Source organism: Medicago truncatula, unplaced genomic scaffold (assembly GCF_003473485.1).
Source record: "Medicago truncatula cultivar Jemalong A17 unplaced genomic scaffold, MtrunA17r5.0-ANR MtrunA17Chr0c01, whole genome shotgun sequence".
NCBI classification, from domain to species: domain Eukaryota; kingdom Viridiplantae; phylum Streptophyta; class Magnoliopsida; order Fabales; family Fabaceae; genus Medicago; species Medicago truncatula.
The window spans coordinates 303,198-364,145 of record NW_024340360.1 but is presented as its reverse complement, the minus strand read 5'-3'; the positions used below and the strand labels follow the sequence as shown (position 1 = coordinate 364,145).

At 38.1% G+C, this 60,948-nt stretch overlaps 2 non-coding genes across 2 annotated transcripts; both read right to left on the bottom strand.

Moving 5' to 3' along the window:
- Window positions 1-8,381: 8,381 nt before the first annotated feature.
- LOC120577831 (small nucleolar RNA R71) lies at window positions 8,382-8,488 on the bottom strand. Its single transcript, XR_005643799.1, has one exon. It is a non-coding gene; the product is annotated as a small nucleolar RNA R71 (small nucleolar RNA).
- A 22,180-nt stretch (window positions 8,489-30,668) lies between these two features.
- Window positions 30,669-30,775, bottom strand: LOC112417870 (small nucleolar RNA R71). The gene has a single exon (XR_003008296.1). It is a non-coding gene; the product is annotated as a small nucleolar RNA R71 (small nucleolar RNA).
- Window positions 30,776-60,948: the final 30,173 nt, after the last annotated feature.

Genomic DNA, 60,948 nt, shown 5'->3' with positions numbered 1-60,948 from the left:
GATCTATGAACACCTAAGCCATGAATCATAAACAACAACATCACATAGCAACAACAACATCAATTGAACATGGTTCTCATCATAATTCAACAACAAGATAGCATATTTCAACTATTTGAGCATAATTCAACATATATCACTTTCACACACTTTGAACATGAAATTTCACAAACAACAATTCAATTATCACTAGTTTCATGCATTCAAACATATCATCATAATTGGAACATGAATTTTTAACAATTATGAACAATTAATCATCTACTCAATTAAGCACTTATTCATACAATAATTGAAAAATTACACTAAATGATTATGATGAATTATAACCCCTTACCTTAGTTAGATTAATTCCCTAGCTCTAGCTTCACTTTACCTCCTAGCTCTCTTCCAATCCTTGAATCTTCAAGCTCTTCTTCTCTCTAACCCTTTTCTTCTTTGCTCCCACATTCTCTCTCTACCTCTCTCAAAATATCTCTTAATGAAATGAAATGAATGAGGTTTTTCGCATAAGACAACCCTTATATAGTCTAATCTCTTAATGGGCTTAACCCTAAACCTTAGTGGACTTAACGCACTCCAACTCAATTTTAAAATGTTTCTACACACTCAACGGTAAATTACTAATAACGGTCATTTAACGGTGAAATACTAACAATGGTCACTGAACGGTTTACCACTAATTACTACACTAGTAACTTAGTAAAATAATGGTTCTCACTAAACACTAAAATAATCCTTGCAAAAAGTTACTAATTTACCCTTGTTATCTCGATTTTGGGGTATCAAGTCATTAATTAGGCTTGAACCTTTCAATCTTTGATATTCTCTATTTTTTCTTGGGAAGGGTAAAATTGAGAAAACCCTTAGAAACTCTAAGTTCGGGGGTCGTTTTCGTTACGGGAAGGTGTTAAGCACCCGTAACGACTATAGTATTCTATAGGAACCGCTTTCCTAGCTTTATGTCTACGCTTTACTTTCATGCTTATTTATTGAAAAAGAGAGTTTATTTAGGTTAAGGATTTGGAAAGAAAGTGTATGAGATTTCATTTTATTGGACTTGGAGAGGTTTTGACCTCTTGCCTACATACCCTTTTAAGGGATCAAAATTCCATGTAGTTCTCTTCCAAAAGTATTTTTGGTGTGTTTCAATTGATTTTAGTTTTTGAAAATGGTTTTGAAGAAGAGAAAGAGGCCGTAAAGGCATGAGAGGAAAAGATAGTGAATTGTTGGTTCAATTATTAACGAAAAAATGTCTAAGTAGAAATTAAGATTCATTTGAATTTGATTAAGAAAATAAAGGAAAATACAATGGAGTTTTGACTCCAAGGTTTATTAGGAAAGATTTGAGTGATGGAATTAATTTGCTTTGAAAAATGAACATTTTCTAAGCATCGCGTCTCCTAAACATACATCTAAAACGGTAAACATACAACGTGTGTGCGTGTCGGTGCTTGTGTCGGTGTACATCACTATAAAGAGTCCATTGTCCTTTACATTTCCCTAGTTTACATGCTATGGTCTTGTAAGGAGTTAAAAGGAAATTAAACTACCTAAAATTACATGTCCATTTGACATAGAAATTGAAAGATAAAATGCCTAAACTACAAAAAATGAAGATAAAGTGATAAGGTGCTTATGAAATGGATGAAACATGAAATAGAATGATTAGTAGAATAAGGCATAAATGGTAAGAAAAAGTAAGCAATTGAATATGAGATAAAACGGTGAAAATGACGACAATAGCCGAAACGTAAAAGGAAACACGTTACTTGAAACACAAGAAACTAAAAAATCACATCTAAAACAGTAAAACAAACACATGATCAGAGGCATATTCATCACAAAATTGCATATCAATCACTCATATCATATATCAAAATATTATGAACAAAAATGTGGTAAAAATTCCCAAGAATCAACTTAAAAAGAAAAAAAAAATCAAGAACTAACACACACATTTTACCAATTTCTTAACATGCAAAAATATCACAAAAATATCAAAAATGTATCAAGAAACACATAGAAAATTTTTAGGAATTTTATGGAAAAAAAATAAAGCAAGCAGGAGGTCCACATAGCAAGAAACAGGGGTGCGCATAGCATGGAAAAAAAGTAAAAACGCAGAAAAAAAAAACAGGATTGATCCAGAGGATCAAACCCTAGATCTAACGGTCAAGATCAAAGGATGGTGAACCAAAGCTGGACCGGTCCGGTTCGGTTGCTTATAAAATGTGGAGGGACCGGTCCAGTTTCATTTTTCACTTCCCTCTCTCTCTCTCTTCACTAATTCTAGTGAGAGAAGCTCTCACTTCTCTCTTCTCCCTCCCTCGCCGGTTTCTGAGAAAGCCGGCCGGAGAGGATGAAGATCTGGCTGGAACCTTCAAGGTCCGCCGGAATCTTCATCTTCTCCGGCGAGATCTGCAGATTCCGACGTTCAAAAATTCCAGAATTCGACCAAAACTACTTCAATCCACTCGCCTTCTAATCCTGAGTATTAATCCACCACTGAAATTTGCAGGCAAGGCTTAAATCAACGTAGATCTAGAAAAAGCTTTACGGTTTTTCGAAGAAAATTTTAGGTTTTTTACTTTTTTGAATGAAACTGTTTAGAAACTCCAAGATCTACGTTGATTTGTCTGTGTTGATGTGTTTGGAAAGAAAAGGAAGAAAAAGAAATTTTGAGTATGTTACCTCTGGTTTTAATCGGAGATTTCGAGCAAGATTCTTCGGAAACACTTGATTCTCGTTCTGTTTGATGATTTGGTGCTCGGAACCGAAAATAAATCGGTGATTCTTTCATTGATTTGATTTCTTCTTCTTTACCGGTTCAATTTCTCCATTTCTTTCCTTCTTCTTCTCCTTCCTCTGACTCTGTGATCGGTGCTGGAGTTCCTCGCCTCCGGTGAGGAATTCGTGCCTTGAATTGCAGAGGAGTCAATTCAATGATGAAGATTCATCAATGAATCTATGAGAATTGACGAATTTGTTGATGGATTTGGTTTTGGAAAATTTAGGGTTTGAACTTGTTCTTGTGTTCTTGGTGAATTTTCTGTTTTTGATCCTAACTGACAAGAGAGAGAAGATTCTTCTCTGTTTGTGATGTGGCATGTAATGAATGGGATCCTTTTTCTTCTGACACTGTGCACTATTTATAAGCTGCCAAGTGTGCCTTTGGACCAGTGAAATGGTGACACCTGTACTTGAACTTGAAATGGCTCGGCCTTGTACAATTTGTGACTTAAGGACCTTTCTGCAAAAAAATGTAAAATTGAGGACTAAACTGCAATTAATAATAATGGACTAAAATGCAAATTTAAAAAGCTTTGGACTAAAGTGCAATTCTGGAAACTTGCTTGAGGGACCAGAATGCAATTAAAAATAAAATTGAATTAAAATTGGTAAATTGGAAAAAAAAGTAAAGTGAAACCTAAAATAAAACCAACAAAGGACTAAAACCAACCAATTACAACAATGAGGTATTTTAAAATACCTCTCTGTCGAATTTTGGACGGGAAAAGACTAAAATGCCCCTAGGGACTAAGCTGACTCAGACACAATTTTGAAATGGTTTTTAAACAAAGACTCAACGATGATTTGTAAAACAAGCCGAAAAGACTCAGAGACAAACACAGGGACTAAAATGGGTTCCACTGCAGGAAATGACCAAAATACCCCTTTTGTATGATTTTTGAAATAACATGCAGGAAAAGCAATGCAATGATTCATAGAGTTTTCAAATGACTTGTAATGTAAGAAAGACACTTTGGGATGATCCTATGCAAGAAAAACACAGGCAAAACCATGATTTGAAAATACCTTGAGATAGAGACAGTAAAATATGCAGATGAAAATAAAGTGAAGATTCAAAGTAAAACAACAGTAAATTGACAATTATCAGTGGTAGAAAAGAAATTTGAACGAGTATTTTTAGGTCCAAAATCAGGGTATAACAGCTGCCCCTATTTAAGTTTCTTTGTCCGGAGGGGCAAGAGACGGAGTCCTTGGCTTGACGGGACGAAGATACTTAAATATTAACATTTGCATTGTGTTTGGACGTAAAAATACGCTCGTACACTTTCGAATATCAGGAATGCCATGCAACATTTGGATTATGAATGCAAGACAAACGAGAGCTGGATTTAAAGTATGTCGTATCCATTGCGGGATTGGTAGACATTGGCAGGATAACAGATGACAGGGTAGACAGGTCACAAAAAACAAACTGACAGGTACAAGCTGCTCTTGGATTGAGCTGGGCACTCGATCGGGAATAAAGGCAGACAGACAGGTGCGAGTCGTTCTTGGATGCGAACTGGTTACTCGACTGGGGACATGGAAAAGCAGACAGGTACGAGTTGTTCTTGGATTCGAACTGGTCACTCGACCGAAAACAACGGCAAATAGACAGGTGCGAGCTTGTTCTTGGATGCGAACTGGTTACTCCACCGGAGACATAAACAAACAGACAGGTGCAAGCTGTTCTTGGACTTGAACTAGCCACTTGACCGAACAGAAACAAATAGACAGGTACAAGCTGCTCTTGGACTTGAACTAGCCACTTGACCAAACAGAAACACATTCATTGGGGATTAGTTTTTGACAAAATATAAATTGAAATTGACTTGACATTGGCATATCCTAGAGATGGGCCAATGGCACTGGCTCACCAGGTCTTGACAGAGAATTTGACATAGGTATCGAATCGAGACTGTAATTGACATTGGAAATGCAACATGTATGGGTGGTATAATAGTTTTATTAAATGTATGGGCACGTAATATGCATGATTATGCATGTATGAATGCTTGTAATGCATGACCGTTGGCAGTTTGTAGACACAGTTTCGCAGAGACAGACAAGACATTGGAATATTGGGCACGTAGTGGCTCGTGCTATATCACACATTCTTGGAAATCCTCTTTGGATATAACGTCGTTGGGAGACGTATCGGGACCATGGCTGAGGGCAGGTAGCTATGCAACTTGCTGGGGATAGAATCTCGAAAGACTCTGCTGGAGATAATGCCGTCATCGCTGGGCATTTCAGTGTTGGGTGTACTGTGGATGTTGCATTTGTGGTCAATGCTTTTTGCATGTAATTTTCTTAATTTTTCATTTTTCATTGCATCCCATTTTTGCCTGGATCGCCCTTTCGGGTTTTCGATCCACCGGGGAAATAAATTATTTTCATTGCCCCATTTTTGCCTGAACTGCCCTTTCGGGTTGTCAATCCAGCGGGGTGCTCATTTTTGCCTAAGTCGCCCTTTCGGGTTTTCAACTTAGCGAGCCTATTCATTTTCATGCATTTTCATTCTTGCCATTGGCCACATACTATCCTGAGGAAGAGCCTGCTTGTAACACATATTGAAATAGACATCGACATACGCTCGCTCATGCACGTTTCGTTTGAATGTACCTTGTTGCTCAGGCTTGCTTTCAAAACAGACAAAAACTTTTTATTTTCAAGATGTTTGTTTCAAGCATTGTCATTATCAAGATAGAAAGAAAATGTTTTTTGTACATAGCTTTGAAAGTAGAAAGAAAGTAGAGTTTCAAACAAAAGCACAGGCTCGAATTGATGTATAAGAGTGGTGGTCAGCCGAAGGCGTGACTCCACGGATTTACAAAGCTTGGAAAATGGCAATTTTATTGGTTGGTGGTACATTGAACACGGTAACCACTACATTTCCTAGAAACTTTGAATTCGCAAGCACAGAAGCTTCTGGTGAAGATGGTCATTAACAGCTGCAGATGCCCCAAGGGGATGGTGGTTTGCCAGATACAGTCATTTGTCTTTTCATTTCAATCTCATTTTTGCATGAACCGCCCTTTCGGGTTTTCGGCTCATCGAGACGCTCATTCTTGCCTGAGTTGCGTACAATCTCAACGAGCTTTTTTCATATTATTTTTTTGTCCCTTATTTTGCCTGGATCGCCCTTTCGGGTTTTCAACCCACCGGGAAGCGCGTTTTTGCCAAGGCCGCCCTTTCGGGTTTTCGACCTTCCACGCAGTTCTTTTCATACATCTAGACAAAGATTTTCTTGACTATATCGGCATTCACAGGGTTTGGAAGTTCAACACCATCCATATGTGTGAGAATTAAAGCACCACCGGAGAAGGCCTTCTTGACGACGTAAGGACCTTCATAGTTAGGTGTCCACTTACCCCTTGGGTCGGGTTGCTGACTTATCCTTCTTTTCAACACGAGTTCACCCTCTTTGAATTCCCGAGGACGGACTTTCTTGTCAAAAGCAGTTTTCATTCTTGCTTGATACGACCGCCCACGAACCATGGCATTCATACGCTTTTCTTCAATCAAGTTCAACTGATCATACTTGTTTTGGCACCATTCAGCCTCGGATAACTTCGCTTCCATGATTACACGGAGAGATGGGATTTCCACTTCTAACGGGAGAACTGCCTCCATACCATATACCAGAGAGAAGGGGGTTTCCCCGGTTGAACTACGCATTGTGGTACGGTAACCATGTAGAGCATAGGGTAGCATCTCATGTCAGTCCTTGTAAGTAGTAACCATCTTCTGAACAATTGATGAGTCATTTATATGCTATTTTAATATGCTTTTTAGTTTAGTTTTATTTAGATTTTATATAATTTTATATTAGTATTATTTCCTTTTTAGGATAGTTTACTTTAAATTGCAATTTATTATATTTCAGGGAAGAATATTGGATGGATTGAGTCTTGGAGCAAAAGAAAGGGATTTGGAGCAGATTGGACACGAAAATACAAAGATTGGGAAACAAAATATATCTCCCACAAGTCAGAAGCATGGCACGGCCCGTGCTAGCCTTGGCACGGCCGTGCCACCCTCCAGAGACCTTTTGCTGCTTTTGCTTGGACTCTAAGCTATTCTATTTTGGCGCACAATCTACTGAGGAATATTCTTGGAATATACTTGCTTAGATTTTAAGTCAATTGTGTACTATAAATAGAGTAGCTAGCCATCACAAATATTCATCTTTACTTGGAATACAATAAGTGACAATTGCTTTTCTAAATAAAGTTCTTTTCCTTTCCTTTATTTTCCTGTCTTTTACTTTCATGCTTTCTCTCTTCTCCACCATGTCTACGATGAACATGAGTGAGTAGACTTCTTCTTGTCTTGGGATTGTTGGATAAGTCTAAATGACATAATCCTAATCAAACCAAGCCCTAAGTCTTAATCTTATGTAACCCTAATTTCTTATCTGAATTCACCGTCTTAACATGGATTAACCATTATCAAACTGTGGAAACGAAAGTGGAGAGTTTGATAATTGTTCGTCCATTATTCCAAATATCAATTCATAAAACGAAAGTGGAGCTTTGATATTCGAACAAGTGAATTCAGACAAGGATTGCAAAGTCAGCGAAATAGGCTTTGCAATCTTTGAGACATATAGTTTTGATCTTCAAGGGAACTAATAACAATCAAGTCAGCGAAATAGGCTTGGTTGTTAGAGGAACCAAAATCCAATAGTAATCAAGTCAGCGAAATAGGCTTGGTTGCTAGAGGAACTTAAGAGAAACTGTCTTGAAAAATTAGGTCTAACATAACATTATAAGCTTATGGTTTTGGTTTGAGAAGGACTTGTTATTTAGATGAAATCAACGATCCCAAGGCTCTTTTATTATATTGCTTTTTAACCGTTTAGAAACCCCCAACTTACAATTCTCTTCTCTCTTCTAATCATCTCTAAAGGTTAATTAAATTGAACTACTCCCTGTCGGAACGATACTCTTTTATACTACTTCGGTAAGACCGTGCACTTGCGGTTTTATCTCATCAAGTTTTTGGCGCCGCTGCCGGGGAGTAAACTAATTTGATTAACTCTTTCCTTGTGATTAGAACTCTCTTCTCTTCCTCTTTTCTTCTACTTCTTTCTTTTGTTTTACCACTAACTTCTTGGGTTCTCGGTTTCTTATGCGAAGAAGTAAAAGTCTCGGAGAATTTATTCCTGAGATTGAAAGATTTTTGCATAAGAAAAAGAGAGAGGCACAAAATAATACTGCTATGGCTGAACGCACTCTCAAAGAGTATGCTACTCCTTCAACGGAAGAGCCACAAGCTATTATCGTGTACCCAACGGTTGCGGATAATAACTTCGAGATCAAGCCTGCACTACTCAATTTAGTGCAGCAAAACCAGTTTTCTGGATCACCCACTGAGGATCCAAATCTCCATATTTCTTCCTTCCTTAGACTCAGTGGCACCATAAAAGAGAACCAAGAAGCCGTAAGACTTCATCTCTTTCCCTTTTCCTTAATGGATAGAGCTAGCGCTTGGTTCCATTCCCTAGAAGTCGGTTCCATTACTTCATGGGACGATATGAGGCGAGCATTTCTCGCCCGATTTTTCCCCCATCTAAAACAGCTAAGCTTAGAGACCAAATTACGCATTTCAATCAAAAAGATGGGGAGTCTCTCTATGAGGCGTGGGAGCGTTTCAAGGAAATGCATAGACTTTGTCCCCACCATGGCCTAGAGAAGTGGCTTATAGTCCACACGTTTTATAATGGCTTGTCATATACCACTAAAATGTCTGTTGATGCAGCTGCAGGTGGAGCTCTAATGAACAAAAACTACACGGAGGCTTATGCTTTGATTGAGGACATGGCTCAAAATCACTATCAATGGACCAACGAAAGAGCCGTCACCACTCCTACTCCCTCTAAGAAAGAGGCAGGTATACACGAAGTCTCTGAATATAACCACCTTGCTGCTAAGGTTGAGGCATTAACACAAAATGGAAAACTTAATGTTAATGCTGCCCAACCTTCCCCTGCATCCCCTACTTGTGAAGTCTGTGGTATAACTGGTCATACAGGTGTTGATTGTCAGTTAGGTAGTGCTGCCAATATTGAGCAACTGAATTACGCTCAATACAACCAAGGAATGAGGCCAAATCAAAATTTTTACAAAAATCCTCAAGGTTCCTATGGGCAAACAGCACCACCTGGCTATACAAACAACCAGAGAGTAGCTCAGAAATCTAGTTTGGAAATACTGTTGGAAAATTGCATGATGAATCAAAATAAACAACTTCAGGAGTTAAAAAACCAAACAGGATCTCTGAACGACTCTCTCTCCAAGCTCAATACCAAGGTTGATTCCATCGCCACACACACCAAAATGCTTGAGACCCAAATCTCCCAAGTGGCCATCTCTTCTCAAACACCAGGAGTCTTTCCTGGTCAAACTGAAACAAACCCCAAAGCCCATGTCAATACCATTTCTCTTGGGGGCAATAAGTTAGAAGAGACCATTACCAAAGCCAAAAGTGTCAAGGGAGAGAGTGTTAAGCTTCTAGGTGAGAAGGATGCGATAAAGACACCGCTTGATAAGAACAAGGCCCTTAACCCGTTAAGGCTCACTAAGCTCAACTTGGAGGCCCAATTTGCTAAATTCTTAAACATACTTAAAAGGATTTGCATTAAGATTCCCTTTGCTGAAGCCTTGTCTCGTATGCCTCTATACACCAAGTTTTTAAAAGAAATTTTTTCAAAGAAAAAGGCTATGGATCACAAAGAGACAATAGCTTTAACTAGGGAAAGTAGTGCAATCGTCAAGAAGCAACCCCCAAAGCTTAGAGATCCAGGTAGTTTTGCCATCCCTTGTGTGATAGGGAAAGAAACCGTTGACAAGGCCTTGTGTGACTTAGGGGCTAGTGTAAGTTTGTTGCCCTTATCCCTCTTCAAAAGGATGGGAATAGGAGAGCTTAAACCTACCGAGATGATCTTGAAGTTAGCGGATCGTTCTACTATCCCTCTCGTTGGCTACATCGAGGACATACCCGTCAAAATAGAAGGGATATATATCCCGACTGATTTCGTGGTGGTTGACATAGAGGAGGACCATGATGTCCCTATAATCTTAGGACGACCCTTCCTAGCTACTGCAGGTGCTATAGTAGATGTTCAGAGTGGTAGGATAGTTTTTCAAGCGAGTGATGCGATGATTGGATTCGAGTTGGAAAATGTTATGAAAGGTCCCGCTCTTTATTCTTGTAACGTGATTGAAATACATAATGTGAAAGAACGTTTCCTAGCGTCAACTACACAATATGATCTCTTTGATCCTTTCTAAGGACACTTTCTTAACGTCAAGCTAATGACAATAAAAGAGCGCTTCGTGGGAGGCAACCCACGCATTTAACTGCTTTCGTTTTTTTGTTTTTGTTGTTTTTAAGTTATTTTGTAGGTAATTGTCCGAAGGTGATTCAAGAAAACGAGAAAAATTTTGAGGCCCTATGTCCAGAACCTTGGCACGGCCCGTGCTCCCACTGGCACGGCCGTGCCAGACCTTGCCTATCCAAAACCAGCAAACATTCCAGAATGTTGGCACGGCCCGTGCTAAGGTTGGCACGGCCGTGCCCGACCCAGGTAGGCTATTTGCTCGTTTTTCCCTCATCTTCTTCCTTCACTCTCAAACACAAACATCTCTCTACCTTCACCTTCTCTCTAAAACCTCCATAACCATACAATCTCAAAACTCCACACCCACCCCAAATCTCACCAATTCCCAAAATTTCTCCACCCAATCAATCACAAACACCATTCCAATCATAACTCACCATTCAAAAACCAATTTCATCCATCCAAACAACATCACCCAAATTCGTAACCCTCATAAACCTAACCCAAAAACCTAAAATTCTTCACCAATCTCATAACCCAACCCCCAAAACTCACTTAAACCTTCACCACAACACTAATCCAACCTTTTCCACCAAAACAACCCTTACCCAAACCACCCCACCAAAGGCAAGATCAAGGCAATGACTTCAAAGAGAAGTGGAAAGGAAGTTGCAAGCTCATCCGGAGGACCTCCCCCAAAGAAGAAAGCACAAGCCAAAAATCATGGCATCATCTTCCGGGACAACAAGCAAAGGGATAGGTACAAACTTCTAATCTCTAAACCTCTACAACCTTGCAGGTACCCTGATAACCATGACATGAATAAGCTAGGTATTAAAGATAATGTGTTTAGTCTGCTAGAAAGGTTAGGATGGGTTGATATGTTGAGACCTATGCGAGGGTATGAGAATTTCACCTATGAATTTTTAAGTTCTATTGTTTTTACGAAAGATAGGTTGAACTTTGATAACCCTAACCATAGAGTTTCTTTCCGGGTTTTGAATATTGATTACGAGATGTCTCTTCAGCACTTCTGTGATGAGATGGGCTTCGCAAATGCGGGGTTCATCCACGACTCTTGGGATCAAAATTTAAAACTGGTTGACTATCAACCCGCCGCCTTTTGGGAGCAAATCACCGGTCTTGACCAATTTAACACACGTGCCAACAAAGCTAGCAACATTCACAACCCCGTACTTAGGTACCTTCAAAGGGTTATGGCTTGCACCATTAGGGGACGGAAAGAACTAGGGAACACTAGGAATGATGAACTCTTCATGCTTTGGGCTATGCTGCACAACCAACCCATTAACACTTGTTTTTACTTGCTTAACTACCTTTCCCTTATAGGAAATAGGTCCGATAGTAGGGGAGAAATAGTAGTTGGTGGTATCATAACATACATAGCTGGGCGATTCGGTGTGAGTGAAGACCTAGGGATAAACAAGATCGAGGGTAACAATAGACTAAACATAGAAACTCTCATCTCTATGAATTTCATAAAAACTCGAGTCCCCTTTGTCTATACACTCCAACTAAATGTGCCCATCCTGATTTTATTGCCTAACCCATCTCGAACTAACACCGAGGTGGAAGCAAATTTGTTGTATGTTGATGATGACCCACAGGTGCACATAGAACAGCATAATGAAGAAACAGAGGGTGCACACTTGCATCAAGAAGAGGAAGGTGCTCAAATGCACCATGATGAGGAACACCATGACCCTAATGAAGGTGAAACAAATGAAGATGCAAGATGGGCATGGATGACTACCGAGGTCGAAAGAATAAGCACCGAGCAACAAAGACAAGGTGTTGAACTCATAAGCATAAGACACGATGTCCAAAGGGGCAACCGCATATCCGAAGAAAATAACCAAATGCTTCGGAACATGATGCACCACTTTCACCTCCAAGGTCCTCCATATGGACCTCAATGATAAAAATGTGAGCTTTCCTCTTCCACTCTTCCCTTCTTTCTATTTCTTCTTCTTCTTCTTCTTCTACTTCTCCTTCTCTTTTATTTTTCTTTTATCTTGAATCATTGAGGACAATGCTTCTCCTAAGTGTGGGGGAGCCTAATAAAGTGTCTTTAGTCGTAGTGTTTCCAAACTCCCTTGAACTTCATTCTTTTGTTTTGTTTTATTGTAAAAGGCATAGTTAAGTAGCTAATTTTTATTGAAAAAATCATGACACATAAATTTTCATTGTCTCCTCTTATTTTGTTGATTCTTGTACATAAAAGCAAACTCTTGTGTTTTAAGTCTTCATGATATAACCACATCTTGTTTTAAAGTGAATAAAATTCTCCAATGAGAAAAACACAAAGTTGCTTCCCTTGAGTAAATGTATAAATAGGTATTTTAAGGAAACGCGTTCTAATCTTATTGGTGCATTAACCTTTAAAGACTCTCAAAGCACCAGTAGTATAAGTAAGTATAAGGGAGACATAAAAAGCCAAAAAGCCAAATAAATTCCAAGATCTCATCACTGAATCTAGATTGGGGAAGGAGGTAGGCCCTCCGACTTCCTACGTGAAGGTGATTGTTATCTTGAGAAAAAACTTTAAAAAGCATCGTTGAAACTAGATTGGGGAAGGAGGTAGGCCCTCCGACTTCCTACGTGAAGACGATGTTTAAAGGGATACCATTGAAACTAGATTGGGGAAGGGGGTAGGCCCTCCGACCTCCTACGTGAAAATGTTGTTCCTTAAATAAAGAACTTAAAATGTGCATATGGCAAAGAACAAAGATTCTCAAATACTCCCATCTCTCTTATATGAATTGTAGAAGGAATCTTTCTTGGTTAGTTTAGTGCTAGGATTAGACCATGTTTCCTCATAATGCCTATCTTATACAGGAGCAAGAAAAGGGTTGGACTTCACACACACACTCACTTAAAACTTGATCGTTGGGTAGAATAAAGATTTCAAGAAATACTTGAGTTTGTGATTAGTGTACATTTGGGATTTAAGCCCTTGAGGAGACATGTGCTTTAATTAAATTGTCATTTGATTTAACTGTTGATGCTACTATGTTTATGCCTTTTGCTTGAGGACAAGCAAAGATTCAAGTATGGGGGAGTTTGATGAGTCATTTATATGCTATTTTAATATGCTTTTTAGTTTAGTTTTATTTAGATTTTATATAATTTTATATTAGTATTATTTCCTTTTTAGGATAGTTTACTTTAAATTGCAATTTATTATATTTCAGGGAAGAATATTGGATGGATTGAGTCTTGGAGCAAAAGAAAGGGATTTGGAGCAGATTGGACACGAAAATAAAAAGATTGGGAAACAAAATATATCTCCCACAAGTCAGAAGCATGGCACGGCCCGTGCTAGCCTTGGCACGGCCGTGCCACCCTCCAGAGACCTTTTGCTGCTTTTGCTTGGACTCCAAGCTATTCTATTTTGGCGCACAATCTACTGAGGAATATTCTTGGAATATACTTGCTTAGATTTTAAGTCAATTGTGTACTATAAATAGAGTAGCTAGCCATCACAAATATTCATCTTTACTTGGAATACAATAAGTGACAATTGCTTTTCTAAATAAAGTTCTTTTCCTTTCCTTTATTTTCCTGTCTTTTACTTTCATGCTTTCTCTCTTCTCCCCCATGTCTACGATGAACATGAGTGAGTAGACTTCTTCTTGTCTTGGGATTGTTGGATAAGTCTAAATGACATAATCCTAATCAAACCAAGCTCTAAGTCTTAATCTTATGTAACCCTAATTTCTTATCTGAATTCACCGTCTTAACATGGATTAACCATTATCAAACTGTGGAAACGAAAGTGGAGGGTTTGATAATTGTTCGTCCATTATTCCAAATATCAATTCATAAAACGAAAGTGGAGCTTTGATATTCGAACAAGTGAATTCAGACAAGGATTGCAAAGTCAGCGAAATAGGCTTTGCAATCTTTGAGACATATAGTTTTGATCTTCAAGGGAACTAATAACAATCAAGTCAGCGAAATAGGCTTGGTTGTTAGAGGAACCAAAATCCAATAGTAATCAAGTCAGCGAAATAGGCTTGGTTGCTAGAGGAACTTAAGAGAAACTGTCTTGAGAAATTAGGTCTAACATAACATTATAAGCTTATGGTTTTGGTTTGAGAAGGACCTGTTATTTAGATGAAATCAACGATCCCAAGGCTCTTTTATTATATTGCTTTTTAACCATTTAAAAACCCCCAACTTACAATTCACTTCTCTCTTCTAATCATCTCTAAAGGTTAATTAAATTGAACTACTCCCTGTCGGAACGATACTCTTTTATACTACTTCGGTAAGATCGTGCACTTGCGGTTTTATCTCATCAACAATCTTCTTGATATTCTTGTTGGCGGCCTCAACTGCACCATTCATCTGAGGCCTATAAGGAGAAGAGTTATGATGCTCAATTTTGAATTCTTCACATAGAGCTTGCACTACGTCATTATTCAGATTAGTACCGTTGTCAGTAATGATCTTGCTGGGAACACCATATCGACAGATGATGTTGTTCTTGATGAACTTAGCTACCACTTGCTTGGTCACATTAGCATAGGATGCAGCTTCAACCCATTTGGTGAAGTAGTCAATTGCCACTAGGACGAAACGATGACCGTTTGAAGCCTTCGGTTCAATTCTTCCAATCATGTCGATGCCCCACATTGAGAACGGCCATGGGGATGAAATAACATTGAGCGCGTGCGGAGGCACATGTCTGTTATCGCGATTTTCGGGTGTTAAGTCATTAATTAGGCTTGAACCTTTCAATCTTTGATATTCTCTATTTTTTCTTGGGAAGGGAAAAATTGAGAAAAACCCTTAGAGTCTAAGTTCGGGGGTCATTTTCGCTACGGGAAGGTGTTAGGCACCCGGAACGATTATGGTATTCCATAAGAACCGTTCTCCTAAGTTTATTCTTACGCTTTATTTTTATTGCCTACTTATTAAAAAAGGGGTTTTATTTGAGTGAAGAATGGGGGAGAGAAGATGATTGAGATTTTATTTTACTTGGCTTGGAGGAGTTTTAACTCATTGCCTACGTACCCTTTTAAGGGATCAAAACCAAACGTAGTTCATTCTCGAAAATTGTTTTTGGTTTTTGTTGGTTGATTTTAAGTTTGAAAAGAAAAAGAGGAATTTTGAAGAATGGAGATGAGAGGCCTCAAGGGCATGAGATTTGGAAAATGTGAGGTGAGGAATTAGTTATTTTGCAAAATAAGGTCTAAGTATGATTAAAATTCATTAAGATTTTTTACTTAAGAAAATAAAAGGAAAATGAGGAGTTTTGACTCCTATTTTGGAAAAAGGTTTTCAAGTGAGGTTATTCACATTTTTTTTGGGAAAATGATTTTTGTCTAAGCGTTGTAAAACCTAAGCATACATCTAAACATACATTCCCTAATCATGCATCTAGAATATCCATGTGGGGTGTGTGCATGTGTCGGTGTACATCACTTATAGTGTCCATAGTCCTTTACATCGAGTCCTAAATACATGCTATGGTCTTGCAAGGATTTAAAAGATGAATTTAAACTAGCCTAAAATATTACATAACCATTGGAAATACAAAAAAAGGAAAAATTGCAAGAAATAAAACCTAATCTAATAGGAATGAGAATGATGTGGTAAGATGCTATGAGATGAGTGAAACATGAGTCAACAATGTTAGCAAAACATGATGAAAAATATAACATGAGTGATAGGAAAAAACCATCAATTGAATATGGAATGAAATGGTAGAGAAATGATGAGAATAGCCAAGACATAATGAGAAGAAAAGTTGCTTGAAATGCAAGAAACACACAAATCATACTAAAACAGTAGCACAATCATAAAATCAACATCACAGTTAACATAAAATTGCATAATAATTGTTCATAACATGTGCCAAAATTTATGAAGAAAAATATGGCAAGGAATTCACAAAATTAGGTCAAAAGGAACAAATTAATCAAGGAAATAACACCTATATTTTTATCACTTTTTTAACATATGAAAAGCATCACAAAAAATACCAAAAATGAATTAAAAACAATAGGAATTTTTCTAGAATTTTTGAGAGAAAAATTGAGCAAGCAGGGGTTCAATCAGCAAGAAAACAAGGTGTAAATAGCAAGAAAAAAGCAAAAACGTACAGGAACCCTAGGCCCAAACCCAAAGCCCAACACTCAGCAGCCTGATGACACAGGGAGCGTTGGATTAATCCAACGCTCAAGATCAAACAAGATAAACCGGTCTTGAACTAGACCGGTTCAGTGGCCTATATATATGTCTCAAGACCGGTTTATTCATTTGCTCCCTGCTCTTTCTCTCTCTAAACCTCTCTCTTCCCTCAGACCTCTCACCTCTCTCTAGAACTCACCGCCGGTGAGGATGAAGTGACGGCGGAGACCTTGAAGGTCCGCCGGAAACTTCATCTTCTCCGGCGAGATTATGAACTTTCCGGTGACCTAATTTCCAGAACTCAAAAATTTTTACATCAATCAAATCCTCTCTTCAATCTAAACGTGATTTCACCGCTGATTTTCACAAATAACAACTGAATCGTCGTAGATCTGAGGTTTTTGCTTCGGTTTTAAAAGTTAGGGTTTCACACTTTCTGAAAGAGAAACCTCTAAATCTTCGCAGATCTGCGTTTATTCGTCTCTGGTTGATATTTTTGAAAGAAAATAAAGGAAACGAGGCTTTGAATGATGTAGATCTTAGAATTTATTTTCGGTTTTGATGACGTTTTTAGATTTTCAATCTTTTTTGAACCAAAACGTTTTCCTTTTCAAAGATCTACACTGCCTTGGCTTCGTTGTTGCTTTTGAGGAAGAAAATTGAAGTTTAAGCGTTTACCTGAGTTTTAACGGAGATTTTGTTGAATTTCTTCGGAAACACTTGATTCTTCGTTTTCTGTGTTGTTGATTTAGTTGCTGGATCGGAAATAAACCGGTGATTTCACTGGTTCTGCTTCTTCATCTTCTTCGCCGGTTTAAACCTTGCTTCCTTTCCTCTTCTTCTCAAATTTCGGATCCTTCGTGATCATGTTTGAATTCGTCGCCAACGGTGATGAATTCGCACTGGAATTGCGAAGGGATTGATTCGATGATGAAGATTCGCAAAGAATCTCTGAGAATTACAGAAAGAAATGATGATTTTGATGACTTTTGGTGAATCTGGAAATCTAGGGTTTGAGATTGTTCTTGGTGATTCTCTGAGTTTTGATCTAACTGACAAGAGAGAGAAATTTCTCAGGTGTTTGAGATGTGGCGCGTGATTGATTTTTCTTTCTTTGACTTGTGCATTGAATGCGCCTTTTATAGGCTGCCACTTGAACCTGAGACCCAATGGGACACTGCCATCTGGACTTGGACTTTTAGGGCTTTTCTGCAAAAAAGGAAACTAAAAGGACTAAACTGCAATAATAAAAAAAATGGACTGAAATGAAATTTTCAAATGTTTTAGACTAAAATGCAAATTAAAATAAAATTGGATTAAAATTGGTAATTTGAAAAAACGTAAAGTGAAATAAAAAAATAAAATCAACAAAAGGACTAAAACGAACCAATTACTGACATGAGGTATTTTAAAATACCTCCCTGTCGAAATTTTGACAGGAAAAGACCAAAATGCCCCTAGGGACTAAACTGACCCAAACTGACTCAAATGCAATCTTTGAAATGATTTTTAAACAAAGACTCAACAATGATTTGTACAGACAAGTTGAAAAGACTCAGAGGCAAACACAGGGACTAAAATGGGTTCCACTGTAGGAAATGACCAAAATACCCTTTTGTATGATTTTTTTTGAAATAAAATGCAAGAAAAAGTAATGCGATGTTTCAGAGAGCTCTTAAATGACTTATAATGCAAGAAAAGACACTTTGAAAAGTTTTATGCAAGAAAATCGAGCTTGAACGTACTTTGAGACAGAGACAGTAAAATATGCAGATGAAAAGAGAGTAAAGATTCAGCGTAAAACAACAGCGAATTGACAAATATCAGTGTTAAAAAAGAGAAATTTGAATGAGTATTTTTAGGTCCAAAATCAGGGTACAACACGGTCATATGAGATATGAATCGGGAGATGTAATTCAAACGCCCGAGGAAACCTCGGACTTGCTTTTCGGTCTGTGGTGCCGGCATCTCTCTGATGGCCCGGACTTTGTCAGGATCGACTTCAATGCCCTTTTGGCTGATAATGAAGCCTAGCAGTTTTCCGGATCTGACACCGAACGTACACTTGTTGGGGTTCAGCCGAAGCTTGTACTTTCTCAACCTTTCGAACATTTTTTGTCAAATACTCAACATGCTGTTCCTCATCTTTTGACTTCACAATCATATCGTCCACGTATACTTCAACTTCTTTATGAATCATATCATGAAATACAATAGTCATTCCTCTTTGATAGGTAGCGCCCGCATTTATCAGGCCGAACGGCATTGCTTTGCAACAGAAGGTGCCCCATGGGGTAATGAACGATGTCTTTTCCCTGTCTTCAGGTGATATTTTGATCTGGTTATAACCGGAGAAGCCGTCCATGAAGGAGAACACCTTGGACTGAGCAGTGTTATCGACAAGCACATCAATGTGAGGCAAAGGGAAATTGTCTTTGAGACCAGCCTTATTCAAATCCCTGTAATCAACACACATCCGAACTTTCCCATCTTTCTTTGGCACGGGTACAATGTTGGCAACCCATTCAGGATACTCGACTATCATGAGAAAACCCGCATCAATCTGTTTTTGAACCTCATTCTTAATCTTGAGAGCCATATCTGGACGAGTCCTTCTCAATTTCTGTCTAACGGGAGGGCATTGAGGCTTTGTCGGTATCCGATGTTCCACAATCTTAGGATCTAGACCCGGCATATCTTCGTATGACCATGCAAAAATATCCGGATACTCTCGGAGAAGTTGGAAGATCTTCTTTTTAACCCTCTCCTTAAGAGCAGCACCGACCTTGATCTCTCGCTTGTTTTCTTTGGTACCCAAGTTGATGATCTCGATCTCTTCCTGGTGAGGCTGAATGGCTTTTCCCTCTTGTTCAAGCAATCGAGTGATCTCATATGGTATATCATCATCCTCCTCATCTTCGGCTTCGTATACAGGGAATTCAAAATTTGGAGGAACCGTAGGGTTACTATGTTCAACGGGTTTATTATGGTTCAAACTGCATAAAATGGTTGAATGATTTTAGGAAAGGTTTTTTTTTTTTTTATGCAGATCTTTGGAATTAATAAGAAAAATAAAGATGTTTTGGTTTTTTCTGGCATTACCATTATTTCCAAGGAAAAAAGCACTAAAAGTAAAAAGCCGTGAAAGAAACGACGATTTTTATTAATAACGGCGATGCCGAAACAAACACGCCCTTTCAGAAATATCACTCCCGCTTTGGGCAGAGCGAGAGGATTGTTATTTTGAAAAACAAAACACTTAAGCAACAAGACACATTACTCAGAATTATGCATGATTGAAGGAATGTTGATGGCATCCCAATTTCTCGCAATGCCTCCTGGTATAACAAACATAGGCCCAGGACTACATTCAGTTGCATCTTCAGTAATTGCATTGACAAACCCAGCACTATAGAAGGTTCCTGTGGAGACTCCTGAAGTTGGGGAATATCCGAGACCCTCTCTGTGCTTATTCTCAAGGAGTTGTATTAACTTTCCCGAGCCGGTAGCTTGACCTTCTTGGACAGCCCTTTGAGCATCCTTCAAGGAGGCCATAGCAGCTCCAGCCCTCTTGGGCTCCGTACCTTCGATAGTCAAACCCTGAAAAGCGGTTCCTTCTGCAGACCCTGCTTCAATGCAAGAGAAAGATGATAGCTGGCTAACCAAATATGCCTCCTCTCCATCGACTGTAACGAGCTTTCCATTCTTTACAAACTTTAACTTCTGGTGCAGGGTAGAGGTCACTGCCCTAGCTTCATGTATCCACGGTCTTCCCAGGAGACAGCTATAAGAAGCATTGATGTCCATGACCTGGAACGTGATCAGAAAGGTTTCGGGACCGATAGTTATTGGCAGATCTATCTCCCCAAGAACGTTCTTACGGGATCCGTCGAAGGCTTTAACCAGAAAGGTACTCCTTTTCAAAGGAGTTCCCCGATAGCTCAACTGATCTAGAGTCGATTTAGGCATTACATTCAAGGACGAGCCAGTGTCCACTAGTACATTCGATAGCAGGTCAGATTTGCAATTCATAGAGATGTGTAGAGCCAGATTGTGGTATTTCCCTGCTTCAGGAAGCTCATCCTTGCCAAACCACAGATTATTGCAAGCAGTGATATTCCCCACTATGCTGCCGAAGTAGTCCATAGTGACCTCGTGGTCCACATAGGCTTCTTTTAGTACTTTAAAGAGGGTGTTTCTGTGAGCCGCGGAACTCAGAAGTAAAGACAAGATGGATATCTTTGACGGAGTTTGTAACAGCTGATCCACGATCTTGTAGTCACTTCTCTTGATTAACCTCAAAATCTCATCTAAGTTGGAATCCTCGATAGACTGGCCTGGCCGGGAAACATCTGGTGGAGGCACTTTATCACTGGGTATAGCGGTCTTCTTTGGGAACAGCGGCGGGCGGACTTTTCCGCTCTTCATGGTTGTAGTCTCCTCGGCAATGTTGCTTATCACGATTGAGGACGCTAGGGGCACCTCTACTCCATTTTCAATCATGGTGGCATTGTACTTGTAAGGAATAGCCTTTGTAGAAGTGTAAGGTACTGGTCCGGGCAATCTTATCACTAGAGGCTCGATACTCCCTTTTGGAGGCATACTCCTGGCAGGCGGATCATGAAAGACTGGCACAATCACACAAATGTCACTGACAGTCAGATAATTGTCGTTCATCAGGCTCAAGATATCATTCTGAACAACGTAGCAACCCCAAGGATTATGGCGGCATTATGGGCAATTGGCATGATCATGGTCAAACAAGGAGGCTTGGCATAGCTTGATGTGTAGCGGTACCAGAGGAGTTGCAACATTACGGACGTCAAGACTGGGAACTTCTTCATGAGTCTCGATCATGTTCACAGCAACGTGATTCGGAAGAGGATTGTCAAGAACATGAGGGACATTGTTCTCAAAAGTTAACTTTCCCTGGTCAATGAGCTTCTTTACAATGTACTTCAAAGCGTAACATCCTTCAACATCATGGCCCAAAGCACCTTGATGGAAATCGCACTTGAGGTCAGAACGGAACCTGGGAGGCAACGGGTTAGGTGGAGGCTTGCTCTGCCTGGTTGTACAGTGCCCTTTGAGAAGCAAAGTCGGGAGCAGCTCGGCGTACAGCATTGGTATCGGAGGAAAGGTAGGTCTGGTTTGTTGCTGCTGCTGTTGAGCCAGCGGCTATTGCTGCATTTACTGAGCAATGACATTGACGGGTACCTGAGGTTGACCCGGCGATGGCGGATACTGGTGATAAAATGGTGGGAAGAAAGGATGCTGAGAGTATTGCATGTACTGATACGGCGGAAGTAGCTGAGCAGCATTGATGGGGGCAACAGTAGCCATGGATTGACTGGTTCCGGCAGATACCATCCCTACTTCTGTCTGTTTCTTCTTATGATGACCATTGCCATACTTCCTTGATGCATTTGCAGAGGATTCACCTTTCTCAAACACAATAATGGCATCTCTGACAGCCTCTTCTAAGCGGGTTCCCATGGTGACCATCTCAGAGAAGTCACTTGGAGCAGCGATGATCATTCTTTCGACATAATCCTTTTTCAGAGTCTTCAGGAATGTCTGAGTCATCTCCTCTTCATTAAGAGTAGGAGTAACACGGGCAGCCGCCCCCCTCCATCTCTGTGCATACTCGCGGAAGCTTTCATCTTTCTTCTGGCAAAGGGACCTGAGGAATTCCCTGTTTGGTTTCAGTCTGGTGTTGAACCCATAGTGGCTTTTGAAAGCAGCAGCCAATTCATCAAAAGTGTGAATGTCGTCTCGGCTTAAGCTGGTATACCATTCTGCAGCATCTTCCATTAGACTATCCTGAAAGCAGTGGATCATGAGTGAATCATTGTCTGAGTAGTTAGCCCTCTTCCGGACATATTTGATGATGTGATTCTGTGGACAAGTTAGCCCATTGTATCGGTAGAAATCCGGAACCTTGAACTTCTTAGGGACATCCACCTTCGGTACCAAGTAGAGATCATGGGTCTTAACAGTATCGCTACTTCCCCGATTAGCTTTGATTTCCCGACGGAGTTCTTTAGCAAGTTCCTCCATCCTTTCTTCCATTGTTTTAATCACGGGGATGCTTCCGCGATGCGCGTTGATGTTAACACCTTGAGATATGGCATGCACAATGGGCTCAGTGACAGTGGCCGTTGTCTGAGGCAAGGTGGTATTGATAGAGACAGGGTTCGTCCCAGGAATCTGGCCATTATTGACAGTACCAGAAACGGCAGCTGCAATATTAGGAGAGTAATATGGTGACAGTCCATAAGGAAACCCGTTTGGCATAGCAAATTGAGTGTTGGGAGATGTAGTTGGGATCACACCTGTAGATGCCGGTATGGATGTGGCCGGTTGTTCCTGGGCGGCTAGCAGAGCAGTCATGGTGTCATTGGCCTTAGCCAATTCTTCCCTCAGAGAAGCTAACTCAGTACGGAGCTGAGCATTTTCTTCTTCCATGGCTACCTTATTCCTTCTTCTGTATGATCTAGTCTGGTGAACTCTGGTAGGTTGATAAATCTTTCGGGCACGAGCCACTTTTCAAACTGTGGCAGAAGAACCTGGAGGCGCTGAGCACTTGGAAGCTTTTTGTGACCGATGAATGATGCATATGATGCATGATATGTACAAATGCAGATGCAAAAATGACTCTTTTTTGTCATCGAAGGGTTTTAGACAAATTAGAAACTTTGTAAACATTATTTAACGAGCAAAGCAATACGAAGTTTTACAAGGTAAATCCCTTTAAAGTGCTAAGCCAAGGGCAGACTTTGAAATTTTAACAATACAGGCAAATAAGACTCTCAAGCATAGGAAGCGGTGGAATGGTTGTCGGACTCGGACTCTGAATCCGAACCGCAGTATCTAGCATAAAAATCACGTCGTCCTCTAGCTCTCTTGGAGTCCCGCATAAGCAACTCATCTTTTTCTTCAAGTTCCCTCCGGACCTTAGCCAACTCCTTTTTCAACATCAGGTTTTCATGAGATTTTTGCTCATCTTTACCATCCAAAGTCATGATTAGATTCTCAGCTTCATTGTATCGGGCTTTCCACATCTGCTTCTCACGACTCTCCATGGCTAGATGCTCCTGATACATCTCCTGAGTCGCGGGAGGTAGAGGTAAAGGCATAGATGGAGAAGATGCAGATACATATCTCATAGCAGGGTAAGGCATACCAATCTTCTCGGCCCGATCTATCACCCACTGGGTATAGGCCTCATGAGCAATGCCAGATCTCACACCCAAATGTTTCACATTCTTCCTACGAACTTTGGACCAAGTGTCTATGAAAGCCGCCCTTTGTCCGGTGGGGGCATTTGAATAGTAGAAGAACTCCGGAGATGTAGCAAGATTGATGGGCTTTGCCTTCATCGGGAAACCAAATTGTCTCATAGCAAGTTCAGGATTGTAGTTGATTCCTCCACGGGTACCAAGGAGAGGTACGTTGAGGAAATCCCCACAACCAGTAATGATCTCCTTAGCCTGAGCGGCGGGAGTAAGCCAGATCACCTCATTAGGAGTGAGAGCCATAATCCGCTGTGAGTAAGACCAATTCTCCGGGTTGGTATGGAAAAAGCTCGGAAGGTGAGAAATAAACCACCTATATAGGAAAGGCACGCAGCAAAAGGATATTACCACGACCTTTGAGAGTCCGATCATGGATAGCATGGTATGTGTCAGCTAGCAAAGTAGGAACCAGATTCTTGGAATGGAAGATCTCAATAGCGTTCATATCCACGAAGTTGTCAAGATTTGGAAAGAGAACGAGCCCATAGATAAGTAATGCAAGAATAGCTTCACGAGTGTCTTGACAAGTAGTGTCGAGATTAGCCTTCTCTAGTAGATACTTTAAAGTGAACCCTCGGATGTGAGATTTGGTGACGAGATAGTTGGAGACATCGGAAGTCTTGAGATAGAGATCCTTAGCGATAACCAAAGGAGTAAGAGAAGACCCGGGACCGGTGAAGGGCGTCCTCTCGGCTATAGGTAAACCCACCAAATCGGAATAAGCCTTGAGAGTAGGAACCAACTGAAAGTCCGGGAAAGTGAAGCAACGAAAGTCCGGGTCATAGAATTGCACCAGAGTGTGTACCAACTTCTCTTCAACATTGGTCCGGAGAATGCTAAGCAAACCACCATATCGGAGTCGGAAACCGGTTGGACTTTTAACCTTGAGTGCCAACTCCCTTAAGCTAACCAAATCCACTTCCTTGAATTTGTAGGACTTAGTCTTCTTCATACCTGCGATTATTTACAAAATTTTAATTTGTTTAAACCCTTCGACGAATGCATGGAAAAGTTTTATGCATGAATGCATGTATGCATGATTGTTTTTCAGTTACAGAGAAAACATGGTGGGTTGAGTTTCAAGGTCGAGGAGCCACGGGTGGGCACGACGTCCGGTGAACCTAGGGCTTAGGATAGTAGTAACCAAGGTTCTAATGAAGTTCCCAAACTGCAACCTCTCCTACGCATATCATGGTAGCACGGGACAACGTCCGTTCCATGTTTATTCGCAAGAAGGTCTAGTTTGAGTGTAGTATTCGCAAGGTTGGGTTTGGTAACTACGGTCCATAGCATCGTCGAACAATTGAAAGCAAAGTGCCTAAGCATGACAACACACGCCGACAACATCACCTCCAAAATGCCTCAGCTATGTGAGATTGATCGCATAACCCAATACACGAGGCAACCCCCGGATTGAATTGTCGATTATATCTCTACCTATTCTTAAGTTCACTCAGCCCGGGTATAGGACTTTGATATTCTCACCCCACACGTTAAATGAAAACAAACAAATATTCACATGTATAAACAATAAGGTAAAGCGTAAACATAAAACGGAAAAACTAGGTGTGAGCCGCTACAAATTATCCCCAGTGAAGTCGCCAATTCTGTTATCTCGATTTTGGGGTATCAAGTCATTAATTAGGCTTGAACCTTTCAATCTTTGATATTCTCTATTTTTTCTTGGGAAGGGTAAAATTGAGAAAACCCTTAGAAACTCTAAGCACCCGTAACGACTATAGTATTCTATAGGAACCGCTTTCCTAGCTTTATGTCTACGCTTTACTTTCATGCTTATTTATTGAAAAAGAGAGTTTATTTAGGTTAAGGATTTGGAAAGAAAGTGTATGAGATTTCATTTTATTGGACTTGGAGAGGTTTTGACCTCTTGCCTACATACCCTTTTAAGGGATCAAAATTCCATGTAGTTCTCTTCCAAAAGTATTTTTGGTGTGTTTCAATTGATTTTAGTTTTTGAAAATGGTTTTGAAGAAGAGAAAGAGGCCGTAAAGGCATGAGAGGAAAAGATAGTGAATTGTTGGTTCAATTATTAACGAAAAAATGTCTAAGTAGAAATTAAGATTCATTTGAATTTGATTAAGAAAATAAAGGAAAATACAATGGAGTTTTAACTCCAAAGTTTATTAGGAAAGATTTGAGTGATGGAATTAATTTGCTTTGAAAAATGAACATTTTCTAAGCATCGCGTCTTCTAAACATACATCTAAAACGGTAAACATACAACGTGTGTGCGTGTCGGTGCTTGTGTCGGTGTACATCACTATAAAGAGTCCATTGTCCTTTACATTTCCCTAGTTTACATGCTATGGTCTTGTAAGGAGTTAAAAGGAAATTAAACTACCTAAAATTACATGTCCATTTGACATAGAAATTGAAAGATAAAATGCCTAAACTACAAAAAATGAAGATAAAGTGATAAGGTGCTTATGAAATGGATGAAACATGAAATAGAATGATTAGTAGAATAAGGCATAAATGGTAAGAAAAAGTAAGCAATTGAATATGAGATAAAACGGTGAAAATGACGACAATAGCCGAAACGTAAAAGGAAACACGTTACTTGAAACACAAGAAACTAAAAAATCACATCTAAAACAGTAAAACAAACACATGATCAGAGGCATATTCATCACAAAATTGCATATCAATCACTCATATCATATATCAAAATATTATGAACAAAAATGTGGCAAAAATTCCCAAGAATCAACTTAAAAAGAAAAAAAAAATCAAGAACTAACACACACATTTTATCATTTTCTTAACATGCAAAAATATCACAAAAATATCAAAAATGTATCAAGAAACACATAGAAAATTTTTAGGAATTTTATGGAAAAAAAATAAAGCAAGCAGGAGGTCCACATAGCAAGAAACAGGGGTGCGCATAGCATGGAAAAAAAGTAAAAACGCAGAAAAAAACCAAAAGAAACAGGCCCAAGCCCAAACCTACGGGGTCCGGCCGCACAGGAACCACAGGATTGATCCAGAGGATCAAACCCTAGATCTAACGGTCAAGATCAAAGGATGGTGAACCAAAGTTGGACCGGTCCGGTTCGGTTGCTTATAAAATGTGGAGGGACCGGTCCAGTTTCATTTTTCATTTCCCTCTCTCTCTCTCTTCACTAATTCTAGTGAGAGAAGCTCTCACTTCTCTCTTCTCCCTCCCTCGCCGGTTTCTGAGAAAGTCGGCCGGAGAGGATGAAGATCGGGCCGGAACCTTCAAGGTCCGCCGGAATCTTCATCTTCTCCGGCAAGATCTGCAGATTCCGACGTTCAAAAATTCCATAATTCGACCAAAACTACTTCAATCCACTCGCCTTCTAATCCTGAGTATGAATCCACCACTGAAATTTGCAGGCAAGGCTTAAATCAACGTAGATCTAGAAAAAGCTTTACGGTTTTTCGAAGAAAATTTTAGGTTTTTTACTTTTTTGAATGAAACTGTTTAGAAACTCCAAGATCTACGTTGATTTGTCTGTGTTGATGTGTTTGGAAAGAAAAGGAAGAAAAAGAAATTTTGAGTATGTTACCTCTGGTTTTAATCGGAGATTTCGAGCAAGATTCTTCGGAAACACTTGATTCTCGTTCTGTTTGATGATTTGGTGCTCGGAACCGAAAATAAATCGGTGATTCTTTCACTGATTTGATTTCTTCTTCTTTACCGGTTCAATTTCTCCATTTCTTTCCTTCTTCTTCTCCTTCCTCTGACTCTGTGATCGGTGCTGGAGTTCCTCGCCTCCGGTGAGGAATTCGTGCCTTGAATTGCAGAGGAGTCAATTCAATGATGAAGATTCATCAATGAATCTATGAGAATTGACGAATTTGTTGATGGATTTGGTTTTGGAAAATTTAGGGTTTGAACTTGTTCTTGTGTTCTTGGTGAATTTTCTGTTTTTGATCCTAACTGACAAGAGAGAGAAGATTCTTCTCTGTTTGTGATGTGGCATGTAATGAATGGGATCCTTTTTCTTCTGACACTGTGCACTATTTATAAGCTGCCAAGTGTGCCTTTGGACCAGTGAAATGGTGACACCTGTACTTGAACTTGAAATGGCTCGGCCTTGTACAATTTGTGACTTAAGGACCTTTCTGCAAAAAAATGTAAAATTGAGGACTAAACTGCAATTAATAATAATGGACTAAAATGCAAATTTAAAAAGCTTTGGACTAAAGTGCAATTCTGGAAACTTGCTTGAGGGACCAGAATGCAATTAAAAATAAAATTGAATTAAAATTGGTAAATTGGAAAAAAAAAGTAAAGTGAAACCTAAAATAAAACCAACAAAGGACTAAAACCAACCAATTACAACAATGAGGTATTTTAAAATACCTCTCTGTCGAATTTTGGACGGGAAAAGACTAAAATGCCCCTAGGGACTAAGCTGACTCAAACTGACTCAGACACAATTTTGAAATGGTTTTTAAACAAAGACTCAACGATGATTTGTAAAACAAGCCGAAAAGACTCAAAGACAAACACAGGGACTAAAATGGGTTCCACTACAGGAAATGACCAAAATACCCCTTTTGTATGATTTTTGAAATAACATGCAAGAAAAGCAATGCAATGATTCAGAGAGTTTTCAAATGACTTGTAATGTAAGAAAGACACTTTGGGATGATCCTATGCAAGAAAAACACAGGCAAAACCATGATTTGAAAATACCTTGAGACAGAGACAGTAAAATATGCAGATGAAAATAAAGTGAAGATTCAAAGTAAAACAACAGTAAATTGACAATTATCAGTGGTAGAAAAGAAATTTGAACGAGTATTTTTAGGTCCAAAATCCGGGTATAACAACCCTTAATCACAAGATGACCAAAATACCTTTCTAACACAAAAACCAATTAAATGCACCCAATGACAAATAATCACACACAAGCACATATAAACACATAATAAAACAATTAAAATAATTTAGCGAAAATCGAACTGTTACAAAGAGCACATATAGAGGCATAAGGAGTATATATACCATTTTCTCCCCCTTTTTAGCCACAAAATATGCCAAATGTAGAAAATACCAGAAGCATATAATATTAAAAGATCAGAATACCTCAATTAGCCAGTAGAGTTCGAAAAGAAATAAAATGCAGAGTTTTAAGGTATTACAGACCAAAATAGGTACATATAGTGCACAAAATATTCAGGGCATTGCCCACACATCTGGAAAAAGAAAAATCAATCAGCTTCCTCAGAGCTGCTTCCCGAGTCTTCGTTGTCTTCTTAGTCCTCATTGATGAGTCAATAATTAGTTATTTTAATATAATATTTGATTTCGTTTTATTTAGATTTAAGTTTAATTTATTTAAATATTTTTTCCTTTTAGAACTATTTTACTTCAATTGCATATTATTATATTTCAAGAACGAATGTTTGATAGATTGAGTCTTGGAGCAAAAGAAAGAGGATTAGAAGCTGATTCGGGATGAAAATACGAAATATGGGACAAAAATATGTCACTCCCCAAGTCAGAGAGGTGGCACGGCCCGTGCCACCAGCAGCACGGCCGTGCCAAGCTTCAGACCCACTTTTGCTGCTTTTGCTTCATGGACAAGCTACCTAATTTGACCGAAAAGCCCGTGGTTTCTTGTGGAACATTCTAGTGAATAGTTTCTTAGGTTTTAAGTCGACATAAGACTATAAATAGAGTAGCTAGCTATCATTAACATTCGTCTTTTATTCTTGGAATTCAATAAGTGACAATTGTCTTTCTTAATAAAAGTTCTTTCTTTATTTCTTTATTTCTTTGTTATTTACTTTATGCTTTTCTTCTTCTTCTCCATATCTACGATGAACATGAGTGACTAGACTTCTTTTGTCTTGGGATTGTTGGATAAGTCTAATGACATAATCCTAATCAAACCAAGCCTTAAACCCTAATTTTATGTAACCCTAATTTCTAATCTAAATTCATTGTTATAACATGAATTAACAATAATCAAACTGTAGAAGCGAAAATGGAGGGTTAGTAATTGTTAATTCATCATCTCAAATATCAATTAATAAAACGAAAGTGAATTTAGACAAGGATTGCGAAACATGAAAATAGTCTAGCAAACCATGAGACATATAAAGTTTCGAACTTCAAGGATTCTAATAGCAATCAACCATGAAAATAGGCGTGGTTGCTAGAGGAACACACTTAGTGAGACCGAAAGGAGATGTGATAGGCTAAAGAGAAACTTGTCTTTAGAAATTAGGTCTAACATAAGGTTCTAGGTTTAGTGGTTTGGTTTATGAAGGATTTGTCGCCATGACGGACCAATAATCCCAAGACTCTCTTTTATTATTATTTACAACCGTTTAAAACCCCAACTTTGCAACTTAAACCCTCTCTAATCATCAACTAAAGTTAATTGAATTGAACAACTCCTTGTCGGAACGATACTCTCTTTTTACTACTTCGGTAGAACCGTGCACTTGCAGTTTTATCCCATCAAGTTTTTGGTGCCGCTGCGGGGGAGTTAACTAATTTGATTAACTTTTTCTTAGTGATTAGAATTCTTTCTTTTTCTTTTTTATCTTTTTCTTCTACTCACTTCTTTCTTTCTTTTACCGTTAACTTCTTGGGTTCTCAATTTTTTATGCGAAGAACTAAAAGTCTTGGAGAATTCATTCCCGAGATAGAAAGATATTTGCATAAGAAAAAGAGAGAAGCACAAAATGATATCGTTGTGTCTGAACACACTCTCAAAGAGTATGCAACACCTTCTACGGAAGAGCCATATGCTATTATTGTGTACCCAACGGTTGAGGGTAACAACTTTGAGATTAAGCCTGCACTACTTAACTTGGTGCAGCAAAATCAGATTTCTGGATCGCCCGTTGAGGATCCAAATCTGCATATCTCAACTTTCTTAAGACTCAGCGGAACTTTGAAAGCGAATCAAGAAGCCGTAAGGCTGCAACTCTTTCCTTTCTCCTTAAGGGATAGAGCTAGTGCTTAGGTCCATTCATTGGAAGTTGGTTCCATCACTTCATGGGATCAAATGAGGCAAGCATTCCTTGCCCGATTCTTTCCCCCCTCTAAAACTGCTAAATTAAGAGACCAAATCACATGTTTCAATCAAAAATATGGGGAGTCTCTTTATGATGCGTGAGAGCGTTTCAAGGAAATGCTTAGACTTTGTCCCCACCATGGTTTAGAGAAGTGGCTCATAGTCCACACTTTTTATAATGGCTTATCATATACCACTAAGATGACTGTTGATGCAGCTGCAGGTGGAGCTCTAATGAACAAGAATTATACAGAGGCATACGCTTTGATTGAGGACATGACTCAGAATCACTATCAATGGACCAACGAGAGAGCCATCACTACTTCTTTACCCTCTAAAAAAGAGGCAGGTATGTACGAAGTCTCTAACTATGATCATCTTGCTGCTAAGGTTGATGCACTAACCCAAAATTTGAAAAACTAAATGTTAGTGTTGTCACACCTACTCCTGCATCCCCTCCTTGTGAAATTTATGGTATATTTGGTCATATTGGTGTTGATTCCCAGCTAGGTAGTGCTGCTAATGGTGTTGAGCAAATGAATTATGCTCAATACAACATGGGAACGAGGCCAAACCAAAACTTTTATAAAAACCCTCATGGTTCCTATGGACAAGTAGCACCACTTGGCTATGCAAACAACCAAAGGGTCGCTCAGAAATCAAGTTTGGAAATTTTAAAGGAGAGCTATGTCATGAACCAATCTAAACAGCTCCAAGAACACAAAAACCAAACCGGATTTCTGAATGATTCTCTTTCCAAACTCAATACTAAGGTAGATTCTATCGCCACTCACACTAAAATGCTTGAGACCCAAATCTCCCAAGTGGCCTAACAAGTGGCTACCCCTTCTCAAACACCAAGAGTCTTTTCTGGTCAAACCGAAGCCAACCCCAAAGCTCATGTCAATGTTATTTCTTTTGGGGGTAGTAAGTTAGAAGAGACCATTGCTAAAGCTAAAGGCATTAAGGGAGAGAGTGTTAAGCTTCTAGGTGAGAATGATGTGATAGAAAGTGAAAAACCGCTTGATAAGACCAAAGCTCATTCCCCATTAAGGCTTGCTAAGCTTAACTTGGAGGTTCAATTCAATAAATTTGTCAACATACTTAAGAAGATTTGCATTAAAATTCCCTTTGCAGAAGCTTTGTCTCGGATGCCTCTATATGCTAAGTTTATAAAGGAAATTTTTTCAAAGAAAAATATTATAGAGCATAATGAGACAATAGCTTTGACTGGGGAAAGTAGTGTAATGATTAAGAAGCCGCCTCCTAAACTTAGAGATTCAGGTAGTTTTTTATCCCTTGCATGATTGGGGGCGAGACCATAAACAGAGCCATGTGTGACCTAGAAGCTAGTGTTAGCTGTAACACCCCGTTTACCCAGCTTAAAAATTTTATAAAAATAATCAGAGTATTCCATGTAAACGGAATATCACATCCTTTTCTTAAAATCATCAACTGAATAAATAACTATTTATCCTATAAAATTCAATAACAAAATCTTTAATACTTCGCAGCGGATTTTCTTCAATAACTAAAACAGTCTTTGGCACTAAAGCCTCTTTATAAATGTCTCATAAAAGTCCACTCTAAAACATAGTAATAAATCTTCAAAGACAATACGTAAGGAATAGAAAAGTAATAACAAAGTTCCCATCCCGTTACGTATCAGAGCACCTAAGACACTTGAGCCACCACTCCTACTAATCATTAATACCTGCAAGTTACTCATACGAAGAGCAACATTTTCAAGCAGAAGGGGTGAGATTTCACAAAACAATAATATCAAGCATATAATTCAATAATTATATTTAACAACACAAGTAACTTCCTCTATTAATAATAATAATCCTTCACGCAATAATTCTTAATAACTCAACCAAGTTCTAATTATCATTTACTTCATATTCATCACATTATAAACATCATCATCATATAACACATATTAACCAAATCGTAACAAACATAGATCATCACATCATGGTCATAGTTCATATATAACATAACAACATCTTAATCCTAATTCATATACAACATAACAACATCATTAATTCATAATAATAATTATTCATCAAACATCTCATTATCAATTCATGAATAAAAGACAACTTATCAACTTAACATAAACATCATCAAGTACACTTGACAACCCATAGATATCATCATGTAATCATCATCACTAATAACTTTAAAACAACACAATGTAATCAGCATCTCACTATAATAATAATCATATACGACACAACACAATCATCATCTTATAATGATATGAACAACACTTATTAATCATAATATAACAACAACATATACATCATCTCGTCATAATATAATAATATAACAACAACATATTCATCTTCTCATATTAATATAACAACAATGTATTCATCATCTTATAAAAATATAATCAACACATACTAACACCATAATCAACATCATAAATCTTCAACATAAACATCTTAAACATAATCATCTTAAACATAATCATCTTAAACAATATCATCTTAAACATCATAGCATCTTTGATAAACAATTACCAAGTAATCACAACACTCGATCATCATCAATAACATAACATAATATTTACTTAATAATAATTAATCATGTTGTACCCTGATTTTGGACCTAAAAATACTCATTCAAATTTATTTTCTACCACTGACATTTGTTAATTCGCTGTTATTTTACTCCGAACATTTACTCTCTTTTCATCTGCATATCTTACTGTCTCTGTCTCAAAGTATGTTCAATCATGATTTTCTTGCATAAAGCTATCCAAAATGTCTTTCTTGTGTTACAAGTCATTTGAAAAACTCTCTCAGAAACATCGCATTGCCTTTTCTTGCATTTTATTTCAAAAATCATACAAAAAGGGTATTTTGGTCATTTCCTGCAGTGGAACCCATTTTAGTCCCTGTAACTGTCTCTGAGTCTTTCTAACTTGTCTGTACAAATCATTGTTGAATCTCTTTTTAAAATCATTTCAAAATTACATTTGAGTCAGTTTGGGTCAGTTTAGTCCCTAGGGACATTTTGGTCTTTTCCTGTCAAAATTTCGACAGGAAGGTATTTTAAAATACCTCATGTCGGTAATTGGTTCGTTTTAGTCCTTTTGTTGATTTTATTTTTTGTTTCACTTTACGTTTTTTCAAATTACCAATTTTTATCCAATTTTATTTTAACTTGCATTTTAGTCCAAAACTTTTTTAAATTGCATTTTAGTCCAATACTTTTTAAAATTTGCATTTTTAGTCCTTTTTCTTATTTTGCAGATTAGTCCTCATATTAACTTTTTTGCAGATTAGTCCTTAAGTCCAAAACAGTCCAGATGTCATTTTTTCATTGGTTCTCAGATACACATGGCAGGCTATAAATAGTAAATGTGTCAGATCCATCACAATCAGTCAGAAAAATCAGAATCAATCACAATCACTCTCAAACAGAATAGTTTTCTCTCTCTCATCCATAACAGAATCAAAACAGAAAAAAAACTCAGAAAAAGAGGAAGAACACCAAGAACACCTCATCACCAAAATCAACAGATCTAAACCGGATCTGCTCAGAATCAGCTCCAACCACCACAAAATCAACAAATCCGAACCGGATTCACTCAAAACCACCGCGAATCATCACATCAACACTAAATCGTACCGGATTTTCGAGCAAAAACAACACCAACAGAGGATATAGCGCGCGCGCGAAAGAGAAGAGGAGAGATTCGAAGTTTTCCGAATATCTTTTTTCTCCGTTCTAAGACAGAGGTAACGCGTTTCTCCTTTCTTTCTAAGCCATTTCCGCGCATTTCTTGCTTGAAAAAGTGTGAAAAAGTTTGTTACGGACATGTATTTGTAGATCTAGGCTTGTACGTTCGGATTTTGAAAATTTTGAGGCCGGATTCGGACACTAGAGAGAAAAGGATATCTAGATCCGTAGTTTTTTTTTAAAAAAAAGTGTGAAAAATTTTCAAAGAAAAAATGTAGATCTAGTCCGAATCGCTCCGTTCTCGCTAAAACTAACGCCGGATTTGTGTAGAGGAGGTGGTGACGGAACTTTTGATGTAAAATTTTAAAAAAAAAAAAGAAGTTCGAATTTTCCGGCGCGGTGGCGCCGCCGCCGGAAACCGGCCGGCCGCCACGCCGGAATCACCACCACCACCCACCTTCGCCGGCGGGATTTTTAGAGAGAAGGGAGAGCTTCTCTCTCTAAGTGTGACTTAGAGAGAGAAGAAGAAGAGGTTTGTGTGTTTTTTTTGTGGGAAATTCCTTTATATACTCCCTCCGTTCCCACGCGCGCGCGTGCGTGCTCTTGTTGTGTTCCCTCGCTCTGTGAACCATCAGATCTGGATTGTTCCAAGATCTGATGGCTGCTGTGTGTTTGATTTTGAATCCTGTGTGTGATTTTTTGTGTGGAATATGGTATATCTTCTGTTTGAACCGTTAGATCTTTGATCTAACGGTCACTGTGCTTCCTGCAGTTTACACTATCTTTTGTGCTCTTTTTTGGACCCTTGGATCTTTGATCCAGTGGCTGTGATGTGATCTTGGGAGTTAGATCTGGACCTCTGGATTCATCCAGCGGACCAGATTAAATCCTGCTGAGCCTTTTTTTTAATTGCTTTTTAATTGTGTTTTAAATACTTTTTTTACACTTTCTTGGTGTTTTATGCTTCTAAAAAATTTCTAAAAATATTTCCCTATCATTTTGATTTTTCCTCTAAGTATTAGAATTTATTTGCTTATTTTTGCATTTATTTTCTTTACTTTGTTCTTTTAATTCTTGCTCATTAAATTCCATATATGTTCTTGATGCATTTTTTCATATTGTGATATTTTTGCATGTGAAATAATGTGTGAAAATATCTCTAGGAATATGATATAATGCTTGGCTTGTGTGTACTCTTATGATCCTCACATTGTAGTTTAAATTCAAACCTTTCAAAAATGGCTATAATGAGGGAATTATAGGTCATATGCATGTATGAGTGTTATACCTAAATTCTAGGTGTATTTTTACTACTTTGTTTCATTGCATTATTTTCTTTCTCTTGTGCTATTCAATTCTATATTGCTTGCATTTTTTTTATCATTTTGTACTTGTGTTACTAACTCTTATGCTTCATATCTCACTCATTCCATAAGCACCTAATCTTTGTACCCTCATTGCTCCTAGTTTAGGTTTTTCTTTTTGTATTCATTTCTATGCCAATTGGTTTGTAATAAATTTAGTTAGTTTAGTTTAGTTTACATTCTTGCAAGATCATAGCATGTATCTAGGACTCAATGTAAAAGACTATGGACACTATAAGTGATGTACACCGACACGAGCACCGACACATGCACACACCCCACATGGATGTTCTAGATGCATGATTAGGGAATGTATGCTTAGATGTATGCTTAGGTTTTACAACGCTTAGACAAAAAAATCATTTTTCAAAAATATGAATAACCTCACTTGAAAACTTTTTTTCTAAAATAGGAGTCAAAACTCCTCATTTCCCTTTTGTTTTCTTAAGAAAAAAAATCCCAATGAATTTTAATCATACTTAGACTTTATTTTGCAAAATAACTACTTCCACCTCACATTTTCCAAATCTCATGCCCTTGAGGCCTCTCATCTCCATTCTTCAAAATTCCTTTTTCAAACTTAAAATCAACCAACAAAAACAAAAACAATTTTCGAGAACGAACTACGTTTGGTTTTGATCCCTTAAAAGGGTACGTAGGCAATGAGTTAAAACTCCTCCAAGCCAAGTAAAATAAAATCCCAATCATCTTCCCTTCCCCCATTCTTCACTCAAATAAAATTTCTCTTTTAAATAAGTAGGCAATAAAAATAAAGCGTAGAAATAAACTTAGGAGAACGGTTCTTATGGAATACCATAATCGTTCCGGGTGCCTAACACCTTCCCGTAGCGAAAGCGACCCCCGAACTTAGAATCTAAGGGTTTTTTCTCAATTTTGCCCTTCCCAAGAAAAAATAGAGAATATCAAAGATTGAAAGGTTCAAGCCTAATTAATGACTTGACACCCGAAAATCGCGATAACAGAAATGGCGACTTCACTGGGGATTTTTTTAGCGGGTCACGCCTAGTTTTCTTTAGTTTATATTCACGCTTTGTTTTATTGCTTACATATGTGAATACTTGTTTATTTTCATTTGACGTGTGGGGTGAGAATATCAAAAGTCCTATACCCGGGCTGAGTGAACTTATGATTAGATAGAGATATAATCGACAATTCGATCCGAGGGTTGCCTCGTGTATTGGGTTATGCGATCAATCTCACATAGCTGAGGCATTTTGGAAGTAATATTGTCGGCGTGTGTTGTCATGCTTAGGCACTTTGCTTTCAATTGTTCGACGATGCTATGGACCGTAGTTACCAAACCCATCCCTGGCCTTTTTAGGACGTAGTGCGGTGGCTAAACCGAGTGTTGTCTCAAGTTTTAGTCGTCACGCGATACTACACTCAAACTAGATCTTCTTACGAATAAGCATGGAACGGACGTTGTCCCGTGCTACCATGATATACGTAAGAGAGGTTGTAGTTTGGGAACCTCATTAGAACCTTGGTTACTATTATCCTAAACTTTAGTTTACCGGGCACCGTGTCCGCCCATGGCTCCTCGACTTTAATCTCAACCCTCCATGTTTTCTCTGTAATTGAAAAGAAAAAAAAAATCATGCATACATGCATTCATGCATAAATATTTTTTTTTTCATGCATTCATCGAAGGATTGGACAAATTAAAAACTTTGTAAACATTACAGGTATGAAGAAGACTAAATCCTACAAGTTCAAAGAGGTTGATTTGGTTAGTTTGAGAGAATTGGCACTTAAGGTCAAGAACCAGACAGGTTTCCGATTCCGATACGGTGGTTTGCTTCCTATTCTCCGGACTAATGTTGAAGAGAAACTAGTGCACACTCTCGTGCAATTCTATGATCCAAGCTTCCGTTGCTTCACTTTCCCGGATTTTCAGTTGGTCCCTACTCTTGAGGCTTATTCATACTTGTTAGGTTTGCCTATAGCTGAGAAGACACCCTTCACCGGTCCCGGGACTTCTCTTACTCCTTTGGTTATTGCTAAAGACCTCTATCTCAAGATTTCCGATGTCTCCAATCATCTTACTACCAAGTCTCACATCCGAGGGTTCACTTCAAAGTATCTACTTGAGCGGGCTAATCTCAAAACCACTTGTCAGGACGCACTCAAGGCTATTCTTGCATTACTTATCTATGGGCTCATTCTCTTTCCGAATCTTGACAGCTTTGTGGATATGAACGCTATTGAGATCTTGTTAAATAATGTTTACAAAGTTTCTGATTTGTCTAAAAAACCCTTCGATGACAAAAAGAGTCATTTTTGCATTTGCATTTGTACATATCATGCATCATATGCATCATTCATCAATCACAAAAGCTTCCAAGTGCTCACTGCCTCCTGGTTCTTCTACCGCAGTTCGAAAGGTGGCTCGTGCTCGAAAAGTCTACGAACCTGACAGAATCCATCGGACTAGATTGTACAGAAAGAAGAATTCGGCAGCCATGGAAGAAGAGAATGCTCAGCTCCGTACCGAGTTAGCCACTCTAAGGGAAGAATTGGCTAAGGCTAATGATGTCATGACTGCTCTGCTAGCCGCTCAAGAACAATCAGCCACGGCTATCCCTATAGCTACAGCTATACCGGTGACTACAAGCATGCTCCCAACCGCATCTGCAGACGCTCGCTTTGCTATGCCAGCTGGGTTTCCGTATGGGCTTCCACCGTTCTTCACTCCCAGTACTGCAGCAGGCACTTCGGGCACTGCTAACAATGTTCTGATCCCTACAACAAATGCTGGCTCCGTCAATGCTACTTTGCCACAAACAACGGCAGCTGTCACCGAGCCTCTTGTGCATACCATGCCCCAAGGTGTTAACATCAACACACAGCACGGAAGCATCCCGTAACCAAAACCATGGAAGAGATGATGGAGGAACTTGCTAAAGAACTCCGTCATGAGATCAAAGCCAATCGAGGGAATGCGGACTCTTTCAAAACTCAAGATCTCTGCTTGGTGTCAAAGGTGGATGTCCCTAAGAAGTTCAAAATCCCAGATTTCGACCGATACAACGGGCTGACTTGTCCCCAGAACCACATCATCAAGTATGTCCGAAAGATGGGCAATTACAAAGACAATGATTCCCTTATGATCCACTGCTTTCAAGATAGTTTGATGGAAGATGCTGCAGAGTGGTATACTAGTTTGAGCAAAAATGACATCCATACCTTTGATGAATTAGCCGCTGCTTTCAAGAGCCACTATGGGTTTAACACCCGATTGAAGCCGAACAGGGAATTCCTCAGATCTCTCTCCCAGAAGAAGGAGGAAAGCTTCCGTGAATACGCACAGAGATGGAGGGGGGGCAGCTGCCCGCATTACTCCCGCTCTTGATGAAGAAGAAATGACTCAGACATTCTTAAAGACCTTGAAGAAGGATTATGTTGAGAGAATGATCATTGCTGCCCCGAATAACTTTTCGGAGATGGTCACCATGGGAACCCGTCTGGAGGAAGCCGTCAGGGATGGAATCATTGTGTTCGAGAAAGCTGAATCCTCTGTGAATGCATCAAAGAGGTATGGTAATGGACACCACAAGAAGAAAGAAGCGGAAGTAGGGATGGTGTCAGTTGGAGCCGGTCAATCCATGGCTACTGTTGCTCCTATCAATGCAGCCCAAATGCCTCCGTCATACCCATATGCGCCGTATTCTCAGCATCCTTTCTTTCCGCCATTTTATCATCAGTACCCTCTGCCACCGGGTCAACCTCAAGTACCCGTTAATGCAATCGCTCAACAGATGAAACAACAGTTGCCAGTTCAACAACAACAACAAAATCAGCAAGCTAGACCTACTTTCCCTCCGATACCGATGTTGTATGCTGAGTTGCTTCCAACTTTACTCCATAGAGGGCATTGTACAACCAGACAGGGCAAGCCCCCACCTGATCCGTTGCCTCCAAGGTTCAGGTCCGATCTCAAATGTGATTTTCATCAAGGCGCCCTGGGTCATGATGTCGAGGGGTGCTATGCTTTGAAGTATATCGTGAAAAAGCTCATTGATCAAATAAAGCTGACTTTTGAGAATAATGTCCCACACGTCCTCGACAATCCTCTTCCAAATCATGCCGCTGTGAATATGATCGAAGTATGTGAGGAAGCTCCTAGACTTGATGTCCGTAACGTCGCAACTCCCCTGGTGCCTCTACACATCAAGCTGTGCAAAGCTTCTCTGTTTAGCCATGATCATGCCAAGTGCCTAGGATGCCTTCGTAATCCTTTGGGTTGCTACACTGTTCAAGATGACATCCAAAGCTTGATGAATGATAATTTTTTGACTGTCAGTGATGTCTGCGTAATTGTGCCAGTTTTTCACGATCCGCCTGTAAAGAGTATGCCTTTGAAGAAAAATGCTGAGCCTTTGGTGATAAGGTTGCCCGGACCGGTACCGTATACTTCAGATAGGGCTATCCCGTACAAATATAATGCTACCATAATTGAAAACGGAGTAGAAGTGCCTCTGGTGTCCTTGGCTGTGGTGAACAATACCGCCGAAGGAACTTCAGCAGCCCTAAGAAGCGGAAGAGTCCGTCCACCGTTGTTTCAAAAGAAGGCAGCTACGCCTACCGTGCCACCCATTGACAAACCAACCCCGAATGATGTTTCTCCCGTTAACAGAGATGCGAGCCAACCAGGCCGGTCTATAGAGGATTCTAATCTGGACGAGATTTTGAGGTTCATCAAAAGAAGTGATTATAAGATTGTAGATCCGCTGCTGCAAACTCCGTCAAAGATATCCATTTTGTCTCTACTCCTGAGTTCCGCTGCCCACAGAGATACCCTTTTGAAAGTATTGGAGCAGGCTTATGTGGATCATGAAGTAACTGTGGATCACTTTGGTAGCATAGTGGGGAACATTACCGCCTGCAGCAATCTGTGGTTCAGTGAAGATGAATTGCCCGAAGCAGGAAAGCATCATAATCTGGCCTTGCATATCTCCGTGAATTGTAAGTCCGATATGCTATCAAATGTGTTAGTAGACATTGGCTCATCTTTGAACGTGATGCCCAAGTCAACGCTGGATCAGCTGAGTTACCGGGGAACTCCCTTGAGGAGGAGCACTTTTCTGGTCAAAGCCTTTGATGGAACCCGCAAGAGCGTTCTCGGGGAGATAGACTTGCCAATAACTATTGGCCCCGAAACCTTTCTAATCACGTTTCAGGTCATGGATATTAATGCCTCTTACAGCTGTCTCTTGGGGAGACCATGGATACACGACGCGGGAGCAGTGACCTCTACTTTGCACCAAAAGTTGAAATTTGCAAAAAGTGGAAAGCTTGTTACCATTCATGGAGAGGAGGCATACCTGGTTAGCCAGCTATCATCTTTCTCTTGCATAGAAGCAGGATCTGCAGAGGGGACCGCTTTTCAAGGATTAACTGTCGAAGGTACGGAGCCCAAGAGGGATGGAACTGCAATGGCTTCTTTGAAGGATGCACAGAGAGCCGTCCAAGAGGGTCAAGCTGCCGGTTGGGGCAGGTTAATACAGCTTCGTGAGAACAAGCATAAGGAAGGTCTTGGCTTTTCCCCAACTTCAGGAGTTTCCACCGGGGCATTCTATAGTGCTGGGTTTGTCAACGCAATCACAGAAGAAGCAACTGGATTTGGCCCGAGGCCTGTATTTGTTACACCAGGAGGCATTGCGAGAGATTGGGATGCCATTGACATTCCCTCAATCATGCATGTTTCCGAGTAATGTGTCTTGTTGCTTAAGTGTTTTGTTTTTCAAAAATAACAATCATCTCGCTCTGCCCAAAGCGAGAGTGATATTTTTTGTAAGGGCATGTTTGTTTCGGCATTGCCGTTGATTAATAAAAAATTGTCGTTTCTTTCACGACTGCTTTTTTTAGTGCCTTTTTTCCCTTGGAAATAATGGTAATGCCAGACAAAAAACCAAAACATCTGTATTTTCTTATTAATTTCAAAAATCTGCATAAAAAACCTCCTTCTAAAATCATCCAATCATTTTACGCAGATTGAACTATAATAAACCCGTTGGGCACAGTAATCCTGCATTCCCTCCGAATTTTGAGTTCCCAGTGTATGAAGCCGAAGATGAGGAAGGTGATGACATACCATATGAGATCACTCGGCTACTTGAGCAAGAAAAGAAAGCCATTCAGCCTCACCAGGAAGAGATTGAGCTCGTCAACATAGGTACCGAGGAGAACAAGCGAGAAATCAAGATCGGTGCTATTCTAGAGGAAGGGGTTAAAAAGAAGATCATCCAACTCCTCCGGGAATATCCGGATATTTTTGCATGGTCGTATGAAGATATGCCAGGTCTAGATCCTATGATTGTGGAGCATCGGATACCCACCAAGCCTGAATGTCCTCCCGTCAGGCAGAAATTAAGAAGGACTCATCCAGATATGGCTCTCAAGATTAAGAGCGAGGTTCAAAAACAGATTGATGCGGGTTTCCTCATGACAGTTGAGTACCCTGAATGGGTTGCCAATATTGTACCTGTGCCAAAGAAGGATGGTAAAGTCCGGATGTGTGTTGACTTCAGAGACCTGAACAAAGCCAGTCCAAAAGACAACTTTCCATTACCTCATATTGATGTGCTTGTTGATAATACTGCTCAGTCTAAGGTGTTCTCCTTCATGGATGGATTCTCCGGTTACAATCAGATCAAAATGTCTCCTGAAGATAGAGAAAAGACGTCTTTTATCACTCCATGGGGTACTTTCTGCTACAAAGTGATGCCGTTCGGCCTAATAAATGCTGGTGCTACCTACCAAAGAGGGATGACTACTCTGTTTCATGACATGATTCACAAAGAAGTCGAAGTATATGTGGATGATATGATTGTGAAGTCAACAGATGAGGAGCAACATGTTGAATATTTGACAAAGATGTTTGAAAGGTTGAGAAAATACAAGCTTCGATTGAATCCCAACAAATGTACATTCGGCGTCAGATCCGGGAAGTTATTAGGCTTCATTGTCAGCCAAAAGGGCATTGAAGTCGATCCTGATAAAGTTCGGGCCATCCGAGAAATGCCAGCTCCACAGACCGAGAAGCAAGTCAGAGGTTTCCTCGGACGTTTGAATTACATCTCCCGATTCATATCTCACATGACCGCAACCTGCAGGCCGATCTTCAAGCTACTCAGAAAGAATCAGCCTATTGTATGGAATGATGAATGTCAAGAAGCTTTTGACAACATCAAGAATTACCTGCTGGAACCACCTATCCTTGTCCCACCCGTGGAAGGAAGGCCTTTGATTATGTATTTGGCAGTATTTGATGAATCCATGGGATGCGTACTTGGTCAACAGGATGAGACTGGAAAGAAAGAACATGCTATCTACTATCTAAGCAAGAAGTTCACCGATTGTGAAACTCGGTATACAATGCTTGAGAAGACTTGTTGTGCTTTGGCCTGGGCCGCTAAACGCCTGCGTCATTATTTAGTGAATCATACAACTTGGTTGATATCCAGAATGGATCCGATAAAGTATATCTTTGAGAAAGCTGCTGTTACTGGGAAGATTGCACGCTGGCAGATGCTTTTGTCTGAATACGATATTGTGTTCAAAACTCAAAAGGCAATCAAAGGTAGCATTCTTGCCGATCATCTTGCTTACCAACCTCTTGATGATTACCAACCAATTGAGTTCGATTTCCCCGATGAAGAGATCATGTATTTAAAATCAAAAGACTGCGAAGAACCGTTGATTGATGAAGGTCCAGATCCCAATAGCAAGTGGGGTTTAGTCTTTGATGGTGCTGTCAATGCTTATGGTAAAGGAATTGGGGCAGTCATTGTATCCCCACAGGGGCATCACATTCCTTTTACCGCCCGAATTCTGTTCGAATGTACCAACAATATGGCTGAGTATGAAGCATGTATCTTCGGGATCGAGGAAGCAATTGACATGAGAATCAAACACCTCGACATCTATGGAGATTCTGCGCTCGTCATCAACCAGATAAAGGGTGAATGGGAGACTCACTATGCTAAGTTTATTCCTTATCGTGATTATGCGAGACGTTTGCTGACATATTTTACAAAGGTTGAGCTGCACCATATTCCTCGTGATGAGAACCAAATGGCTGATGCTCTTGCTACTCTATCCTCCATGTTTCGAGTAAACCATTGGAATGATGTGCCAATAATCAAAGTGCAACGCCTTGAAAGACCTTCACATGTGTTTGCTATTGGGGATGTGATCGATCAGGCTGGCGAAAATGTGGTTGACTATAAACCCTGGTACTACGACATCAAACAGTTCTTGCTGAGCCGTGAGTATCCGCCGGGTGCTTCCAAACAAGATAAGAAGACCCTGAGAAGATTGGCCAGTAGATTCCTGTTAGATGGAGATATTCTGTACAAGAGAAACTATGACATGGTATTGTTAAGATGTGTTGATGAACACGAAGCAGAGCAGTTAATGCATGATGTACATGACGGTACCTTCGGGACCCATGCTATAGGGCATACCATGTCAAGGAAGTTGTTGCGGGCAGGTTACTACTGGATGACCATGGAGCATGATTGCTACCAGCACGCCAGAAAGTGCCACAAATGTCAAATCTATGCTGATAAGATTCATGTGCCTCCGCACGCTCTCAATGTTATTTCATCCCCATGGCCGTTTTCAATGTGGGGCATCGACATGATTGGGAGAATTGAACCGAAAGCTTCAAATGGTCATCGTTTCATCTTAGTGGCAATTGACTACTTCACCAAGTGGGTTGAAGCAGCATATTATACCAATGTGACCAAGCAAGTGGTAGCTAAGTTCATCAAGAACAACATCATCTGTCGATATGGTGTTCCCAGCAAGATTATTACCGACAATGGTACCAACCTGAATAACAATGTGGTGCAAGCTCTTTGTGAAGAATTCAAAATTGAGCATCATAACTCTTCTCCCTATAGACCTCAGATGAATGGTGCCGTTGAGGCCGCCAACAAGAATATCAAGAGGATTGTTCAGAAAATGGTAACCACTTATAAGGACTGGCATGAGATGTTACCCTATGCTCTGCATGGCTACCGTACTACAGTGCGCAGTTCAACCGGGGCAACCCCTTTCTCTCTTGTATATGGTATGGAAGCAGTTCTCCCTTTGGAAGTGGAGATCCCATCTCTCCGTGTGATCATGGAAGCAAAGTTATCCGAGGCTGAATGGTGCCAAAGCCGGTATGATCAGTTGAATTTAATTGAGGAAAAACGTATGGATGCCATGGCTCGTGGACAGTCATATCAAGCAAGAATGAAGACTGCCTTTGACAAGAAGGTCCATCCTCGAGAATTCAAGGTAGGAGAACTTGTATTGAAAAGGAGGGTAAGCCAGCAACCCGACCCAAGGGGCAAGTGGACGCCTAACTATGAAGGTCCTTATGTTGTCAAGAAGGCCTTCTCCGGTGGTGCTTTAATCCTTACACACATGGATGGTGTAGAACTTCCAAATCCAGTGAATGCTGATATAGTCAAGAAATACTTTGCCTAGAAATATGAAAAGAACAGCGTGGTAGGTCGAAAACCCGAAAGGGCGGCCTAGGCAAAAATACGCTTCCCGGTGGATCGAAAACACGAAAGGGCGGTCCAGGCAAAAATAAGGGACAAAAAAAAATATATGAAAAAGCTCGCTGAGATTGTACACAACTCAGGCAAGAATGAGCGTCTCGATGAACCGAAAACCCGGAACGGTGGTTCATGCAAAAATGAGATTGAAACAAAAGGCAAGTAACTATATCTGGCCAACCACCATCTCCCTTGGGGCATCTGCGGCTGTTAATGACCATCTTCATCAAAAGCTCCTATGCTTGCGAATTCAAAGTTTCTAGGAAATGTAATGATTGCTGTGTTCAATGTACCACCAACCAATAAAATTACCATTTCCCAAGCTTTGTAAATCCGTGGAGTCACGCCTTCGGCTGGACACCACCCTTATACATCAATTTGAGCCTTTGCTTTTGTTTGAAAACTCCATTTTTCTTCTACTTTCAAAGCTATATACAAAACATTTTCTTTCTATTTTGATAATGACAATGCTCGAAACAAACATCTTGAAAATTGAAAACTTTTTTGTCTATTTTGAAAAGCAAACCTGAGCAACAGGGTACATTCAAACGAAACATGCATGAGCGAGTGTATGTTGATGTCTATTTCAATACATGTCACAATCAGGACCTCCCCCGAGGTGGTCTGTGGTCAATGGCAAGAATGAAAAAATAGAATGAAAATGCATGAAAATGAATAGGCTCGCTAAGTCGAAAACCCGAAAGGGCGACTTAGGAAAAAATGAGCACCCCGCTGGATTGACAACCCCAAAAGGGTAGTTCAGGCAAAAATGGGGCAAGAAAAGAATCTATTTTCCCGGTGGATCGAAAACCCGAAAGGGCGGTTCAGGCAAAAATGGGATGTGAAAAATGAGAATATGACATGCAAAAAAGCATTGACCACAGATGCGATATCTACAACATACCCAGCACTGAAATGCCCAGCATAACGGCGTTATCCCCAGTCGGGTCTTCCAAGATTCTACCCCCAGCAAGTTGATTAGCTACCTGCCCTCAGCCATGGTTCCGATACGTCTCCCAACGACGTTATCTCCAAAGAGGATTTCCAGGAATGTGTAATGTAGCACGAGCCACTACGTGCCCAATACTCCAATGTCTTGTCTGTCTCTGCAAAACTGTGTCTACAAATCGCCAACAGTCATGCATTACAAGCATTCATACATGCATAATCATGCATATTACGTGCCCATGCACTTAATGAAATTGTTATATCATTCATGCATGTTGCATTTCCAATGTCAACATCAGTCTCAATTCAATACTCATGTCGGGTTCTCTGTCAAAACCTTGTGAGCCAATAATATTGGTCAAATTCTACCTTTCAAATCAAATCGACGTCAAGTCAATTTCAACCTATATTTTGTCAAAAAAACTAATCCCCTGTGAATTTGTTTCTGTTCGGTCAAGTGACTAGTTCAAGTCCAAGAACAGCTTGTACCTATCAATTTGCTTATGTTATCGGTCGAGTGCCCAGCTCAATCCAAGAGCAGCTTGTACCTGTCAATATGTTTCTGTTTGGTCAAGTTACCAGTTCGCATCCAAGAACGACTTGTACCCGTTTACTTTTCAATGTTATCGGTCGAGTTACCAGTTCAAATCCCAGAACAGCTCGTACCTGTCTAGGTGTCTATGTTATCGGTCGAGTGGCTAGTTCAAGTCCAAGAACAGCTTGTACCCGTCTATCTGTTTCTGTTCGCTCAAGTGGCTAGCTCGATCCAAGAGCAGCTTGCGCCTGTCTATTTGGTCTTTGTCTCCGGTGGAGTAACCAGTTCGCATCCAAGAACAAGCTCGCACCTGTCTATTTGCCTTGCTTTCAGTCGAGTGACCAGTTCGAATCAAGAACAACTCGTACCTGTCTACCTTTTCTATGTCCCCGGTCGAGTGACCAGTTCGAATCCAAGAACAACTCGCACCCGTTTGTCTGCTTTTATTCCAGGTCAAGTGCCCAGCTCAATCTAAGAGCAGCTTGTACCCGTCAATTCGTTCCTAGTCTCCTATCTACCCTGTTATCTGTTATCTTGTCAATGTCTACCAATCCCGCGATGGATACGACATCTTTTGTTAATTACAGCCCTCGTTTGTCTCGCACTCATAATCCAAATGTTGCATGGCATTCATGATATTTGAAAATGTACAAGCGTATTTTTACGTCCAAACACAGTGCAAATGTTAATATTTAAGTATCTTCGTCCCGTCAAGCCAAAGACTTCGTCTCTTGACCCTCCGGACAAAGAAACTTAAATAGGGGCAGCTGTTGTACCCTGATTTTGGACCTAAAAATACTCATTCAAATTTATTTTCTACCACTGACATTTGTTAATTCGCTGTTATTTTACTCCGAACATTTACTCTCTTTTCATCTGCATATCTTACTGTCTCTGTCTCAAAGTATGTTCAATCATGATTTTCTTGCATAAAGCTATCCAAAATGTCTTTCTTGTGTTACAAGTCATTTGAAAAACTCTCTAAGAAACATCGCATTGCCTTTTCTTGCATTTTATTTCAAAAATCATACAAAAAGGGTATTTTGGTCATTTCCTGCAGTGGAACCCATTTTAGTCCCTGTAACTGTCTCTGAGTCTTTCTAACTTGTCTATACAAATCATTGTTGAATCTCTTTTTAAAATCATTTCAAAATTACATTTGATTCAGTTTGGGTCAGTTTAGTCCCTAGGGACATTTTGGTCTTTTCCTGTCAAAATTTCGACAGGAAGGTATTTTAAAATACCTCATGTCGGTAATTGGTTCGTTTTAGTCCTTTTGTTGATTTTATTTTTTGTTTCACTTTACGTTTTTTCAAATTACCAATTTTTATCCAATTTTATTTTAACTTGCATTTTAGTCCAAAACTTTTTTAAATTGCATTTTAGTCCAATACTTTTTAAAATTTGCATTTTTAGTCCTTTTTCTTATTTTGCAGATTAGTCCTCATATTAACTTTTTTGCAGATTAGTCCTTAAGTCCAAAACAGTCCAGATGTCATTTTTTCATTGGTTCTCAGATACACATGGCAGGCTATAAATAGTAAATGTGTCAGATCCATCACAATCAGTCAGAAAAATCAGAATCAATCACAATCACTCTCAAACAGAATCTTTTTCTCTCTCTCATCCATAACAGAATCAAAACAGAAAAAAAACTCAGAAAAAGAGGAAGAACACCAAGAACACCTCATCACTAAAATCAACAGATCTAAACCGGATCTGCTCAGAATCAGCTCCAACCACCACAAAATCAACAAATCCGAACCGGATTCACTCAAAACCACCGCGAATCATCACATCAACACTAAAATGTACCGGATTTTCGAGCAAAAACAACACCAACGGAGGATATAGCGCGCGCGCGAAAGAGAAGAGGAGAGATTCGAAGTTTTCCGAATATCTTTTTTCTCCGTTCTACGACAGAGGTAACGCGTTTCTCCTTTCTTTCTAAGCCATTTCCGCGCATTTCTTGATTGAAAAAGTGTGAAAAAGTTTGTTACGGACATGTATTTGTAAATCTAGGCTTGTACGTTCGGATTTTGAAAATTTTGAGGCCGGATTCGGACACTAGAGAGAAAAGGATATCTAGATCCGTAGTTTTTTTTTAAAAAAAAGTGTGAAAAATTTTCAAAGAAAAAATGTAGATCTAGTCCGAATCGCTCCGTTCTCGCTAAAACTAACGCCGGATTTGTGTAGAGGAGGTGGTGACGGAACTTTTGATGTAAAATTTTTAAAAAAAAAAAAGAAGTTCGAATTTTCCGGCGCGGTGGCGCCGCCGCCGGAAACCGGCCGGCCGCCACGCCGGAATCACCACCACCACCCACCTTCGCCGGCGGGATTTTTAGAGAGAAGGGAGAGCTTCTCTCTCTAAGTGTGACTTAGAGAGAGAAGAAGAAGAGGTTTGTGTGTTTTTTTTGTGGGAAATTCCTTTATATACTCCCTCCGTTCCCACGCTCGCGCGTGCGTGCTCTTGTTGTGTTCCCTCGCTCTGTGAACCATCAGATCTGGATTGTTCCAAGATCTGATGGCTGCTGTGTGTTTGATTTTGAATCCTGTGTGTGATTTTTTGTGTGGAATATGGTATATCTTCTGTTTGAACCGTTAGATCTTTGATCTAACGGTCACTATGCTTCCTGCATTTTACACTATCTTTTGTGCTCTTTTTTGGACCCTTGGATCTTTGATCCAGTGGCTGTGATGTGATCTTGGGAGTTAGATCTGGACCTCTGGATTCATCCAGCGGACCAGATTAAATCCTGCTGAGCCTTTTTTTAATTGCTTTTTAATTGTGTTTTAAATACTTTTTTTACACTTTCTTGGTGTTTTATGCTTCTAAAAAATTTCTAAAAATATTTCCCTATCATTTTGATTTTTCCTCTAAGTATTAGAATTTATTTGCTTATTTTTGCATTTATTTTCTTTACTTTGTTCTTTTAATTCTTGCTCATTAAATTCCATATATGTTCTTGATGCATTTTTTCATATTGTGATATTTTTGCATGTGAAATAATGTGTGAAAATATCTCTAGGAATATGATATAATGCTTGGCTTGTGTGTACTCTTATGATCCTCACATTGTAGTTTAAATTCAAACCTTTCAAAAATGGCTATAATGAGGGAATTATAGGTGATATGCATGTATGAGTGTTATACCTAAATTCTAGGTGTATTTTTACTACTTTGTTTCATTGCATTATTTTCTTTCTCTTGTGCTATTCAATTCTATATTGCTTGCATTTTTTTTATCATTTTGTACTTGTGTTACTAACTCTTATGCTTCATATCTCACTCATTCCATAAGCACCTAATCTTTGTACCCTCATTGCTCCTAGTTTAGGTTTTTCTTTTTGAATTCATTTCTATGCCAATTGGTTTGTAATAAATTTAGTTAGTTTAGTTTAGTTTACATTCTTGCAAGACCATAGCATGTATCTAGGACTCAATGTAAAGGACTATGGACACTATAAGTGATGTACACCGACACGAGCACCGACACATGCACACACCCCACATGGATGTTCTAGATGCATGATTAGGGAATGTATGCTTAGATGTATGCTTAGGTTTTACAACGCTTAGACAAAAAAATCATTTTTCAAAAATATGAATAACCTCACTTGAAAACTTTTTTTCTAAAATAGGAGTCAAAACTCCTCATTTCCCTTTTGTTTTCTTAAGAAAAAAAATCCCAATGAATTTTAATCATACTTAGACTTTATTTTGCAAAATAACTACTTCCACCTCACATTTTCCAAATCTCATGCCCTTGAGGCCTCTCATCTCCATTCTTCAAAATTCCTTTTTCAAACTTAAAATCAACCAACAAAAACAAAAACAATTTTCGAGAACGAACTACGTTTGGTTTTGATCCCTTAAAAGGGTACGTAGGCAATGAGTTAAAACTCCTCCAAGCCAAGTAAAATAAAATCCCAATCATCTTCTCTTCCCCCATTCTTCACTCAAATAAAATTTCTCTTTTAAATAAGTAGGCAATAAAAATAAAGCGTAGAAATAAACTTAGGAGAACGGTTCTTATGGAATACCATAATCGTTCCGGGTGCCTAACACCTTCCCGTAGCGAAAGCGACCCCCGAACTTAGAATCTAAGGGTGTTTTCTCAATTTTTCCCTTCCCAAGAAAAAATAGAGAATATCAAAGATTGAAAGGTTCAAGCCTAATTAATGACTTGACACCCGAAAATCGCGATAACAAATCATATATAGAACAACATGTTCATCGCTTAATAATAACAATTATATACATCACAACATAAGCATCATCTTACAACAACATAACATAATATTAGTATCATATACAACATCATAACGACATAACAATATCATAATCAATATCTTAAACAACATAGCAACAAACAATATCGTAATCAATATCTTAAACAACAAAGCAACATCTTAGTCAACTTTATATAATTCACATCATAAATATCGTATAATCTTCATAGGTACTTCTTTAACAACACATGGGTAGAAGACAAGTCGACAACTCATAGATGATAATTCATCAACAACTTAACAACTCATGGATGATAATTCATCAACAACGACTTTGACTTGACAAATGCGACAATGCAACTTAGACACTTATATGCATGTGGTACCAATCGTCATCATAAGTATTAATATACTTTCATCGTGCGGAGGACAAAGCTCCTAAACGCGCGGAGGACAAAGCTCTTAATCGTGCGGAGGATAAAGCTCCAAATCATGGTGAGGACAAAGCTCAATGAATGCTAATGCATGGACTCTATCAATAAGATACCTTAATCAACTTATCACTTATACATTCAATAATTTGGAGTTCATCATCAACTTATTCATATTCATGCAACTTAGTTAAATAACAATTGCAGCATAATCATATCATATCAACAGTATAACTTCATAATATCAATTCATTTTCAAACAACAACTTGATCATTCAATAATATTTCAAGTAATGCATTTAATCATTAAATCACATTACAAACAACTTAGCAGTTCATAACAGCAACAAAAACAGCACAAGCAATTCACAAGATAACAATATTAATGTGAAGCATCAACAACTTAAACATCATACATCTTCCACATAAGGCATATAAATATTTCACATAACCAACAACAACAACATAGGCGACACATAAACATATCAAGATATAACAATATCAAATGATAATCAACAACAAAACAACATCATTCAATAATAGTAATCATCATATATAACAACTACAAATGCACGTCATCAACATTTCAATCATCAAACATAATTCATGCAATATATATATAATTATATAACATTATAAACATCCTCAAATCATCATATAACAACTTCACAAATCATCATTAATATCATGTATATTCCTCATTACTATCCCAAGGTTCAACTCATAACAACTCGTGCGACAAAGATCGCATTTAACCTAAACAAAGCATTGTGTAATACTAGTGCTCGCGAGGCGAGAGCCTCTGCTCGCCATGGCGAGTTCAGTCAGATTCTCCAAAGTTTCATTCTAAGTATTTCCAGGTTCAATCTCATCCTACATTCTCTCCTAATCAATATTAGACATGTTCAGGCACTCAAAGGCATCTAAGGTTCAACTCAAAAGTCAAAAACTCGAAAATTAACATGCTCACTGGTCACACTCGCTATGGCGAGTAAGGTTGTTCGCCGTGGCGAGCTATACCAAAAAGACTCGCGAGGCGAAGGGGAAAGGCTCGCGTGGCGAGCGATGAAGCTCATCACTCGCGAGGCGAGAATCATAGCTCGCTATGGCGAGCGATGAATTTTTGCTCGGACAGAATGCACATTACACCTAAAAATCATCAACTCTCATGGTTTTAAGCCTAACCTTGATTCCAGAATTCATCATAATCATTATCTAAGGTCTAGGGACAATCTCTACATCATTCTAACAACTTTTCACCGTTTAATCATTAATTCTACAATTTTAACCTACTTTTCAATTCCTCAAAACTCATCCTACATCATGTTAAACCTAACCATTGATTCGCATACTTAATAGAATTGTAAAGTTAGTCTCACCCTTACCTTAAAGAATGAAAATCGCAGCCTCTAGGTCTTCTCCCTCTTCTCTTGGCTTTTTCTCCCTTTTCTCCAAAAACAGTCGTACGTACAATGTTTTTCTAAAACTAGGTCTCTCCTATTTATATAAATCCTCAACCTACTTATTTTATCTTATTCCACTTACACCACTAAACTCTCTAAATTCACGAAACAGCCCTTAACTAAATATTTTATTTTAATTTCAAATCTTTATTTTATTAAACAATATAATAAGCTACCTAATAAATCATATAATCATATAAACAAACAACATATATATCTCTATAACATATATATATTTCTACACTAAATAACATATATTTCTACAACAAATTATATATATTTCTATAACAAATCATGTATATTTCTATAACAAATAACATTTATTTCTAAACCAAATAACATTTATATTTCTAAATCAAATAACATATATATATATTTCTAAATAACATATATATATTTCTAAATCAAATAACATATATATTTCTAAATAACTATTTATATTAATAAATACCAACATATATCATAACAAAATATCACTCATCAAAATAAATCATAGAAATCACACAAATCATATAAGTATATTTTAAACTCATTAAAATAATCAAATAATTAGAGAGGGCGTTACATTAGCTTGTTGCCTTTGTTCCTTTTCAAAAGGATGGGAATAGGAGAATTAAAACCTACCGAGATGACCTTGAAGTTAGCTGATCGTTCTACTATCCAACCAGTTGGATTTGTTGAGGACATCCCCGTTAAGATAGAAGGGATATACATCCTGACTGATTTTTAGAAAGGACTTCTTACGGGACTCCGCCCTCAAAATCCAAAATTCCATCATTTAGACCCTTTTTTATTATGGTGTTAATGCAATCCGGATTACGTAATCCAGACATCACCAGCACCAATTCTGAACATGTTTGTAACATTGGTAGTCATTTTAAGGATAATATTAATCTTCCTAGCTTTCATCCTTGTGTTTTTTATGATCAAGACTCCCTTAGAAGAGACTTCTTACGGGACTCCACCCTCAAAATCCAAAATTTCATCATTTAGACTCTTTTTTCATAGTGCTAATGCAATCCGGATTACGTAATCCGAACTGCAAAGGGCATTTTTGAAAATTTTACAGGGCGCGCGAGAAGGCCATAGGGCGGGAAAAGTAAATCTCTAAAATTAATGGTCCACTATGAATTTGCTCATTTAATTCACTTAAGTTTGAGCCCATTTGTTATAGCTTTTTTAAGAAAAAAATATTTTATTTTAAAAAAATAATCATTTTTGAAAGTTTTGTATCTGTTTGTTACATCTTTTTTAAATAATCAAAATCTAAAAATAATCTAAAAACAACTTCAAATGAGAAGCCGTTAAGAGCAGCTTCTCAAAAAATAGATTTTTTTTAGAGGAGAGAGAAAATATTGTTTAAAAGATTGAACTAATTTTGTAACAAAAAATTCTTTTATATAGTTGTATCTAAACAAACTAGATTATTTGTTTAAAAAAAATGATTTTTATTACGGTAAACAAACGCAAAATAGATTCTAATTTTTCATAAAATCTCTAAAATATAATCTCTAATTATTTTATGTCAAAATCACTATCATTTTAATCCGTAACAAACAAGCCCAAAATAATATGATGAAGAATATTTAGCTATGGGAAAATATGGGCAATTACAACTACATAGTCTTTCCCCTTCAAAAAAAAAAAAAAACTACATTGTCTTTTGCGGCCTGAAATTGTGCAATGCAGCCGTTTGCACCCACTATGTTGCATTTGTTTGTGCGTTACGCCGTAGTTTTTATTGTGATTTACAATTACAATGCAATTGCGACCTGATGCAGGTGTTTAGAAGAATATTGTGGCCACGAGGAATATTAGCAAGTAGCAACACTCACATTTTAATTGGATGAAAGTAAATTATGTCTCATCACTTTGTGTCTGATCAATTTTTAAATTGTAGACTTACAATTATATAAACCAATAAAAGAGTGAGTACTAGAGAGAATGTTCAAAAAAGAGTGTTGCTAGCATTACTTTTGTGGTCACATCAGATGATGCAGTCCGTAATTTTTTGTAGGTGGTGGCTGCGGTTTGAACCCCGAACCTTACATATTTTATGCATTGTTCATGCCAACTGAGCTATGCTCACGAGGACAACAGTCCGTAATTTGAAACCGTATGAAATAAATTGAGAATTCAACTATAATTGCTGAAAGTGAAAAGAGAAATGATATTTGTACATCTATTTTCTGACAACTTTTGTACAACCTTCTCTCATACTCACATTATCTTCCTATTCTCTCTCTTCCTTTTTCTCCCTCTATTGTTTTTGACCAATAAGAAGAGAGAAAAAGTAGATTGTCACAAAAGTTGTCACCAAAAGGTTGTTTAAATATCATTACTCAAGTGAAAAACGTCCAAATCCTAATTTTTTTTTTTTTATTTATTTATGAATATTCACCTGAAGTCAATATTACACATCTCGGAGAGACAAGTCAGAATTGAAATTTGAGAAGGCAACTGAATTCAAATGACACAGTAGAAAATAACTCAACTGAAAAATAATATACATAATATTAATAGCTATCTTTCCACAATCTTTTCTTTACAGGATATTAATTTAAATTAAGAGAACAAAAATATTCAGAGTTTCAGACCCTTTTAAAGATCTTATCTCTTGAGGTTTGATATTCTAATCAACAAGCCATAAAAAATCAATAAAAAAATTACAAAAATTAATCTTGGAAAATTCATACAAATGGACTTAATTCTGAGGTGTTGAATCAACAATTTTGTTATGTCTCTTTGAAGGACCTGAAGGTGGCACTGATCCTTTAGGGAAGAAGTTGAAAACCAAGCTTTTGTATGGAAAGCCCTGTTGGCCATGTTTTCCTTGTAGAAACCTTCTTCTTTCATCCAGCTTCAAAGTTGTCCCTGTTCTTATTGCAGAACAAGAACCAAAAAGGAGGAAGTACAATAGAAGGAGAACTAGAGAAAAGGTTTTGCATGGAAATCTCAAGGATTTAGAAGAATGAGAATTTTCCATTAAAAGAAAAGGTTTTAAAGGGATATGCTTGATTTATTGAATGATTTTGCTCAAACAGGCTTATTTGGTTTGCTTGCTATGAAGAAAGACGTTTATGGAGTTGGTGAAGTATTGAGTTTTTAACATAGTAAGAAGAGGTTTTATATGTGTGTTTGCATGGGGAACAAAGATAAAGTTAGGCAATGTGAATTGTGAATAAAATAATGGTTTAATAGCAATTTTCTCCCCTAACTTTCACGAAATTGCGATTTTACCTCCTAAGAAAAAAATTTACAAAATCACCCCTAAGTTTTGCATTTGTGACAGTTTTGGCCCCCAAAGTCAATTTTGACTCTAAGTGAGGTGTCACGTGTTATTTATTTTACTTTTTTTTACCAAAAATTTACCTTGGAGGGCCAAAACTTCTACAGTTGCAAAATTTAGGAGGCGGTTTTGTAGTTTTTTTTAGGGGTCAAAATTGCAACTTTAGAAAAATTAAGGGGATAAAACTGTTATTAGCCTAAAATAATAATGGTAAATTTCAAGAAAATAGGAACAGAGAAGTGTGGTACACGCAAAAGGGTAGAAGAGACTATTAGATTTTTTGAATGTCAACGGTTGAAGAAAAAAATATTATTATTACTATTGATTTTGGCGCCGGCTATGCTTATTGTTGGACTTGGAATACCAATATCTTTGTTGGGTACACGGAAATTTCTCATTTTTGGGTCTATGAAAACGATTTTTAGGGAAAAATATACCAATGCGTGTGATTATGAAAGAATTGAAAATTAGGCACATGGCAACGAGGATATATATATGGTCACCATCATTATGCATGGTAGGTGTTTTCTCTTCACTTACTGGATTTTATTATGCAAGTCATGAGTTGTGCATATATATAAAATAATAATTAGTGGTAGAATAAGACCTGTTCAATTTGTTCTCATTCGACATATGGTGGTAGTTTTTAAGGTGAACAAGTGATTAAATATATTGACTCATATTTTTTGGGTGGTGACTTCTTTTTTTGGTGGTGATATATTCACTCATATACAAATGCTTCTTTTTTTTTTTTTTTTTTCCAAATACCTCCCTGGTCTTTTAAATTTCTAAAGTTTCAGATAGGTCCTTTAAGTTTCGAGTTTGTTTCGGATAGATCCTTTAAGTTTCTAAGGTTTCAGACAGGTCCTTTAAGTTTCGAGTTTGTTTCAGATAGGTCCTTTCTATCAAATCAACTTTGGCTTAACGGATGTTGATAGAAAGGAGCTATCTGAAACAAACTTGAAACTTAAAGGACCTATCTGAAACCTTAGAAACTTAAAAGACCTATCCGAAACAAACTCCAAACTTAAAGGACCTATCTGAAATCTTAGAAACTTAAAGGATCTATTTGAAACAAACATGAAACTTAAAGGACCCGGGGAGGTATTTAACCTATTTTTTTTATTTAATTTTTTAAAATTTAATGGCGTAGATTATCAATGACAGGCAACCAGTGAGTCTCCAAGATAATATTATTCATCCCTCAAAAAAAAAAAAAAGATAATGTAATTCAGTATTTTTAGGAAAAGTATAATTTAAATAAAGTAATCAATAGTTTTGTAGGGATTTTTTTTCAAATTTATAATTAATTTAGGAATGACGGGAACTACAACTTTGGATATATATTGATACGGTTTATTTCGCTTTTTCCGCCCATCTGGAATTTCATGAAGGAATTAATCATACATAATTATTTTTTTTAAGAAATAATCATAAATGATGTTTCACATGCAGGAAATTTGGACTCAAGTACATCAAGAATGCATTCAGATGGCTAGAATTATTGAATGAATTTGTTTGGGTGGCATTTAGCAAGAAAAAGAAAAAACCAAAACTGTTGAAACAATAATTTGCAATACATGGGATTGCCAAACTTCCAATTTTGGCAACAAGAGAATGGCTTTCGGGGAATGGTCAATGCCATTAATTATTGGCAATTTTGTTGTGGATAACGAAAGAAAAATATTAAGTAAAAAGCAATAAATAACTTATGGATAATAAGTGCAAAGCTGATTTTGCTAATACTCGATCGGCTTGCTCTTCACGAGTCAATTTGTAAAATTTCATATGGGGTTTCTTTCTAACAAAAAAATTATATTAGTTTTAGTCAAATTTTTATCTCCCCATCAATAAAATTAGAGTAGAGATATCCATCTAAGTTGGCATTAATCAAAACAATTTACTTTTCTTGCACTTTTCATTTTAGAAATAGTGAAAGCCAAAAGAATGATTTGATTGACATCAATTTACGTAGGTAATTTTATCAAAAAAAAAATTGTATTATTTATACCTCTGCATATATTATATAATATTTTTATTAAAATTGAGCTAATTTTATGACATTTTTATATAATTTTTAGACTTAATTGCACTTTTGGCCCCCTATATTATAAGAAGTTGCGATTTTAGCCCCCTAACTAATTAAAATACAAAACAGCCTCCTATGTATTGGATCTTTGACAGTTTTGGCCTCCTAACTAATTAAAATACAAAACACCCCCCTGTGTATTGAATCTTTGGCAGTTTTGGCCCCCTAGCCCAATTTTAACTCGGTCAACGCTGACGTGACACTTCAAAGCCGCCACGTGTGCATTTTTTTAATTAAAAATAAATCACATATAAATTAAAGAATTAAATAAATGAAAAAAAAATAAATAATTAAAAAAAAATAAAAAAGAAAGAAAAAAAAGAGGAAGTAAAAATAGAAATAGAAACTATCACTATACTTTTAATAATGTAAATAGTATGTGATTGTTCTGATATTTTTGGAAGATCATCAAATTGATAATACATGGAGTTCTTATTCATGCATTCGTCTTAGATGTGAAGTTTTAAAACACTTTTTAACTGATTCAAGAATTGATTCAAGAATAAATATTCATACTATTAAAAATTATTCAGATATTCTTGCATTATTCATGTTGACACTGATAATATTGCATTTATAACTGCAAATTAACAAATAACTGAGTAGTTTATAATAAATATACAGATAGGAAACGATAGAGTAAAGGAGGAAAAAAAGAATTTATATGATAAATATACGAGGCTATTGGATTGTTAGGGAACAATGGAGGTGTAATTCTTTAATTTATATGTGTTTTTTTTTTTTTTAATTAAAACAATGCACACGTGTGTTTACACTGAAATTTGGTAAATAATCGTTGGTTTCAAAATGTTTACTTGCAAGATCAACCCGTAAATCTTAAGAGCATATTGTGCTTAATTTATCTTCCGTAAATTGTGATGTTCGTTCTTGAAGAACTTGATGAGAATAAGAATAAGTAAAAGGCAATCGAATTCAACCTAGTTGAATCCAATCAAAGTATGATGCAAATAAAAGTAAATGAATTACTCAAAAGAAACAAGTAAATTGCAAAGACGTTTAAAGAAATGAACTTAAATTGCATTGATCGAATATAAGTTGGTACACAGATTCATACATTGCAACTTGTGACTCATTTCTCGCTTCCATAAGGATAATTTGAGTGTAAGTTTTTGTATGATTGAATTGTGACCCTTTTTTCCTAAGAAAAACAACTATTTATACAAATAGAAATAACTGTCTAGATTGGAAAAACTATAACTGCAGAAAACTAACTAATCTTAGTCATACGATTTGAATTTAAAACGTATATCGAACATATCCGTTGGCACTTGACCTTTTCCAGAAGATAACCGCTTTTCGAAATACTTTTACCCGTCAAATGGAGGCGCGTGCCTTCGATCATCTTCAAGGAACACAATTTCGATAGAGATACAAGATCAAGTCTCTAGTTCTACTAGGTCAACCTCCTTTGACCGTATTAAATGATAGCCTTAAAAATACTCGCTAACAACGTGGCACCTGCCACGTCAGCGTTGACCGAGTCAAAATTGGTCTAGGGGGCCAAAACTGCCAAAGATCCAATACATAGGGGGCTGTTTTGTATTTTAATTAGTTAGGGGTAAAAAAAATCGTAACTTCTTGAAACATAGGGGGCCAAAAGTGCAATTAAGCCTAATTTTTATTGATCAGTAGTGTATTTGTCACGATTGTTTTATGGGTATCATTTGCGTGAGATGCTCTGTAACGCCCTCTTTGAATTATTTAATTATTGAACTATTTAATTGAGTCTAGAATTTATTATGATGAGTTTATATTATATTTATATGATATATGTGTGATTTAAGAAATTTATATGATTGAGGTGATTTTATGAGGAGTTGTGACTTATTTTATTGTTTAATAAAATAAGATTTGAAAATAAAATAATTATTGAGTTTAGGGGTTGTTTTGAGATTTTAGAGAGTTTTGGGGAAGAAAGAGAAATAAGATAAGATAGATGGAGGAGATATAAATAGGAAAGACCTAGTTAGAAAAACATAACGTACGTACGATCAGTTTTTGGAAAAAAGGGAGAAAAAGCCAAGAGAAGTGCAAAAGACCTAGAAGTGCTGCGATTTTGAGTATTAAGGTAAGGGTGAGACTAACTTTGCAATTCTATTAAGTCTGTGATTCAATGGTTAGATTTAACGTGATGTAGGATGAGTTTTAGAGGAATTGAAAATTAGGTCAAGATTGTAGAATCAATGATTAAACGGTGGAAACTTGTTAGATTGATGTAGAAACTGGTCCTAGACCTTAGATAATATGTAGGATGAATTATATGGAATCAATGTTAGGCTTAAAACCATGAGAAATAGTGAATTTTCGTGAAAACTGCACTTCTGCCTGAGCCAACATTCATCGCTTGCCCTCGCGAACGATGATCCTCGCCTCGTGAGGGATGAAGTTCATCTAATACGACGGCCACTACCACTTCTAGGGCCATTCCAGCGGTTTCAATGGCTGCACAAACTTCGCAGGCTATGGGGAGTGCATCATCCCAAGGATTTTTCAATCTTGGCACGGGTCGAAGAGGACCATATGGTATGCCAACGTCTTTAATGCAAAACTTGTCTGGTGGTATCCTCTGAGAGTTTAAATACATTGATGCCTCCGTTGTTCAACCGAGGGGGAAGCACCCTGTAACACCCCGTTAACCCAACAACGTAATAATTAAATGAAATCAGAGTTAA